This window comes from Lycium ferocissimum, chromosome 6 (genome assembly GCF_029784015.1).
Source record: "Lycium ferocissimum isolate CSIRO_LF1 chromosome 6, AGI_CSIRO_Lferr_CH_V1, whole genome shotgun sequence".
Lineage (NCBI taxonomy): Eukaryota > Viridiplantae > Streptophyta > Magnoliopsida > Solanales > Solanaceae > Lycium > Lycium ferocissimum.
In genome coordinates, this window is record NC_081347.1 from 33,909,766 (window position 1) to 33,962,011 (window position 52,246).

General features: G+C 37.9%; 2 protein-coding genes and 1 long non-coding RNA gene across 4 annotated transcripts; all 3 read right to left on the minus strand.

Moving 5' to 3' along the window:
* Positions 1–17,959: 17,959 nt before the first annotated feature.
* On the minus strand, positions 17,960–18,319 carry LOC132061282 (uncharacterized). Its single transcript, XM_059454126.1, has one exon. The coding sequence runs from the start codon at positions 18,317–18,319 to the stop codon at positions 17,960–17,962; it is 360 nt and encodes a 119-aa protein (XP_059310109.1).
* Positions 18,320–37,363: 19,044 nt separating this feature from the next.
* On the minus strand, positions 37,364–38,439 carry LOC132060767 (uncharacterized). 2 transcript variants are annotated; one of them, XR_009416017.1, is made up of 3 exons: positions 38,333–38,439; positions 38,037–38,166; positions 37,364–37,913 (listed from the first exon to the last, which is right to left on the minus strand). It is a non-coding gene; the product is annotated as an uncharacterized LOC132060767 (long non-coding RNA). The 2 variants fall into 2 exon arrangements; XR_009416016.1 differs by lacking the exon at positions 38,333–38,439 and having other exon boundaries at positions 38,037–38,223.
* Positions 38,440–48,580: 10,141 nt separating this feature from the next.
* Positions 48,581–49,989, minus strand: LOC132061284 (chorismate synthase 1, chloroplastic-like). The gene is made up of 4 exons (XM_059454127.1): positions 49,905–49,989; positions 49,760–49,785; positions 49,172–49,256; positions 48,581–48,883 (listed from the first exon to the last, which is right to left on the minus strand). The coding sequence occupies exons 1-4, from the start codon at positions 49,987–49,989 to the stop codon at positions 48,735–48,737; spliced, it is 345 nt and encodes a 114-aa protein (XP_059310110.1). The 3' UTR covers positions 48,581–48,734.
* Positions 49,990–52,246: the final 2,257 nt, after the last annotated feature.

Genomic DNA, 52,246 nt, shown 5'->3' on the forward strand with positions numbered 1-52,246 from the left:
AGTAAATAAGATAGGGATACATCTTCTGTTTCATTTCTTTTTATTCTCCCCAACGGTTCAAATTAGCAAAAGGACAAAAAATTTAAAGAAAATTCTTTTTATTTTATTTTTTATTTTTATTTTTTTACTATTTGCCTTGTCCATCCCAAACTCAAAATTGAAAATAAAACAAAAAGATGAAGAACATTATTTGCTTATGTATGCCATTTGTTAAGTTTTTGCTTTGTTACCAACTTTTGCCAACTTCTGGTTCATAGCTTTGGTGGTGGCTACTGTATTAGCATTTTGTTTGCCATACTTTACTGCCTAGCTTTGAATTTGGAATTTCTTAGTGGGCGTTTTGCCATAAAAATTATTCACTTTTTTCCGAAATTTTTTTTTCACTCTTTTTACTTTTAGCGTTTGGCCATAAAAATTATTCACTTTTTTCCGAAATTGTATTCCGGAATACTGAAAACAAGAAAAACTTATTTTTCAAAAAAATTCAACTTTTATCACTTTTTTACACTACATTTCAGCAAAAACTACAATTTTAAAAATTATGGTCAAACACAACTCCAACTCCAACTTCAAAAATTCCAAAAAAAGTGAAAAAGTTTTTGATATTTATGGCCAAACGGGCCCTTAAACAAAAGTTTGTCCCTCCTTCCTCGTACAAAGAAAGATTCCCTTCCCCCCACGCCCGACCCCTCCCCACCAAACAGAAAAAAAAAAAAAAAGAAAGGGGATTTTGGTCAACGAAAAAGTATAATTAATATTATTTTATTAATATATATAAGCCAAGGTTTTGACAAAGGAAGCTAGTAGTAGAGCCTGTTTGATTAGCAAACAAGTGTCCAATCTCCTCAAGTGTATCGTCAGTTCATAGATTTGTCTATTACTCTATTTGAATCTAATACAAATCAACATTCAGATCTACTCTTATGCTATCTTATATAAAAGTACAATTCAACTTTCATTGCTTTGCTATTTGTACAACATTATATGTATTCCGTCAATGTAAGGGTGTCAACCGGTTCCAACCGGAACCGGTTATGGAACCGGTTAAAGGCTTAGGCGGGATTCCTTCGGATTAAAAAGCCGGGAACCGCTTTTTAGCAGAGTTCTGGGTTTTCTCGGTTTTAAACTCCAAGCCTGAACCGGTCCGGTTTGGAGTGTTTAAAATATGTTTTTTTGTTTTTTGTATTATATATATATATATTATAGTATTTATTTGTATATTGTAGGTATATTTATATATGTTATACAACTTTATAATTAAAGTTTAAATATTTCTTGCTAATGTACTTAACAATAAGTCATCAGAAGAATACGGAATAGTGTTTTTCGTATACATATATATGTATAACTTACATATACTTATATATATGTATAACTTAATATATATAGTATATATACTTATATACTACATATATATATATATGTATAACTTAATATATATATGTATAACTTAATATATATACTAAATATATGTATAACTTAATATATATACATATATACTATATATACTTAATATATATACTAAATATGTGGATAACTTAATATATATATTTTATATATATATATATATATATATATATATATATATATACTTATATATAGGTATAACTTAATATATATACTATATATACATATATACTATATATATACTATATATACTTAATATATATACTAAATATATGTATAACTTAATATATATATAGTATATATATTAAGTTATACATATATATATAATATATATATACTTATATACTATATATACTTATATATATGTATAACTTAATATATATACTATATATATATAACTTAATATATATACTAAATATATATAACTTAATATATATACATATATACTATATATACTATATATACTTAATATATATACTAAATATGTGTATAACTATATATACTTAATATATATACTAAATATATGTATAACTTAATATATATACTAAATATATGGATAACTTAATATATATACTTATATATAGGTATAACTTAATATATATACTATATATACATATATACTATATATACTATATATACTTAATATATATACTAAATATATGTATAACTTAATATATATACTAAATATGTGGATAACTTAATATATATACTATATATATATATATACTTATATAGGTATAACTTAATATATATACTATATATACATATATACTATATATACTATATATACTTAATATATATACTAAATATATGTATAACTTAATATATATATATATATATATTAAGTTATACATATATATATAACTTACATATACTATATATACTTACTTATATACTATATATACTTATATATATATATATACTATATATACTTATATATGTTTAAGTATACTATATAACTTAATATACTTATAAGTATATTCTTAGTATATTTTAGGTATATTCCTAACTTAATAAAAAGTAAAAATATGAACACAAGTAAATAGAAGTAAGCTCAATGAGCCATATTTTTATTCATTCTTGGATAATATTTATTTGCAAGTTGTATTTTTTTTAACTTGCAAATAATACATGAGTTGTACAAAAAATAGTAGAATAATAAAATCACCAATTTTGAACCATTTCGTTAATTTTCCCACATCATATTCGGTCGTGGAAATATCTTCAAAGTCTTCCATTTGGTCCGGTCCACTAGCTATCAAATCTTCAATTTCTTCCTCTTCGCCTTCCTCCGCTTAGAGTTTTGGTTGTGCATTCGCTCCGATCTAATCCAATCTCGAATGCACACTAGTACTTGCAAGCCCAAAGCCAGGATAATGAATGTCTATGGTCTCCAATTCTTGCCGTCTTCCTTGGCTAAATGCGCCCTCCGAAGCCACGGTTGATACTGATACTTGAACCGTAAGGATATCTCGAGCCGAATTCTTGGAAATCTTAGGATAGCTTGCCTTGTACTTCTTCCACCATGCTAAGACGTCCACCTCATCCATTGGTTGATATCTACATTGGGTGCATCAAATAAAAGTTATATTCATCAAAGTTTGCGATGAAGAAGAAGTTGGGTTTTGTGAATGTAAAACTTTAAACCCGACAAACCTTTTTGCTACTTTGAGAAGTAGTAGGGCGTGAGCAACTGGCGCGTACGTTCTTCCAAATTAGAATAATGAGTAAAAACTTTTCTAAACTCTCATCAATAGCGAGTTCGGCTTCGGCTAAAGATGGTTGAGTTCCGCTTCAATTTCTAAAAATGTATAAATTTGACTAACCAAATTTTTAGTATAAACATTTTAAACAAGGATTTAAAAGGGAACCCAATATAAATAAAGTTGGGATGGGAAAAATACTTCTTAAATTTGATTATCATTTCAAAAATAGCCACTTGATAATCGGGTTTATGTTTATACTCTTGTAAAACTCTAGCTATTTCCGCTAAGTAGGCTAAAATTCCGGTTACCGTGGGATAAAATTGTCTAGAAAAAGCAAGAGTTGCATTATTAAAATTTTCTAAGAGTTCAATACATTCTTTAGCATCTTCCCAATGCATAAAATTTAACCAATCGACTATCGGTATTATATTTGTTGTGAACTTGTTGTATGGGAATCCTATACTCATATGCTTGTTGTAGCATAATGTAAGTGTAGTTCCACCTAGTCTCAATTTCTATTTGAATTTTCCTAGGTCTAAGGTTATTTTCCACACAAGCATTCTTAAAATCTCTAATTCTTCCCCTATTAGCATTACAAAAAATAAACGCAACAACATTTCTAACTTTTTGAACAGAATCATCAAAATGCTCAAGACCATCTTTAACAATTAAATTTAAAATGTGACAACTACATCTTACATGAAAAATATTTTTTAGAGGAGGGTTTATTTCTTTTTTTAAAAGACCAACTGCCTTTGTATTATTAGAAGCATTATCTAAAGCAATACAAAGTGTTTTTCTATAAATGTTAAAAAATCTCATAATAGTAGACATTGAATCGGCTAAAAAATTTCCATCGTGACGACCTTTTCCTTCGTCATATAAAAAAGCTATAATTCTTTTTTGCATAACCCAGTTGTCATCAACCCAATGACATGTAATAGCAAAAAAATCTAAATGGTTAATACTAAGACCCAAATCGGTAAGACAAACATTACAATTTAAAGAATTAAATACGTGGCGCAAATAAAATCTATATTTTTTAAACAAATCTATAACATCGGCTCTACAAGTACTTCTAGGAATACCCTCAAATAACGGATTATAACAACGTTGAATGTAAGTAACAAACCCCAAACCCGAGGGAAAGGAAAATGGTAAACAATCATAAGCTACCATTTTAGCTATTTCTACGCGTTCTTTTTTTCTTGTCATACTTAAAATTTCTACCGGTTCGTGGGTCTATCGTCATTTGAATCCCCCCACATTTGAACCCGTTTGCTCTCCAAGCATCCATATGTTTGGTTCTCATATGAGAATTTAGTGTGCCGTTCCACCATCCTTACCAGCTTCCTTACTTAAAACTAAATACTTGTCCACATATGTTACATGTAGCCGATTGGCTTTCCCTATTCTTAGTCATAAATTTCCAAATTTTGCTGTTGGCTTACGAGTTCTAGGCGGTTTGTCTTGTGTATGTGATTGTGCGGGACATGTATCTCCTATGGGATTTTCGGGGGGGTTGTGTTTCATCATCATCATTTAAGTCTTCATTAAAAGTGTCGGTAAAATGTTGTTGCATTGCCTCATGACCTAAAAGTGGATTATTTCCACCAACATCAATACCTACATTAGGTGTTTCTTCCACAAATGTTTCCTCATTAAGCGCACCTCTAACAATACGACTACTACTACCGGCACCACGTCTTAATCTCTTTGACATTATTAAATAGAATTAATTTAAATCACAATCAAATAAATCACAAGAAAATAAATTACAACAAATTAAATTGCGTAAATTAAATTGCGTAAATTAAATTGCTAGAATTAAATTGCGAAAAAATAAAGATAGAGTTGGAACGAAGGTACCAAATTGCCGGATTAATTTCCAGCAAAGTCAAGGCGGCTAGAATTGCAAATCCACCAAAGCTACTTCGGATTGTTGCAAAATCACCAACTCCACCAACAATATTATAATTGCAAAATTAATAATTGAAAGTTGAAACTATAATAAGACTTTGTGGCTAGTTATTGCAAAATAATTATAATTGAGAGATTGAGATTTGAGAGAAAGATGAAGAAGAGTGAATTGGTGTGAATTAAAATGAAAATGAAGAAGGGTTTATATAGGGGTGGGGGATGGGTTAAAGTGTTAAAAAAAAAAAATTGGGGGCCAAAAATTAACAAAATGGCCGTTTGGCAACGGCCATTTTTGCAAATGGACCGTTACAACGGTCCATTAACGGCTGCCCAACGGTTATTTTTTTTTTTTTTTTTTTAATTTTCACCGGTTTAACCGGTCCGGTTCCGGTTTTACCGGTTTAACCGGTTCCGGTTCCTAAAATATTGGAACCGGACCGGTATACAATTAAACGGTTAACCGGAACCGGTTAACCGGTTCTACCGGTTCCGGTTCCGGTTCCGGTTTAACCGGTCCGGTTACCGGTTAGCCCGAACCGGTTGACACCCTTACGTCAATGACTCAACAATTCTCGTAGTTTCATCGACCCCATTATGACCAAGTCCAATTATTGACTTGTAGGATTAGGACCAAAAGACTCATTCTGAAGTGAATCGGTTTCCCTTATCATGTCTTAACTCACGCGTTATTTTTAATTTATTTTTTAGCCCTATGTCACGTCCTTAGTCTTCGCTATGTGCGGCACTTGACAACTCACTCATATTCTTGCACAACTTGCTCACGATCTTGCTATGCTAAGTCAGTCTTTACTGCTACACCTAAGATCGCTAAGGGCCTGTTTGGAAAGCCACCCAGGTAATTGGAATTTGATGTAATTGGGTGTAATTACATAGTTTGGCCTGTTTGTTTGACCAAGTAATTACACAGTTATATGAAAATTTGGTGTAATTGAGAGGGTGTAATTACACTCTCCAATTATAGGGGGTTTGGGGGGGGGGGGGGGGGGGGGGTTTGAATTGGGTGTAATTACACTCTGTAATTACACAGTTACTTTTTTAGTTTGTTTATTTTAATTTCTTTTTATTTTTAATATATTTTTATTTCTATTATTTTTATTTCTTTTGATTTTAATTTATTTTTTATTTCTATTATTTTAATTTTTAAAATGTATTTTTCTTTTTATATTATTTGTTTTTCATTTTCTTTCTTCTCATTCCCAACATTTACTTCTTGTAGTTCTGTTATAGCCCGTACTTTGTACGTTTAGATATTTCGAAGTCGTCGTGGGAAGTTAAGGACGAGATCATTTTCAAAAAAATCATTTTGATGTACGAGTTGTTATAAATATAATTTATGACTATTATTGCATGGGAAATATTGAGAAAGGTTAAGGGTAAAAAGGGGAATTCGCAAAGTGGTCAATGGAAATAATGTGGAAGCTTAGGGGCAAAATGGTAATTTTACAAAGTTCAAGAAAAATTCATGAAGGGGCCATATTGGTCGTGCACTATGTGCCCTTATTTTTAATTAATGGGGGCCAATTGTAAATCCTAAAAGTTATGGACCAAAGCTTGTTGAAGAAGACATTAGTCTTTTAATTTAACTTGAGGAAAAATCAAGAAAATGAGAGAATTCTCTAGAGAGGGGCATGTGCCCCTCACATGATTGGAGACATATATATATAAGTGGTCTTCTAATTTAAGACAAAAGGATGAACAAAAAAAAAAAAAAAAAAAGAGAAGAAGAAAGAAAATAGGGTGAGGTTCGGCCACCCCATGGAAAAATTGACCATGGGGAATCTTGTTCTAAAAATTGTTGTGTTGTGTTATTCCTACTAATTCAAGGGTCTCCTACAACGTGGCATAATTGTTTCGGAAGATAAGTCATCCGTTTCGTCGTTTTCGTATTTTAGTCAAGTGAAGAAGTGGAGGAGAAAGGTAAGAATTCATGTTCTTTTGTATGTTGTAGAAGGCTTGTGCATGTTGTTGTATATAGGAATGAATGAAATTCATGAAAGCATGGAAATTGGGTGTTGGCCGTGCATGCATGTGGTGTGTAGGAACAATGGTGTAATTATTTTATTTGGTGATTTAGTTGTTGTAGTTGTAGATTTCATGTTGGTAATGAAAAGTTGATGATTCTAATTCAAGTTGTAATTGTTGGAAAATTGTTCTAGAAAGCGGAGGTGAATTGAATGTAGTGTTCTTGTACTTATGAGAAATAATGTTGTTAGTATGTGTGAATTGTGGTAAAGTTTGTGAATTTGAATGAAGGAAGTGTGTTGTTGTGGTTCTTGTTGTGTTTGGAAGGTTTCGGGTGAAGTAGAGTGTTGGTGGAATAAGTTGAATATTTTGAGGATTGATTGAAATGCTTTTGAATTGTGTTGAATGATCTTGGATTAGTACTTGAATGTGCGAACAAATGTGAGTTGAATATAAATGAATTGTCGTGGAAGTTGTAGAACGAAGTTGCTAATGTTAGTATGCATTTTGAATCGATGGTGGATATTGTTAGAGTAATTGTTGGAATTATTGTTAATAATGTGGCCGAGTTCCATTCTCGGATTTCGTAGATTGTTGGTCGAGATAGAATCTCGGGTGGTATATTTATAGGGGAAGGTCGCCGAAATTTCGTAACGTAAGTAAAGTTATCCGAAAGATTAAGACAAGAATTGCTTAAGATTGAGTTCTTGAAGCTTTATCATTAATATTTGGTAAACGTGACCATTTGTAGATTTTGGAGGAAACGGGATTCGAATTTGGAGAAGCTTAAGAAGCGAGTAAAAGGTATGTAAGGCTTACCCTTTCTTTCTCTTGGCATGTCCTAGATATACTAGGCTTGAATTTGGACCTGGGACAACTCTACTCTTCTAATCCACGTCCGAAATTGCCCTTTTTCTTTCGAAAGGGAATTGAACCAATTATGTTGCTAATGGTTGGAAAAGTTGTCTAAATACCTAGAACTTGAATAAATGGGACCCGACTAGCTTAAAACTATTATGAATGACGTTATGAAGTGTAAAATATGTAAATGGCGTACGCCCCCTCATTTGACCCGAGGTGGGCCCACAATCCCCGAGACCTATGTGTATTGCTCTATTTGCCTTATTTCCGTACGATAATTAATGGGAACTTTTGGCTAATGTTCCGTGTTTGCTATAAGTACCCGATAACTCAGATATGAGTATTCTGATTTGACTATTCTGATATAAACGCTTCGGTACGAATGATCTGATTTGAATATTTTGACATAAGCATTCCGATGTAAATATTCTGATATAAGTATTCGGATATAAGTATTTGAGAATAAATGTTCTGATATATATGTTCTGACATAAGTATTCCGATCTGAGTATTCCGGTATAAGCAATCCGATATGATAACTCCGATATGAGTATTCTGGTATGAGTGTCTGATATAAAGTATTCTGCTATGAGTATTTGGGTATGAGTCTGTTGACTTGAGCATTCTGATACGGGTGTCTCTGTAAGTCTTAGTGTTCTTCATGTACGATTTCAGGTCGCTCAAAAAGTCCGAAGAGGTTTCTGTATTTTAAAATGCTCATAACTTTCCGATACTAACTCGAAAGAACCCAAAACTTGTTCTGAATCCTCTGACGTCGGTCAGTATATCTATCCATTGAGTCTGGATTTATGTGCATATGGTTTCTCACTACTCTGCTCGTGCAAGGCTCAATGTATCTTTCACTGCGTCCCGGGCCAGGTTCTGTTATGTTCTTGTGCGTACTCCACGGTGCGATTCACTGCGTCCCGGCCGGTGTTCCGTTATCGTGCTCTTTCTCTCGCATTGTTCACCGCGTCCCTCATAGGCGGCCGGCTCGTTTATGCATATGATATTATGATCCGATGATGTGGGGACGGTGGCCGGATGGCATGATCCGTCTCGTTCACCGCGTCCCGTACTAGTAGGTCGGCCCCCCGTTACCGCGTCCCTCACCGGAGGGTCGGATCTCGTTATCGCATATGCTTATGATAATATATGATCCGTTATGCATAATGTGGTCCGAAATGAGCATTTTGATATTTTGGACACTCGATGACGATTTTGTAAGTCGACTTCTCGCATCTCTCGATTTTGATAAGGCTCGCCTTTTTATGCCTCCATACTTCGATTTTGGATTATGAATCCGTTCGATATATTTCGTACGTCCGGCTCTCACCACGGACCGTCCGGTATACCTCTGTACGTCTGACTCTGATACGGGTCTATTCGACATAGCTCTGTACGTCTACGTCTGATGTATGACATCATCTTAGCATTCTGTGCATTTGATATTTTGTCCGATATATGACCTCGTCTGAGCATTCTGTACGTTCTGTACTCCGTCTGACGTGTGACATCTCCGGTGCACTCTGTATTTTCTGCACCTCTTCGGACATGCGATCTGTGATTGTAAAATAAGCATTTTGGTACTCTGGTTGACCTACTTACCTTCGGTACCTTTTCTGGCATACGAGATAGGTATGTATGGATTGTGTCTGAAAGGTAAGCGTCTGGTATTCTGAGTAGTGTATGTACCCGGCGCTTCCGTCCGCTCGCTTGCATAGTTCCGTTACCTCGTATCGCATGCCTTACATGCTCGCAAGACATTTTCCGCACCGACCCCCCTATTCTTCGGGGTCGCGTTTCATGCCGGTTGTGTACTCCCTGTACGAGCCGAAGTTATTATAGAAGATGTTCCAAAGGAGGTGGTAAGCTCCATTTTCCCGAGTGCCGCCGAGTCGCAGTTTGTCTTTTATGATTTCTCGGACCGTGTTAGAGACCTTCAGACAAGAATGGCCGTCGTGGGTATTGGTTTGTCGGTCCGTGTTTCGCTTCGAAGCCGATATGTCGGTCCGTGTTATGCATTGACTTTGTATGATTATAAATTTGTTCGATTTGAAGGCTACGAGAAAGAATATTTCTGAAAAATTTTACTATGTATTTTATCCTATTTGATTTAAAAAGTCTGGAGTGATTTTGTATGCAGTAAGAGTCCGAGGGTTCGCTCGCCCAGGTGGTCGGGTGCCCATCACACCCTAATAAGGTTAGGGTGTGACAAGTTCTATGTAATTGCTCGTATTTTTTTTATTATTTTATTCATTTAGCATAACCGTGTTATTATTCTAATTTTTGAAACTGCACCTCTTAATGTTGAAAAGAATGAGTCATTAACAAACTTGACATATAACGAGCGACTTTATTAAAGTAGAATTTTGCTGTGAATGAGGTTATAGACTTATATTTTCTCTTTCTTTTGAATTATTTATTTAAGTTGTGTTGGAACATACTTATATAATGTTAGAATTTGACATAATAGTATTATGTTAAACTTTTTCTTTTGGATTTTGAATTTAGGTTATATTTTCAATTTTAAGTTATTTGCTTTCACATTGCATGTTGTTTATTTTTCACTTACATTTGATGAATTTTTTGTGTCAAACATTTGAATAATGTTATGGCATTATATTTATAAATATTATTTTTTTTGTCAATATCCAATTCATGGCGTTCTCACAAAAAAAAACGTCTTCTTTTAAGTTTTATAATTAATTAAAATTAAATATTATTAATTTGAAAAATATATATCAATTATTTTTTACAATATTAGTTACAAATATATGATTATTAATTAATATATTTTCAAGAAACAATGTGTTATTAAATAACTAATTTAATATCATTTATAAAGGCAAATATTTTTTTTTAAAAAAATTTAAATTAAACTAACTGTGTAATTACACTTGTGCAACCAAACAGCACGCTTGTAATTACACAGTAATTACGTTATTACAAACAAACATGTCGTTGTAATTACACCATCGTGTAATTACTAGGTTGTGTAATTATGACCCTAGTAATTACACCAATTCCAATTACCAGGTGGCCTTCCAAACAGGCCCTAAGAGAATGATAGTTAAGGAAAACAAGAGAAATTTGCTAAAGGAAGGTTTTGTATTAGAGAGAACTTATTGATTTTGCTTGATGGGTTTTACAAATGAATGGCCCTCCTATTTGTACTACTCACCTAGGGATTAGTATGTAAATTATAATTATTATACAACCCTACATATTTAGAAATAAGCCTCTATTCTAAAAATCTATACAACTGGAGTATTCCAAGGACGTTCCATGAAATTCTAAGAAAGTCTTCCTCGATATTTTCATAAGAATCTAGAGCTTATGCTCTCCATAGATCTAGAATCACCTCATAAATGCTAGTCTCCTTTGTACACATAAGCTTCTTACATGGCAAAATTAGTTTCACGTGGCGCTTAAGTGTCATGATGATGTGGCAGGTTGTCACACCAAGCTATAATCTTTAGATTATCTATCAAGTTTTTTTTTTTTTTTTAACTAATTCTATATTATAGTTGCCTTTCTCCCTTTGTTTTACCTTCGAAGGTAATTTAGAAGTTGTCGACATGTCAGAATGATTGGTCTACTTACTTTTCACTTATGTCTAATAAAAAGTCATTTTTTGTTTGAATAATTTTCACCTATCCTTCGCTTATTATTCATCAGAAATGACATCAACCTAACCTTGTCCATTTTGGACTTATTCATATGTGCCTTAATTATAGGAAACGTATCCAATGCCACGTTGTTTCACCAAATTATTTGAAAGTGACCAAGTACATGGCTAAAAGAGCCTTATTTAGTGGTAACAAAAAGTTATCTGCTATTAGACTTAGCTATAATAATAATAGTGCATATCTTTTTCAAATAATGGTTGAACATGTGATCTTCCATTTGTAACTTTCGGTGCCTTTGATCTAAATAAAACAAAATGATTATGACATACTTTATATAACCAAACATGAAGTTATTCAATTTCAATCAAAACAAAAAACAGGAAAATTAGTTATTAGAGATATATCTCAATCATTAAACGTGTCCTTTTAATATGATGTTAAAAGATAAAATTACTAATTTAGATTAGTAAATTTAGATGATTTTTACGAAAAAAATAATAGGTCCAAAATGCATATACCACTAAATGTTTAATTTTTATGGCTTAATTTAAGCTAATAGTTATACTTTCATGGGTTCGAGCAGAAGATACTTTTCCGATAGGGATGTTGAGGGAAATAATACGTATTTATAATTCCATTGAAATGTTTTTGTTTTTCCTGAAAATTTCACGAATAATATTTGGTCACAAGTTTATAAAACATAGTTTATAATGAATTTTTCGTAAGAAAGAAGATGTTTCAATGTTAATGCCTGCAATTTTTCCACCGTACGTATTGAAGGAAAGACTGCTATATACAAATATGGCTAGAGACTTTTCTCACTTAACATATGATTATGATATACTATCACTTAATAAATATGGCTACAGACTTTTCTCACTTAACATATGATTATTATATACTGTCACTTAATTATGATAAGTTGATATAGTTTGGTGTAAATATTATGTGCAGGTAAAACTAGGATAGTATCTGCTCATTGAGTAATTTTTCTATGCGTCTATTTCAAATTTAACAGTATTGTTGAAAATGGGTGAGTCCACCCATAAGGTGTACTAATTAGTCATATATTAGCTTGTCCTCCTACTAAACACTACCTACAACGTATAAATACACTATTATGGGCGTATGAAAGAAGAGGTTTTTTTCTCCACCAGAATATGGCGGCTAGGTTAGCTATCCAAGAGAGAAAACGCTCTGCATCTTATGAGGATATCTAGACTTTGGACAAAAGGAATTCACCCGCTTCATGACGATTCCCGACTGAGAAATCTAAGGCTATGAAAAATGCGAACGGCTTAGTATTAATTTATGGAAATTACAGGTACGATGGTAGTGTATTTATACACATACACTACTCGTACAGAACACTAATATTGTACTTCTAATACATGAAGGAAACTAGTCTATGATAGAGTTATACATCAACCTTAACTGCAATACTTAAGCTTATCACAACTTAACAATAAGATGATACTTATCCTAAGGGATCTTATCATGATATTTATCATGCTCTATAACACTTCCCCTCAAGCTAATTGGAGGTGAATTCACCACTCTTAGCTTGTGTAAAAAGAATCTGAACATGTCCTTTGCTAGAGCCTTGGTGTGAATGTCAACTAGCTGATCTTTGGATCTAACAAACTGAGTGATTAACTGTCCTTGAGTTACCTTTTCTCTTACAAAATGATAATCCAATTCTACATGTTTAGTTCTAGCATGTAGAACTGGATTTGTAGTCATGTACAGTGCACTCATATTGTCACAAAACGGTGTAGGAGCAGACTTGATGTATATTTTAATATCCTGCAGAACATAAGTTATACATGTGAGCTCAGCTATTGTAGCAGCTAAAGCTCTATACTCAGCCTCTGCACTTGACCTTGCAACTATGTTTTGCTTCCCAGAAGACCAGGATACACAATTTTCACCAAGATATATGTTGTAGCCAGTGGTGGATCTTCTTGTTGTTACACATCTTGCCCAATTTGCATCTGAGAAGCCATATAGTCTGAATGAAGACTGAGATGTAATACATAGTCCATGACTAATAGTTCCTTTTACATATCTTAGTATCCTCTTTACAGCCTGAAAGTGCAGAGAGTTGGGATTCTGCATAAACTGGCTAGCAAGATTTACAGCATGAGTTATGTCTGGTCTGGTCAATGTCAAGTATTGCAAGCTTCCTACAATGCTTCTGTATACTGAGGGATCAACTGCAGTTCCAATAGCTTCTTGTAGAGTTTGCTTCTGTGCTAAGAGAGTATGAACTGCCTTTACATTGGCCATGTCCACTTTCTAAAGCAAATCACTTGCATATTTGCTTTGATTCAAGTGAATTCCTCGTGGGAAGTAGGTTACTTCAATTCCTACGAATAAGCCCAGCTGTCCAAGGTCCTTCATGGCAAATTCAGTGCCCAACTTTTTCACAACACCATCTGTTTACTTTGGATTGCTGCCTGTCAAAATTATGTTATCTACATACAATAATAGCAGTATTGTTGCCTCTGAACTATGAAGAGTAAATAGAGATGAATCAACGCTGCTGCATTTGATCCAAGATGAAGCAAATATAGGCTAAATCTCTCAAACCAAGCTCTAGGAGATTGTTTAAGACCATTCAGTGCCTTTTTCAATAGACAAACATGTTCTGGATATTTTCGATCAACACAACCTGGTGGCTGACTACTTCTTCCTCAAGATGTCCATGCAAAAATACATTCTTAACATCTAGCTGACTAATGGACTAGTGTTAAGTAACTACAACATACAGGAAACTTCTTATAGTGGTTGCTTTTACAATAGGACTAAAAGTTTCTTCAAAATCTACCCCTTCAACTTGTGAATAGCCTTTTGCAACTAGTCTTGCTTTATGTATTTCAGTTGATCCATCTAACTTCATTTTACACTCACTTAGATCCTACTACATTCATCTTAGCAGTTCTAGGAACCAAAGTTTCCACGACCCAACTCGTGGTTCGTTAGGGCTCCCACACTAACCGCCTTGGTGGACGAACCCTTCCCTTAATCTAACTCATTTTAATTAAAATACATCATGCGAAAATAAGAAGATAATGTGCCAACAGTCTCAATAAGTGCAGAAGCACTAATACATAAATGCCCCAAAATCTGGTCCGAAACTAGTACAAGAGCCACTACTACTAACTAAATACAAAATCTGAATAGAAAATAAAAACAAGTCTAATAAAATCTGTCTCGGAAAAGAAAGGACATATATATATATATATATATATATATAGAAGAGCCTCCGGGCTGCGAATCTGGAAAATGGCTCACCCTGGAAACTCTAGCTGTAAGCCTTAGAATCACGCGCGAGGACAGGAACTAGAACCTGCGATGTACTCTGCACTCAAAGAAAAGTGCAACAAGATTAGTATGAGTAAAACACACGTACTCGTAGCTATCATAGGCTAACAATGATTAGTTCACACATGCACATAGAAAAAGATTAACAAATAGAGTAGATAAGTAGGCAACACAAATAATGATCATCAGGAAAGACCCGCGGGGATGGGCGACATGATTCCCGAGGTCATCAGGCGAGATTTGATAGGATTTGAGGAAGTTAGGACCTTAAAGTGAAAAAACTTTGACCAATAGTTGACTTTTGGATAAACAGACCTTTTTCAGAATTCTGTTGATTCCACGAGGTCGGAGGGCGATTATGAATTGGTGGGATGTTTGGTTTGATTCTCGAGGCATTCGGGAGTGTTTTGTACCTTGGGTTGGAAACTTGGTTTTGGCCGTTTGGGGGTTGACCGAGTCAAGGTGACCTCCGTTGGGAATTCCGAGGCCATGGTTGAGTTCGTAGCGTGTTTTTACTTGTGTCTGCATGTTCAGTTTGTGCCCGGGAGGTCTTAGGTGGATGTCGAGATTTGGTGTGGAACTTGGTGAAAACTAGATTTTTTGGTTTCTGGTGTCCCGCCTCTGCGGGTTCGCCCACGCGGGAACTGGCCCGCAGACTCGAGAAATGACTCATTTAATAAAACCAGCCTCAGCGGACGATCACCCGCCGAGGCGGGAGCGCGGAAGCGGTTATCGCTGAACAGATACCCCTTTTATTTCCCAATTCAAACCATTCTTCATTCATTCACCAAATTGAAACCCTAAGAGATTCTAGAGGCAATTTACAGAGCTTGGGGGTGATTTCTTCATTGGGTAATTTCCCTTTTACTTCTTTGTGGTTATTTTATTTACTTAGAAATGAATCCATTGTGGTTTTAAGGTGTTAATTGGGGAAGATGGGTTTACAAACCCTATTGTGAATTGTTGAGTCTTAAGCTATGAAAATGGGTTTATTTGGTGAATCTTGCCTAATATAATCATGGAACCTTGTGAATACTAGACTCTAAGCTTGAATCTCAATTTTGATTAATAATTAGATTATGGAAAGTTCGGGTTTCATTCCAAATTGGGGGTTTTCGATCTAATGGGGAAATTGATGGTTAACTGAGTCTAATTAGCAATTAGGGAATAGTATTGAACTTTTAAAACATTGGGCTATCAATTTTAATCTCGAAACTCCTATTTTACCCTTGTGGGCCTAATTTTTCTTCAATTAAAGAGTTGTTTCGATTCGATTAGTACTATAGCTTTATGGATATTGTTAGTCTCTATTTTTTATATATAGAATATGTTATTGAATAGACTTCGATCATTTAGAAGCTCTTCGGAAGGGCAAGGCTCAAGTTGGATAGTTCGTGGCACCCGCTCGGCATCGAGGTAGGTTACGGTTTACCTTTCGGTTAGACTCCAATTAGTGAGCATATGTAGGAGTTAGATATTGACGGGGAAAGCATGCTAGGCCTTTGGGTATGAAGTTGGGATGGAATTCTATTAGGTTAGTTGTTGTCGATTGTGGGCTTGTCGCCTTGTTGTATGGTTTGGGCTTGTCGTCTTATTTGTTATGTTGTGACTTGTGTATCCATTCATCTCTCTTGTTTATGTCACTTATTAACGAATAGGGAAAGAATCATGAGATTAGGCTTGAACTATGATGTGTGCTTATGATAAGACACAAATGAGACTTTGATTTCGATTTGTTGTTGATTATGATATCTTGCATTGCATACACTCTCATTTCATATGATGCTTTGATGTGAACTGTGACTTGGTACTGATGATGATAAGTGAGACAAAGGAACATCCGAGGTCTTTGCTAGATTGTATGTGAAAGAGATGAGAATCCGTGATCCGAGGTTGTTACCGAAGCGGAATGTGATATACTCGCTGCCCAAGGTTTCTTGCTGAGACGAGGGAGTACATGGACTTTGCGTGTGTCCCCCATGGGTTTTGACTATTGAGACATCGAGATTTCCGTCCTTAGCATGTGTGTGTACAGGTTTGAGGTTTGGCCAGTGCATTGCATTACATATGCATTTCACTCTCACATCCATTATTCATTGATGAGTTTTACTTGGTATTGATATTGAGATATTTCATTGCTGACTGGTTCTTTAACGTACTTGTTTGCTACATGCCTACTTGTTAATTCTTTCTTCATACATGTGAACTAATTGTTGTCGGCCTATGATACCAACCAGTACATAGTGTTTGTACTGATGCTATCTTGTTGTACTCTTTTTTGAGTGCAGCAGTTTGCTACAAAGTTCCACTTCAAAGACCCTCGCGAGTGATCTTCCTGAGGCTTTTAGTAAGAGTTTTTGTAGAGCCATGTTCCCACACCGTAAAACTCTTCTTTATGATATCTGTCCATTGTTCCGAGACAGTATTTCAGGCTTTATTAATTGACATTTCCAGACTTATGTATAATTAGTGGCTCTTGTACTGTACTTAGACCAGATTTTGGGGCATTTGTAGTATTACTCCGCACTTAATAGCTATATATATATATATATATATATATATATATATATATATATATATATATATATATATATATATATATATATATATATATATTGAGATCGCTTTCTATATTTATGTTTCTTATTGCTACGCTTGAAATGAATGTTGAATAAGGGAAGGGTTCACCCACCAACGGGGTTAGCGTGGGTGCCCGCTCGACTCACTAGTTAGGTCGTGATAGGAACCAAACCAAACACCCTACCAAATTATAATCGACCTTCCGGAACTAATGGAACCGACAAAAATCCCAAAAAGATTCGTTAACCCAAAAGTCAACTATTGGTCAACTCTTTTTCACCTATTCAACTTAAAAGCTTTTAAATTCCTCAAATCCCATCAAGACTATCCCAACTACCTCGGAAACCATGCCACCCATCCCTGCGGGTTAAAATCACTCTAACGGAGCTAGGAGAAGTATCAATGGGGTAAATGGGTCAAAAGGGCTTAAACGACCAAACGGGTCGTTACGTTAAATACCAATTAAACAACCGTTCATCCTCGAATGGAAAAGAGAGATGGAGAGGGAAAGTACCTGAGTTGGTAAAAAGTTGAGGATATCTACTACGTATATTGGCCTCTCCTCCCATGTAGCCTCCTCAACTGGACAGTGCTCCATTTCACCTTCACTGAAGCTATCTCCTTTGATCTTAACTTCCGCACTTGTCTATCCAATATCACTACCGGCTCCTCTTCAAAGGACAGATTTCGATAGAACAATACCAAGTCCCACTGGATGATATAGGACCCATCTGAATGATACTTCTTCAACATAGAAACATGGAACACCGGGTGAATACCCGCTAAGCCTGGTGGCAAAGCCAACTCATACGTCACCTCACTAACACGTCGAAGAATCTCAAATTGGCCAATGAACCTCGGGCTTAACTTTCCCTTATTCCCAAATCTCATCACACCCTTCATGGGTGAAACCTTCAATAGAACCTGGTCACCAACCATGAACCCCAAATCCCGGACCTTTCGGTCCGCATACTCCTTTTGCCTACTCTGAGCCGCAAGAAGATTTTCCTGAATCAGCTTCACCTTGTCTAAGGAATCTCTCAACAAATCACTACCCCACGGTCTCACCATGAATGCATCGAACCAACCAATTGGAGAACGACATCTCCTACCATATAAAGCCTAAAATGGAGCCATATCGATACTCTAGTGATAACTGTTGTTGTATGCGAACTCTGCCAAAGGTAAGAACTGGTCCCAATGACCACCAAAGTCGATCACACAAGCCCACAACATATCCTCTAAAACCTGAATAGTCTTCTCGAAGTGACCATCGGTCTACTAGTGAAATGCGGTACTAAGGTCCAACTGAGTCCCTAATTCCTTCTACTTTTTAGATGATGTTATAAGAAGAATTCACTATAATTTAGCATCTAGATGTTGGTGTTGCTCAAATCCTAGGGAGGAGACAATACAACATTTATTTTCTAAGTCTTTTGCTCCTAACAGGACTTGGTCCTATTTGTCTTCTTTTGCAGGGATTAATCTTGAAGGCTTACAATAACAACCGATTATAGTGAAGTGGTGGCAACATCCTGTCCCTGATAGGTTGAAACCACTATTTCAAGCTATACCTACTGTGATTGTATGAGAATTAAGGAAAAGAAGAAATGCAATTAAGCATGGAGAAAAGAAAACACTGGCTAGGTGCATATACCAGGTGTTTGATACAATACAGAAGCTGGCCAGATTCGTAGAATTCAACAAATGCCACATAGATGGAATTTACAACTATTGGAAGGTTACAGGGCAAGAGTGAAGATTACAAAAGTCATATGGCATCCTCCACCAAGGGGTTGGATCTTGTGCAACAGTGATGGTGCATTAAAAGCCAACCCTGGAAGAGGAGCATATGGTTTCTGTGTCAAGAATGAGGAAGGCAGCCTAATTTTTGCTACAGCAGAGGAAATAGGGTGTGTAACTAACACAAAAGAAGAAGCAATGGCATTATTGGAAACAATGAGATGGTGCAATCAAAATCAGAGGGAAAAAATCATCTTTCAAACTGACTCTCATCTTTCAAACAGACTCCAAGGTAGTGCAAAAGATTTTAGTAGATGGATGGAAACTACCTTGGAGTATTACTGCATGGATAGAGGGAATTAAGGAGTTAGGAGAAGGAAAAAAATTTGCTTATACACATATATTGAGAGAAGGAAATAAATTAGCTGATTCTTTGGCTAATAAAGCTTGGGATACTGGTGCAGTTAACTATTATCAATTCTCAGACATGGAAGTGGAGCATCGAAGAATTTTAAATAGTGACAAATCACAAATTCCATATCTAAGAGATCAAGTACATAAATGACAAGCAGACACAGTAGATACATGGAGAAAATAATAACACTGAATGCTCCAGTAACAGATTGGAGCAGATACGATTTCAACACTTAGATTCAGGTATACATTAGAAGGATTTTGGCAATAAGAACAAAGATTAAGGGGAAAGAAGAATACCGTGGTCAACACAAGTCAGAAGAAACAGGTCCACATCAACAGCATTCGAGGTACAAATTGGGAACATGCAAGCTCAGAAGGGATTGATTAACTACAAAAAACAACAAGTCTGGAAAGCAGATAAAATTTTGAAGCAAAATAAGGAAGATGAAATGATGAGTACTTATCTGGAGTTTAAAAGAAGCAGAATCAGCAGCAAGTTCGACCACCGTTGGTGTAAATCAGCTGGAGATTAATAAAATGAGGTGTTTGACACCAAAATGGGCTCCGATAATCATTTTTACACTAGAGGCGGAGTATTCGAAGAGAGGGAAGTTCAGTGGAAGAGAGAGAACATCAATCGAGATTTTAGGGCAACAGATATATGGCAACATGTTTTGTTGCCTTTTTGATTTTTTAATATTTTTTTATTTCTTTTCTGTATTTGGGATAATGATGGACCCATTTTTTGGATCCATTTTTTGTTTTTTGCTTTCATAAATAAATAAAAGGCCATTTTTGGGCGTAATTGATTAAAAAAAAAAGTCCTCCAGCAATGGGAAGTGAACTGAGTGTCTCAATATGAAATGATGGAAATGGGCACCCCATGCAAATCTCACTGATGCAGATCCTAGCCAACTTCTCCGAGTTGCAGGTAGTCTGAACAGGAATGAAGTGCGCGGACTTAGTCAACCTATCCACAGTAACCCAAATGGTATCAGACTTGCCCAAAGTCTTCGGTAGACCAACCACGAAATCCATAGCTATCCTCACCCACTTCCACTCGGGAATGGGCATCCTCTGAGTCATACCACCCATTCACTAGTGCTCATACTTAACCTGCTGGCAATTCAAACACTGGGAAACGAAATCCACTATATCCCTCTTCATCCTACCCCACCAATAATGTTGTATCATTTCACAATGCATCTTTGTAGCACCAGGATGAATGGAGTATCTGGAACTGTGAGCCTCCTCCAAAATCAACTTAATCAAACCACCAACCCTAGTAACGCAAATACGCCCCTTAATCCTCAAAACACCCTCATCATCAAGAATAGCCTCATTGGCTTCCCTACTTAACACCTTATCTCGAACCTTACACAGTTTCTCATCTTCAAACTGTTGGGTGTTAATCTGCTCCAAAAGAGACAACCTCGCCTCAAAACAATCTAGAACCTTGCCAAGTTCTGAAATATCGAGTCTCACCATACTATTAGCCAAAGACTAACCTCCATAGCTAAGGGAAGCTCCCCAATGATCAAACGCGCAAAGCTACCCAAACTCACTGCCTTTCGGCTCATCATATCAGCAACCACATTAGACTTCCCCCGATGATAAAGAATGGTGACATAATAATCCTTAAGCAACTCCATCCACCTACGCTGCCTTTAATTTAGATCTCGCTAATTGAACACATGCTGATGACTACGATGGTATGTGAAGACCTCACAATAAACTCCATACAAGTAATGCCTCCAAAGCTTCAAAGCGAAGAATACCGCCAACTCCAAGTCATGAGTGGGGTAATTCTTTTCATGAACCTTCAACTGTCTCAAAACATACGCGATCACCTTTCCCTCTTGCATCAACACACAACCAAAGATAATTCGAGAAGAAAGAAGAGTAACCATCCTAAATGCCCTGTAGCCTCCTGTTTATAAATGTGGCGCTCAACACACCATAAACAAGACTCTACCAGACACGACTTTGCGCTGACAACCCCCTAGACGGACGTTCTCGATACCACTTCGTCACGACCAAATCGGAAGACGCTGATCGACACTCAAGACCCTACTCGGCTGAGTGTCGTACTATCACTACAGTCATAAGTCACAATCTTATGTGAACCTTTAAATTATGAAATTTGAACGTAAATTTGTTGAACTATGGCTAAGTTGTTACACCTCGTAGTTTTGTACGTTGAGATTCGTTAGGTGTTGGTTGTTTTAAGTATGGATACTAGAGTTACCTTCAAGGATATATGAGATTATATGCGCCTATTTTATGGTTATGAGGGTTTAAGTTCATATAATAAGCTATGGAAGGATTGGAAGACAAGTGAATTAAGAAAATTAAGTTTTTTGGAATTTTGGAGAAAAGATGGGGGACAATTTTGGGTTGACTTCAGGGAGGTATATCTCCTGGTATATCAAGAGTTTTGAGGTGTTTCAAGAGCCTAAAATGAAGTTAGTCGAGTCTAGTTTCGAACGCAACAAACCGTTCGTCAATACGACATCGGAGTAGGGAGTTATGGGCTTTTAAAACAGACTGCCAGAAGCCTGCAAACCCACACAGAAATTCTAGAAATCATTTAAGAGCCCACCAATTTCAGCCTATTAGCCCCAAACCGAATTGGACTACTATATATACCCCTTAAGTCATCTAAATCATTTAAATTTTCACCATTTTTCATCTCCACACCTCTCTAGAACTTCCCACAACATTCATCCAATATCCAAAACCTCCCCAAACCTTCCCAAATCCTCTAGAACCTTCCTCCAACTTCCACAACATACATGAATATTCCTAAAAGTCTATATGACAATTTTGGTCATTTTTAGCATAGCCCCAAGTCCTAGGAAGTCTTAGAAACTTCTCCAAACATATTCCAACATATTTTCAAGCCTAAACCAATGATCAAAGTGAAGATTAAAGTGATTAAGGGTTTCCAAGTGAGGTCTGTACTTGTCTTCTCTTCTTGAAGATGTTTGGGTGAGTATTTTTAAGGTGGAAAAATCATGGAGTTAAAGTGTTCACGAATCTTGAGGTAAGATTTCATACTAGTTTCATGTTTATGAGTATGTTTGGTAATTATGTTAAGATTTGAGGAGAAGAAAGTTGGAGGAAAAGTTCAAAATATGCATTTGATGATATTTTGAGTTGTGAATTTACTTGAGTTATAATTATTAGTATGTTTTGAGCATAATCTTGTTATGAGGGATAATAATGATGTTAAGGAATTGTCGTATACGAGTGTATAAGGGGTTGTATGAAGTTTGTCATGACCCAGCTAGAGGGCCTTGACGGGTACCCGGAACTAGCATACCGAGCACCACCTGGCAGACTTACCATCAAACTCAACCCGAACATATGCCATTCTCAACACAAGCTTATTAAGAAATGATCTTCGAATATCTCTCAAAACATATATGTACATAAGCAACGAGGCTACAAAATGATAAATAGAGAATATACACTAAGAGATCACATAATATCTACAACCCACACATATGTATCTACGAGCCCTTAACCGGAGTACGAAAATCATAAGGACGGTACAGGACCTTGCCATGCCCCAAATATGTACACAAAAGAATATACAAATAAACTGCAACTCCGAAGTAGTGGAGTGCTCCTATATATCTGCTGATGTGCTCCTAAGTGTCAGTGTCGTCTCCCGGTCTACCTGCGGGCATGAACGTAGAGTCCATAAAAGAAAGGAGATCAGTACGAACAATGTACTGATTATGTAAGGCATGTATAACAACATAATAAAGAAATAAGAGAGCATAAGATGAAGAGATAACCTCTAACTGATCGCCTCTTAAGGCGGAGTCATGCATGCTAACTTTTATATTTAAAACATCATCATATCATATATACATATATAAGCTGCCCGACCATATAGGTACGGTGTGATCATCATTAGCCCACGTCCGAGGTAACCATCTCATGCCGCCCACTAGTGGTGTCTGCCCGGCCAACTAGGCACGGTGTTATCCATAAGCCGCCCACTTACGCCTAGCATAGTGGTGTCTGCCTGCCCAACTAGGCACGGTGTAATCTTACATATATATATAACATAAAGCATGCATGAGAGCCCAAGTGAAAGCTACAACTCCATCGGAGTGACGTAAGGTCAGTAACCTCCGATTATGTTATGGAACAATCATCATCACTATGTCTCACCTTGAAGGAACTAGTATCATGAGGTGAGATGACCAACAATGAATAACATCAAATAAATTATGAAACACGGTCATTAAGCTCATAATAGCATCAACTCATAAGCTTTGGAATCTCTAGAAATAGAATCATCATCATCATCATTATCATAGAACACATCTTATCTTTTCCTCATAAGAAGCTCTTAAGAATCATTAACTTTCAACTTTTGGGATGTAAGAAGGTCATGGAGATGTAGGGTGGAAATCATAATATAGGAATCATGCCTTTGAAAGAAAGGGACTAGCCTTAACATACCTATACATCTTCTTAACTACTAAACGTTCTCCTTCCAAGCTCACAACTCTACATCCAAGAGAATTCGTACTAAATTAGATCATTTAAAGCACACTTAAGTCTAAATTAAAGCGACTAAGAGCTAACGAAAATTAGGCAACATTTCCTTTGTTTTGACAACTTTCTCCATATAATAAACAACTCCCAAACATCAATAGCAACACCCATAATACCATAATCAATAGACTTTTTCAAGTTAAACATTGTTCAATCCTCAAAACTCCTTTTCAAAGTCAATCATAACCATAGCTACAACATAATACCATATTCATTCTCACATAATACTTCCTCAACGTCATTAGTATCATCCACAACAAAATTATACTCATGGCATACCAAGAACTATGACTCAAGTCAAGTTACTATTCAAGAATATCATTAAATCCATGTTTGAGCTTCATATTCTTCTTCCTTCCTTCATTCAAGTTATTCAACAACCAAATACTCTTAATAACATGAAATAGATGTAAAACTCACCTTTGATCATTTAAGGATGAACTTTGGATGGATATACTTCACTTGAGAGAAACCCCAGCTTCAATACCAAAGGGAATCTTGACTTCTACAAACCCTAGTGAGCCTCTTTGCACTTGATTCTCTTGGCTCTTGGTATTTAATCCTTGATTTCTCTTGGATTTGTGTTGATATGGTGTGTGGAATATTCTAGAGCTCTTAAGAGTTGTGGAGAAGATGGGAAATGAGAAATAAGAACTTGGGTCATCTATTTGTATAAAAAAAATGAGGCTGCCCGATGTGATTATACGGACACTTATACGGTCCGAATAAGTGACCGTATAATACCACCAGTGACGACCCTTCAGGATGAAAGGTTATACCGACCCTTATACGGACTGTATAAAGTTATACGGACCGTATAAGTGGTCGTATAACTCACTTTTTCCAAAATTATTTTCGTTGATTCGTTTGATCTCAAATCCTTATGGAATCTTCTTAGCACTTGTTTAACACTTCATTAACCATCTAAGGAGCCCTATAACTCCTTCCCAAGACATTACTAAATAATCGTTAACTCGATAATTGCAAAAACCTTCCCAAACACGACTTATACTTTACTTCCTTCGACGAACTTAGTTTCACCGATTCATATAACTTTAAAATCTTGTCGTATACACTTTAAAGCTACCAAATACCCTCCTTAAGGTCATATGGACTTCATGTTCACCTTAAGCTTGTGTTAGTCTATTCACAGCACAACGATATGAAATGTCCGAGGTGTAACATTCTCTCCCCCCCACCCAAGAGCATTCGTCCTCAAATGTTAGGTTTTTGGAGATTCTACAAAAATTTCGCTAGAGTTTCCCTTGTAATATGGCACTACCATCCTGTCACAGCAACCCAAAATAACATCGCCTCACAGGACTACAATACAACAGCAAGAAACATGGCCACACACGACCCAAAAGCATCAAAAGAAAGCATTACATACCTGAGGACAATGGCGTCTCATCTTGAACCTCTTCTGGGGGTGGAAATAAATGCGGATACCTAGACTTCATATCTTCTTCTGCTTCCCAAGTCATCTCTTCTCTATTATTGTTTCTCCACAGAACCTTAACTGAAGCTACGTCTTTAGTTTTGAGTTTCCGCACTTGCCTATCTAGTATGGCAATGGGTACTTCTTCATAAGCCAACTTCTCGGTAACTTGAACATCATCTATAGGCACGATTCTGGAAGGATCTCCAACACACTTACGGAGCATCGACACATGAAAAACTGGATGAACTGATTCAAGCTCTGGAGGTAGATCTAGTTCATAAGCCACTTGGCCTACCTTGCGCACAATCTTGTAAGGTCCAATATACCGGGGTCTAAGCTTACCCTTCTTTCCAAATCTCATTACACCTTTCATCGGTGACACTTTCAGAAATACCCAATCATTAACTTGGAATTCCAAGTCTCGTCGACGATTGTCCGCATAAGATTTCTGATGACTCTGGGCTGTCAACAACCGGTCTCGAATAAGCTTGATCTTTTCCACTACTTGCTGAATCAATTCTGGACCTATTAGTTGTGTCTCTCCTACTTCAAACCACCCAATTGGCGATCTACACTTCCTTCCATAGAGCTTCATACGGGGCCATCTGGATACTGGAATGATAGCTGTTGTTATATGCAAATTCAATAAGTGGCAAATGATCATCCCAATTACCTCCGAAGTCTAATACACATGCCCGCAACATATCTTCCAAGGTCTGAATAGTGCGTTCAGCTTGTCCATCAGTTTGTGGATGAAATGCGGTACTAAGTCTCACTTGAGTACCCAAACCTTCTTGAAAGGACTTCCAGAATTTGGCTGTAAATTGTGCTCCTCTATCAGTAATGATGGACACGGGGACACCATGAATTCGCACTATCTCTTTACAACTTTGCATAATCTTCTGCTGAGTATGTAGTTCTAACCAGTAGGAAATGAGCTGCCTTTGTGAGTCTATCAACAATTACCCATATGGAGTCATACTTACGCCGAGAATGAGGCAAGCCTACAATAAAATCCATGTTGAGCACTTCCTATTTCCAAGTTGGAATTTTCATAGCCTGCAACAACCCTCCCGGGTTTTGATGCTCGATTTTCACTTGTTGGCAATTTGGACACTAAGCTACAAATTCTGCTATATATTTTTTCATTCCGTCCCACCAATACATTAATTTGAGATCATGGTACATCTTTGTCGCTCCTAGATGAACAGAATAACGGGAGTAATGGGCTTCTTCCAGAAACTGGTGGCGTAATCCTGCAACATCCGGAACACATAGCTGCTTTCGATACCGAGACCCCATCTGCAGAAATCTCAAATGGTGACTTCTCCTTCTGGGGAAGTGTATCTCTATAATGACTCAACTTGGAATCTTCATATTGGCGCTTTTTCACTTCCATGTCTAGGGATGAAACAGCTGGATTATGAACAGTAACTCCTGCATTGCCCGAGTCCATTAAGCGGACTCCTAGGCTAGCTAGCTGGTGGAGCTCACGAACTAATTCTTTCTTCTCCGGCTGAACGTCACATAGACTGCCCATGGATTTACGGCTGAGAGCATCGGCCACCACATTTTTCTTTCCGAGATGATATAAAATACTCACATCATAGTCTTTCAGTAGCTCTAACCATTGCCTCTCGTCGTAGATTCAACTCCTTCGCTTGAAAATATCGGAGACTCTTGTGATCTGTATAAATATCAATATGAACACCATACAAATAATGTCTCCACATCTTTAGTGCATGAATAACCGCAGCTAATTCAAGATCATGGGTCGGATAATTCTTCTCATGTTTTCGCAACTGCCTGGAAGCATAGGCAATAACCTTACCGTGCTGCATCAACACACAGCCCAACCCAACACCGGAGGCATCACAATAAACAACATAGCCTTCTGATCCTTCTGGAAGTGTCAGGACTGGGGCTGAAGTCAATCTATCTTTCAATTCCTGGAAACTGCGTTCACAAGCATCGGTCCACTGAAATTTTGCTGATTTCTGAGTTAGCTTCGTCAATGGTGCAGAAATAGAAGAAAATCCTTCTACAAATCTTCTGTAATAGCCTACTAATCCTAGAAAGCTACGGACCTCCGTAGGTGTTGTAGGCCTTGGCCAAGTCTTCACAACCTCAATCTTCTGAGTATCTACTTGAATACTATCGACTGAGATGATATGACCCATAAAAGTTACAGAATTCGCATTTCGAAAACTTGGCATACAATTCCCGAGTTCAAAGAATTCGAAGGACAGTACGTAGATGATCTGCATGTTCTGCTTCTGATCGAGAATATGCCAAAATGTCATCGATGAACACGATCACAAATATATCTAGGAAAGGACTGAACACATTATTTATCAAATTGATGAACACTGCTGGGGCGTTAGTCAATCCAAACGACATTACCCGAAATTCATAATGACCATATCTAGTTCTGAAAGCCATTTTTGGAATATCTTCTTCTCTAACTCTCACCTGGTGATATCCTGATCTCAGATCTATCTTTGAAAACCACTTAGCACCCTGCAATTGATCAAACAAATCGTCGATTCTCGGAAGCGGATATTTATTCTTTATTGTCACCTTATTCAATTGCCTATAGTCAATGCACATTCATAAAGAACCATATTTCTTTCTTACGAACAGGATGGGTGGTCCCCATGGCGATGAACTGGGTCTAATAAATCCCTTCTCGAGCAAATCTTTCAGTTGCGCCTTTAGCTCTTTCAATTCTGCAGGAGCCATTCTGTAAGGAGGAATAGATATGGGTTCGGTGTTCGGCAACACATCAATAGTAAAATCAATCTCCCGTTCCGGTGGAAGACCTGGAAGTTCATCTGGAAATACATCCGAAAACTCATTTACTACCGGGACGGATTGAAGAGTCGGTGGCTTTGCTTCGGTGTCATGAACCCGGACCAAATGATAAATATAGCCTTTTGCAATCATCTTCCTCGCTTTGAGATAGGAAATAAACCTACCTCTTGGAGACGCTGTGTTACCTTTCCATTCAAGCACTGGTTCTCCTGGGAATTGGAATCAAACCATTTTTGTTCTACAATCCACATTAGCATAACAAGAAGCCAACCAATCCATGCCCATAATAACATCAAAATCTAACATTTCCAGCTCAATCAAATCAGCTATAGTCTGACGATCACATACCACAATCACACAATTTTATATACTTGTCTAGCTATTATCGGGTCACCAACAGGAGTAGACACCTCAAAAGGTTTGATTGGCTCGGGTTTCACCCCAATACGATCGGCAATATAAGGAGTGATATACGACAAGGTAGAACCCGGATCAATCAATGCATAAACATCATAGGAGAATACGGATAATATACCTGTGACAACGTCAGGGGAGGACTCAAGATCCTGTCATCCGGCTAATGCATATATATGGGGCTGAGGGCCACTCGAACTAGATGCCCTCTCCGCCCTACCACGGCCTCGCTGAAGTCCGGGGAGTCGCCCTACAGGCGCACGAACGAAAAGAACCAGCTACCGATCCCGTGGGCCGGGTCCCCACCTCGCCACTCATCGAGGGACAATCACGCATCATATGGGGCCCACCGACCACGGCATAACAAGCATCTGAGCCTCGGTGACACTGACCCGTATGTAATCTACCACACTGGCTGCATCATGGTACCGGTGGTCTCCTCTGACTAGGATCACCTCCAAACTGGAAACCCGAAACTCTCGAGCTCTGACCCGATCCAGAATAAATGGGGCGGTCAAATATCCTACCCGCAAATCGAGGAGGTGCACTAGCCGCGGATTGGCCCGAATACCTAGAATACTGTTGCCTCTGGCCCCCTCTATACTCACTACTAGCACCGGCATATCTGGCCCTTTTACTATGCCCTCTATCAATATCACGCTCAACCTTTGTGCGGCGGCTGCTGCTCTTCCAAATTCTGAGCATGAGCTTGAATACGGGAGATATCCATCCCTTCCTGGAGTGAAGCTGTCAAGTAGTCTTTAATCAAATGTGGCCCCAAGCCACTCACAAATCGATGCACCCGGTCTCCCATATCGGCTACCATGGCCGGAGCATACCTAGCCAATGAATTGAAGCGGAGACTATACTCCCGAGCACTCATATTTCCTTGCTTTAGATTTAAGAACCTGTCAGCTCGGGCCCGACGGACCTCAGGTGGCAAATAATGGCGGATGAAAGCATCTACGAACTCCTGCCATACCGGGGGAGGCACATTTTCCCCTCTCGAAGAAATCCAGTTATTATACCAAAGGACGGCTACATCCCGCAATCTATAGGATGCTAACTCCACTGACTCAGTATCAGACGCATGTATTATTCTCAGCGTCCTCAACATCTCATCTATAAAACCCTGCGGGTCTTCATCCGGCTTTGACCCAAAAAATTCTGGAGGATTCAAACTCATAAAATCACGGGCCCTTGCACTAACTGCTCTATCGCCTGGACCCGCACTCTGCCACTGAGCCTGAGCAGCAACTAGCTGGGTCAATAATTGAATAGCCTCGGTCATTTGCTGGCCCGAAGCACCCGGTGGAGGGACTGGAGGCACTGGAGCTGGAGTGGAGACCCCTTCATGCTCCTCTAAGATAGGCGGAGTGTGAGAAGTATGAGATGGAGCCTCATTATGGGACTCACCCTCTTCTATATTTACCGATGGCCCCCGTTCAGTTCACCTTCCTGTTGCAGACTTGCCCTTCTGGATAGCTGTTGCTTTCCTCTTCATTGGAATCGTTGAAATCATAATGCACAATTAGGGAAAAGAGAAATCTTATATTATAGCTCTATCGCACGATCTATGAAGAAGAAAGATGATCATTATTCCTAAATGCCCCGCAGCCTCTTATTTATAAGTGTGGCGCGCTTCACACCCATAAACAAGACTCTACTGGACACGGCTCGTAGACACACCCTAGGATGGAACTGCTCTGATACCACTTTTGTCACGACCCAACTAGAGGGCCATGACGGGTACCCGGAGCTAGCATACCGAGCACCACCTGTCAGACTTATCATCAAACTCAACCTGAACATACACCATTCTCAACACAAGCTTATCATGAAATGATCTTCGAATATCTCTCAAAACATATATGTACATAAGCCCACGAGGCTACAAAATGATAAACAAAGAATATACACTAAGAGATCACATAACATCTACTACCCACACATATGTATCTACGAGCCTCTAACTGGAGTACGAAAATCATAAGGACGGGACAGGACCCCGCCATGCCCCAAATATGTACACAAAAGAATATACCAATAAACTGCAACTCCGAAGTAGTGGAGTGCTCCTATATATTTGCTGATGAGCTCCCAAGTGTCTGTGCCATCTCTCGGTCTACCTGCGGGCATGAACGTAGCGTCCATAAAAGAAAGGAGATCAGTACGAATAATGTACTGAGTATGTAAGGCACGTATAATAATATAATAAAGAAATAAGAGAGCATAAGATAAAGAGATAACCTCTAACTGATCGCCTCTTAAGGCGGAGTCATGCAAGCTAACTTTTATATTTAAAACATCATCATACCATATATATACATATATACTGCCCGTATATAGGCCCGATCATATAGGCACGGTGCCCGATCATCGGGCCTCCCGCGTCCGAGGTAACCATCTTATGCCGCCCACTAGTGGTGTCCGCCGGCCAACTAGGCACGGTGTTATCCATAAGCCGCCCACTACGCCCATCGTAGTGGTGTCGCCCGAGCAACTAGGCACGGTGTAATCTTACATATATATATAACATAAAGCATGCATGAGAGCCCAAGTGAAAGCTATAACTCTATCGGAGTGACGTAAGGTCGGTAACCTCCGATTATATTATGGAACAATCATCATCGCTATGTCTCACCTTGAAGGAACTAGTATCATGAGGTGAGATGACCAACAATGAATAACATCAAGGAAATTATGAAATAAGATCATTAAGCTCATAATAGCATCAATTCATAAGCTTTGGAATCTCTAGAAATAGAATCATCATCATCATCATCATTATCATAGAACACATCTTATCTCTTCCTCATAAGAAGCTCTTAAGAATCTTTAACTTTCAACTTTTGGGATGTAAGAAGGTCATGGAAATATAGAGAGGAAATCATAATATAGGAATCATGCCTTTGAAAGAAAGGGACTAGCCTTAACATACCTTTACGTCTTCTTAACGACTAAACGTTCTCCTTCCAAGCTCACAACTCTACATTCAAGAGAATTCGTACTAAATTAGATCATTTAAAACATGCTTAAGTCTAAACTAAAGCGACTAAGAGCTAACGAAAATTGGGCAACATTTCCTTTGTTTCAACAACTTTCTCCATATAATAAACAACTCCCAAACATCAATAGAAACACCCATAATACCACAATCAATAGACTCTTTCAAGTTAAACATTGTTCAATCCTCAAAACTCCTTTTCAAAGTCAATCATAACCATAGCTACAACATAATACCATATTCGTTCTCACATAATACTTCCTCAAAGTCATTAGCATCATCCAAAACAAAATTATACTCATGGCATACCAAGAACTATGACTCAAGTCAAGTTACTATTCAAGAATATCATTAAATCCATGTTTGAGCTTCATATTCTTCTTCCTTCCTTCATTCAAGTTATTCAACAACCAAATACTCTTAATAACATGAAATAGATGTAAAACTCACCTTTGATCATGTAAGGATGAACTTTGGATGGATATACTTCACTTGAGAGAAACCCAAATTCAATACCAAAGGGAATCTTGACTTCTACAAACCCTAGTGAGCCTTCGTTCACTTGATTCTCTTGGCTCTTGGTATTTAATCCTTGATTTCTCTTGGATTTGTGTTGATATGGTGTGTGGAATATTCTAGAGCTCTCAAGAGTTGTAGAGAAGATGGGAAATGAGAAATAAGAACATGGGTCATATATATATATAAAGAAAAAATCTGGAAAAAGTGACCGATGTGATTATACGGACACTTATACGGTCCAAATAAGTGACCGTATAATACCACCAGTGATGAACCTTCACTGTAACTGTTATACGGACCCTTATACGGAGCGTATAAAGTTATACAGACCGTATAAGTGGTCGTATAACTCACCTTTTCCAAAACTATTTTCGTCGATTCGTTTGATCTCAAATCCTTATGGAATCTTCTTGGCACTTGTTTAACACTTCATTAACCATCTAAGGAGCCCTATAACTCCTTCTCGAGAGATTACTAAATAATCATTCACTCAATAATTGCAAAAACCTCCCCAAACACGGCTTATACTTTACTTTCTTCGACAAACTTAGTTTCACCAATTCATTTAACTTTAAAATCTTATCGTATACACTTTAAAGCTACCAAGTACTCTCTTTATTGTCATAAGGACTTCATGTTCACCTTAAACTTGTGTTAGTCTATTCACAGCACAACGATATGAAATGTCCGAGGTGTAACATTCTCTCCCCCCCCCCCAAGAACATTTGTCCTCAAATGTTAGGTTCTCGGGGATTCTACAAAAAATTCGCCAGAGTTTCCCTTGTACTATAGCACTACCATCCTGTCACAGCAACCCAAAATAACATCGCCTCACAGGGCTACAATACAACAGCAAGAAACACGGCCACACACGACCCAAAAGCATTAAAAAAACATTACATACCTGAGGACAATGGCGTCTCATCTTGAACCTCTTCTGGAGGTGGAAATAAATGTGGATATCTAGACTTCATAGCTTCTTCTGCTTTCCAAGTCATCTCTTCTCTACTGTTGTTTCTCCACAGAACCTTAACTGGAGCTACGTCTTTAGTTCTGAGTTTTCGCACTTGCCTATCTAGTATGGCAATGTGTACTTCTTCATAAACCAACTTCTCGGTAACTTGAACATCATCTACAGGCACGATTCTGGAAGGATCTCCAACACACTTACAGAGCATCGACACATGAAAAACTGGATGAACTGATTCATGCTCTGGAGGTAGATCTAGTTCGTAAGCCACTTCTCCTACCTTGCGCACAATCTTGTAAGGTCCAATATACCGGGGGCTAAGATTACCCTTCTTTCCAAATCTCATTACACCGTTCATCGGCGACAGTTTCAGGAATACCCAATCATTAACTTGGAATTCCAAGTCTCATCGACGATTGTCCGCATAAGATTTCTGACGACTCTGGGATGTCAACAACCGATCTCGAATAAGCTTGATCTTTTCTACCGCTTGTTGAATCAATTCTGGACCTATTAGTTGTGTCTCTCCTACTTCAAACCACCCAATTGGCAATCTACACTTCCTTCCATATAGAGCTTCGTACGGGGCCATTTGGATACTGGAATGATAGCTGTGTTTATATGCAAATCCAATAACTATTATATGGACCCTTATACAGACCGTATAAAGTTATACGGACCGTATAAATGGTCGTATAACTCACCTTTTCAAAAACTATTTTCGTCGATTCGTTTGATCTCAAATCCTTATGGAATATTCTTGGCACTTGTTTAACACTTCATTAACCATCTAACGAGCCCTATAACTCCTTCCCAAGACATTATTAAATAATCGTTAACTCAATATTTGAAAAAACCTCCCCAAACACGACTTATACTTTACTTCCTTCGACAAACTTAGTTTCACCGATTCATATAACTTTAAAATCTTGTTGTATACACTTTAAAGCTACCAAGTACTCTCCTTATATTCATAAGGACTTAATGTTCACCTTAAACTTGCGTTAGTCTATTCACAGCACAATGACATGAAATGTCCGAGGTGTAACAAAGTTGTTGTTATCGATTGGTTATGAAAAGAAGTTTTGGAATGGAATGGAGTATATTGGTATTGATAATGATGTTATTGATTTTAGTGTTGTTATTGTTGTTGTTGGTTGTTGGTATTATGATTTCGGGCTAGGGATATAAACAGGAGAGATACTGCCCGAATTTCGGCAGATTCTAAAAGGATTTAAATTGAAGGCTTAAGACAGGCGTATGACGATGAGCCTATCAATAGTATGAATGGTTTTATATGTACATTTCAAGACAGGAGGTAGGTTGGAAATTCGAGAAGCGAGCTTCCAGGTATGTTAAGGCTATCCTTTCTTTTATTTTGGCGTGATCCTATGATATGAACGAACAAACGAGTAAGCGAGCTTCCATATTATTCTGATCTTAGAAGCACTAGGAGTACTTAAGTCTTTGATGTTCCTGTAGCCCTTTTATGATTGTTCCTTGACTTCTTAAGTCCCGAAAGGGCATCCATAGGTCGTATGTTTCCATAATGGTGTCTAAATCCCGAAGGGGACATTCATGAGGTTTCTTTATTCATATGCATTTCATATTTGATTTTTAAGTCTCGAAGAAGACAAATGAAAAAGGGGAAGAAGTTCCTACTTTGAACTAAAAGTTGCTCCGAAGGGAGTCTTTTGATGTTTTACAAAAACTATCATGTATCATGATTTTATGGGGAAGGGGAAAGGGCTATGGAGTTATATACGCAAACCACCTGATCAGCTGGTGTATGATAATTGAGATACCAGAAGGGGTTGCCCGATGAGGCCATTATGATATGATGCCTGACGGGGCGAAGCTCGAAGGAACGAATGGGTAAAGGTGCATATACATATATACATGTTTTCAAAATTACATTATGCATATTCATGGTCCTTAATGACAGTCACACGTACAGATTGACTCTTACATTCTTCTTATCCTTTGAATCTTAATATGTTGTTTCATTTCTGCCTTACATACTCGGTACATTATTAAATACCGACATCCCCTGCACAGGGCGGCGCATGTTTTCATGCCACATGGTGTAGACGCTGAGTAGAGGACACTTGCCATAGGATGTTCCCAGGCTATCAGCTAGTTTGGTGAACTCCATTTCTATTCGGAGTATTGCTGAGTCTCAGTACATATGTATATATATGTGTCATATGAATTGTGGGTACGTCGGGGCCCTTTCCCGACCTATGTTATGGTATCTTGGTTCATGTTATGGACTTTGCAGACAGTGTCCTCTGGATAGTGCGTCGGGATGTCGACAGTTGTGTAAGGCGGCCACATAGGTCGACGTGTTCATATGCATTGTTTTAAAGATTTTATTGTGACTAAAGGTTTTCTTTGACTAAACGATAAGGTAGAAGTCCCTGACATAATGAAAGACTTCTTTTAAAAAGTTTTCATGTTTTACTTGACGGAAGCATCATTTCGTAATTTAAAGGTTCACGAAAAGGTGTGACTCATGAATAGAATGGTAGTATGGCACTCAACCGAGTAGGGTCTTAGGTGTCAGTCACGGCCCTCCGGTTTGGGTCGTGACAAGCATAGCGGGCCAAAGAGTGAAATATAGACTCATACTCGGCTACTGACATCCCTCTCTACTCCAAGTCATTGAACTCATCTCTCCTCCTGTCCCTCAGAGTCCGGGAGACGTACTTCTCTTGAAAGACTTGATCGAACTGGGTCCAAGTCAACGAAGGCGATCCAGCTGGTCAGCACTTAATATAGGACCTCCACCATAACTTTGTGTCCCCATGCAATTGGAAGGAAACATAATCGACCCTCAACCGCTCCCAACTTGTGCAACCTCTCATGACTATCCACAATAAACTCATATGCATCCTCTCCGGGGGTACCATAAAACTCTTGCGGCTTCATCTTAGTAAACCTCTCAAATAGATCCTGCTCCTCATGGGTCATAGTCGGGCCAGCAACGGGCCTAGGAGCTAAGGCAAGTGGTGGAACCTCATCAATGCAGGGAGCCACAACAACAGCGGGCAACACCCCGGGAGTACAGAACTGAACTGGAGTCTGACCTCCAAATCTGGTCTGGGAACTATCTGGAGTAGCTGGGAGGGTGCCTGACTGATGCATACCCTCAAAAAGGCTCAAGATGCGAACCATAGTATCCTGGAGTATTGGAGTCGCAATGATAACATGTGGCTGAGCCTGGCCCGGTCTTTCGCTCCTCCTCCATAAACTCACCCTCGTGCTCTACCTCGAGCTCAGAAGACGCTGATCAGGCACGGGCCTGACCAACTGATACGCTCAAATTACACCTTTTATTAGCGTAAAGCGGACGATGTCAAATATAGTAACCCAACAAGGTTGGGGTCGAATCCCACAGGGAATATGGTGTGAAAAGGTTACTAAAGTCGTAGAATGCTTAATTTAGGTCTAATGTCTCTATCCGATGATTTTGGGAAAAGTTGGTTGTTTATGACTAATGGCTAACTAATTGCTTTGGATTGTAATTTATGGTAAAAGAAACCAAGGTTGTGTTCCCTTTAGATAAAGTGTATGATCATGGGCATTGATCTTGATATACTTCTAATGGATCGTTATATGAATCCACTTAACCTCTATATGAATCTCTATTATTTCCCAATAAATAAATATTATATCTTTCTATGATTTTCTCAAATATAAGAAAGTGAATATTGAAGAATGGTTAATTATGCCAAGTAAATTCTTCTTATTCCTAAGTGAATTTATTAAACAAAGTTTAAAGCTTTGAGTTCTTGTTATTTATTCTTACCAAACCCTAATTATTTTCCCAAACAAATCAAGGTTTATGGCTTTAATCAATGTTTGCAACCATTAATTATGAATGAAGAATGAAGAATAAATAAACCCTAACAATCCATTATGTGTATATCAATCACAAAACACCTATCATTGGGTTCACAACCCTAGTAAGAGTGTTTAGCTACTCATGACAAAGAACAAGAAATAAGAAATTAAAGAATTCCTAATTGCTTACTTTTGATGAAAAGAGGAATTGATAATACTTGAATTGATGTTTTGAATCTCCAAAGTCAAGAGAGTATTAATGTTCTAAGCCAAAAGTCAAGAAAATAATAACTGGTAGGAAATAAAACCCTACATTGGGCTATTTATAGGTTTTGAAACATAAAAGTTACATAATTACACTTTGGTCCCCGACGACATAAAATACGGTCCGTATTTCACATTACGGACCGTAAACTAGTTTACGCCTTGGTCTTCCTTCAAAATCTGGGCAACTGCAACATCATAGATTGTGGACTGTATTTTGATTTACGGTCCGTATTCTGCTTGGTCATATTTCAACTTGTAAAATCTCAACTTTCTGCCAAGTGTCTTAATGTTAAATACGCTTTGAAATACGTACCGTAAAGTGGAATACGGTCCGTAAAAGTTGTTCGTATTTTAACATCTTCTCAGCATGCCTTTCTGTTTCAGCTTAACTTTAATTACGCCCAAGGAATACGGCCAATATTTTGTCATCAAGGCCAAATTCTGCACTTCAACAGTTTTCATCCTAAAATTGCTCCATTACCTGAAAAACACTAAAAACACATTAAACTGCCACTAACTTGCTTAAAAATAAGTAAAACTTCTCGTAAAAAGGCCTTAGATGTGCCATAATTTCCCGGCACATCACCAACCGCGAGTGCTCTACCTCGGGCCGGTGCTGCCCCACGACCTCTACCTTTACCATAGCCTCTGGCTCATCCACGACTTTGTGCCTCGGCCCCAACAGCAGGTGCGGGTACATCATCTCTGGCAATTGCAACACGTGTCCTCACCATCTGTGAGAGTATAGGAGTAGAAGTCAGATACCAATTCGAATCGTCTAGATACCAATTCGAATCGTCTAGATACCAATTTGTATAAAGTAGCACGAAAGGAATGAAAGAATGAAAGTTTCCTGAATGTCCTATAGCCTTTCGCAGATAAGTGTGGAGCTCATCATACCAATCCGCAAGGCTCTACTAGACATTGCTCTTATACTTGTAAGACCGGTAACCTAAGGCTCTGATATCAAGTTGTCACGACCCAACTCGTGGTTTGTGAGGGCATCCACACTAACCCCCCTGGTGGGCGAACCCTTCCCTTAATCTAACTCATTTTAATTAACATACATCACACGAAAATAAGAAGTTAATCTGCCATCAGTCTCCATATATAAATAAACGGTGCGGAAGTACTAATACATAAATACCCCAAAAATCTGGTCTGAAACTAGTACAAGAGCCACTACTAACTAAATACAAAGTCTAAATAGGAAATACAAATCAAATCTAATAAAATACTGTCTCGGAAAAGAAAGGACATATATATATATATATATATAAGAGCCTCCGGGCTGCAAATTTGGAAAATGGCGCACCCTGGAAACTCTAGCAGCAAGCCTCAGGATCACGCGCGAGGACAGGAACTAGAACCTGCGACGTACTCTGCACTCAAAGAAAAGTGCAGCAAGAGTAGTATGAGTACAACACACATGCTTGTAGCTATCATAGGCCGACAAAGATTAGTTCACGCATACACATAGACAGAGATTAACAAATAGAGAAGATAAGCAGTCAACACAAACAACGATCATCAGGAAAGTCTCACAATAAAAATAGTCGCAATGAATCTCAACAACTCAAGTCATAAGCTTAGGTGAAGCCTCTAATCCACAAGTATGTCAAGTCATTAATTAAGCCCTTAAGACAACAACAACTCAGTATATCAACAACCACAGGTCAATGAATAATATGCCATGCAATGATGCGAAATGAAGGTAATAATATGCTATGCAATGCAGTGCAATGCCCCCTAGGCCTCCTCTCCATATCATACACACATGCTAAGGACAATGTCTCAATAGTCATGACCCATGGGGGACCCGTGAAGTCCATGCACTACGCTCGCTTCGGTATGTACCTCGGATCACGAGCACTCTCTTCCGCTCCGGTATGTAACCTAGCATCGTGGCACTCTCTCTCTTTTACTCTCTCCGGCAAAGACCTCAGGGGCTCCATTCTCTCACTTTTTATCATTTCAAGGGAAATCATGTCCAATCAATAACATAGGAAATATGGAATGTATGCCATGCATAACTCAACCTCATCAATATCACAATCATGGAAGCCACAATAATTATCATGAATACAAATCATAATCCGACTTATCAGTATCAATACTTCCACATTTCATAAGATAAGTAAGATAAGTGAGATCTTAAGAAACAGAGAGAGTCACATCAATACATGGAAATCACAAATATGGCGACAAGCCCATGTCAATTAACACAAGTATGGCGACAAGCCCATGTCAATTAACACAAGTATGGCGACAAGCCCACATACAGCTGACAATACCAACCTAGTCGGAATATAACTCCACACCCTGCCCGAAGGCCTATCATGCTTTCTCCGTCAATCACTACTATACATATACAATCTGCAAATCAAAGTCTAGATATAAGTAAACCATAACCTACCTCGAAGCCGAACACGTGCCATGAACTAGTCTGCTAGAGCATTTCCCTTTCGAAGAGCTTCCGAACGATCCAAGTCTAACAAAGTATTATTCTACATTAGATTACGAGGCTAAAGATACCATAAAGCCACAAAACCAATTAAATCAAAAGCGGCCCTTAAAAGGGGACCCCAGGCCCACAAGGGTAAAATAGGGAATTCATAGGAAAATTAAGCTACCCAAAGTCTAGAGAGTCCAAATACTAATTTCCATCACAAACTAGTCTCTATTTAGCATCAATGACCTCATTTCATCAAAACCCCCAATTTATAAGAAAACCCTTATTTTCCATAACGAAAAGCTTAAGTAAAAGAGAAATTCAAGCTTAGAAACTAGTTGCCCCAATGGTTAAAAGACTAGATTCAAGGGAATTTCCTAACAAAGCATGATTTAGAATGAAAGATGGTTCAAAACCAACCTAGGGTTAATCACCCCAAAACTCCAACCTAAAACATGGTTTTCTAACAGGATTCCCCACTTTAATGGTAACATAAACAATTAAGAAGGTAGAAAACTTATCCAATGGAAGAATCCTCAAAAAGCTTCCCACAAATGTCCCTCAAGAACCCTCTAAGTCTCCAATTTAGTGACTGAAAAGAAGTGATTCAAATTTGGGGATTTAATGATTCTGATTTTCTGCGATCTCGCATTTGCGGAGAAATGTCTGCATGGACTCACTTGACAACACACATTCTCACAACTGTGGGCCAAGTCCCCCATATGCGGGCCCGCAGATGCGACACCACGTCCGCATAGGGAGCATACCAGAAAACTAGAAAATTCTGATTTTCACCAAGTTCAACCCGAAACCTGACAGTCATCCTAGACCTCCGTATACAAACAAAACATGCTACGAACGCATCCACACCCTTGAAATTCCCAAACGAGGTTATTTTGACCCTGTCAACCCCCAAAACCAAGTTTTCAACCCAAAGACCAAAACACCCCTGAGTGCATTGGGAATCGAACCAAGCACTCTACCAAATTATAATCGACCCTTCGGAACTAATAGAACCGATAAAATTCTCAAAAAGACTCGTTAACACAAAAGTCAACTATTGGTCAACTCTTTTTCACTTATCCAACTTAAAAGCTTCTAAATTTCTCAAATCTCATCAAAACTCTCCCGACTACCTCGAGAACCGTACCACCCATCCCCGCGGGTCAAAATCACTCAAACGGAGCTAGGGGAAGGGTCAACGGGGTAAATGGGTCAAAAGGACTTAAACGACCAAACGGGTCATTACAAAAGTCCAGGTCTCATTCCTATATAGTGCCTGCAATTCTTCTTGAATAACTACTATCCAGTGTGAAGTGTTAAGTGCTTCTTTTAGTGACTTAGGTTCATTGGATGCAATATTTATCCTAATGACAGATAATGAAGTATGAGTCACTAGTAAAGCCTTAGCCTTTGACCTAGTTATCATGACATGTTCTGTTGTAGATGTTATAGGTGGTTGAGTTGAAGTATGTGATTGAGAGGATTGATCAATAAAGAACTGAGACAAATCTACCTCAAGTTGGATTCCCTTTTTCATCTTCAATGTTGATTTTCTAGGCTGTTGTTGTTACTGACTATCATGTGCTTATAACTGCATCACATCAGTATCTTATTCCTCATCTCAATAAGCTGGTTGTGATTCTTCAGATGATGCTAAGAGTTCCACAGCATCCACTTCCCCTGAAGTGTGTACTTCCCTTGGAGTATCATGGATTTCTTGTTATGAGTTAAATGTCTCATCTGGAAATACTTTCCCTGAAGTATCATAGAGATCAGTAGGAACATCAACACGAGAGTAGGTACTTCGCTTGACAAGTCATCGGTTTTGTTCTTTGATTCAAAAAAGAATTCAAAAAATGTGGCAAGATGAGTGGAACCTACAGAAGAATGTTGTTGTTTTCCTGCACATTAGGAAGAGTTAGTTCGTCAAAGACAACATGTCTTAATATAAACACCCTTCTAGTGGATGGGTAGTAACATCTGTATCCTTTGTGGACGCTGCTATATCCAATGAAGACACATAAATATGTTGTTGGAGAAAACTTATTGCTTCCATTGATGTAGGGAAATCATCTGCAGCCAAACAACTTTAAGCTTTTAGAGTCAGGATGTGCACCATAAAGCTTATGAAAAGGTGTTTCCTTCCCAAGTACTGAAGATGGTAGTCTATTTATCAGAAACGCAACTGTAGTAAAGGCTTCTACCCACAGAAACAAAGGTAATTTGGCATGGAGAAATAATGTTAAACCAGTCTCTACCACATGTCTATGTTTTCTTTTTGCAATACCATTTTGTTCAGATGTATATGGACAAGATGTATGTCTAACAGTGCCATAATTTTCCAAGTGATTAGTGAATTCTGAACTAGAGAACTCACCATATCGATCACATTGAAACACCTTAATGCTTTTAGAATACTATTTCTCAACCATTTTCTGGAACTTAACAAATACTTGAAAAAAAAAAATCTGATTTTCTTCTTAATGGATATATCTAGGTGTATCTACTATAGTCATCCACAAACAGTGCATAATATTTCACGTGTTGTGAAGACTCAATAGGTGCAGGACCCCATAAACCATAATGAATTTTTAGCAATGGTAACTTCTCAATCTTATTTCTCAAGCCAAAAGGCAGTTTACAACCTTTTTCCATGTGACAACTAACACAAACAATAAGATTTTTATTCCAACAAGTGATATTGATACACTTATTTTTGTCTAAAACTTCAAAAAACTTAGAATTTGGATGCCCAAGCCTGGCATGCCAAACATCACTAGAACTAAAACTACTTCTACTCCTCGTTGTCTGTATCGTTGTCAATGCTAGCAAGTTGTTGTCCTCCAAGGCACAGATATCTCCTCTTCTAGATCCCTTGGCAAGTTGCTTCCTGTTCTCTTGTCCTTTATAGCAAAAGTTGATTCATCAAACTCAATTTACAGTAGTGTTCCTTAGTTAGCTTACTCATGGACAAAAGTTTAGTGGCCTGAAAGTAAGTTCCCTCTAAGATTTCCCACATCTTTCTAGCAGTTTTACAACTTACAATGAGATACATGATTTCTTCTGATAGTGTACCATAAAGCGACACATCCTTCTGTTCCCAATCATCACCACTGTCACTGCTTTTATCACTAGCCTTGTCACTACTTTTACCACTGCTAGGAGTGGTTTCTTCAGTGACTGTTGTTTTGGTTCATCCACTATTGTTGGTTTATCCTTGATGAGGTAGGATAATCTTATGACTTGAATGAGTTGGCATCTGAGTCCTCCATATCAGGTAATTCGATGGCTTAAGTTTTATGGAGACTGAGGCAATGAGATGGTGCAAAGAAGAGGTTGAAAGAGTGTTAGGAGCTGATGCCATTTCCTTTGGACTGAATTTAGCAATCAGAGATTGCAATAGAGGAAGAAGAGCTTAATGCTCTAAGACCATGAGTAATCTAAGGCTATGATAAATGCGTAAGGCTTTGTATTAACTTATGCAAATTACAGGTACGATGGTAGTGTATTTATACACATACACTACTCGTACAAAACACTAGTATTACACTTCTAATACATGATGAAAACTAGTCTATGATAGAGTTATCATCAACCTTAACTCTAATACTTAAGCTTATCACAACTTAACAATAAGATGATATTTATCCTAAGGGATCTTATCATGATCTTCAACACCGACGACTAATGATACGACTCGTGGTTGCTGCAAATCCGTTTCCGCTAAGGAAAAACCCATAAGTCTCTCTATACTAACATTTTACAGTTAAATACTATGAGTACAAACAACTAACGTAATGATAAACTTATCATAATATTGTAAGTTTCGTGATCATAGAGTTTCAACCTCAACTGCAAAATCTACTCAATTTTTCAAAAAATTGTCGCGTACCAAATTTGTGAATTAATCAAGAAAGACACTAACCATCAATTCCACAAAGTTGCTTTCACGATTTGTGCTACTATTATTAAACATAGAAAGACTCCAAAATCATTGCAATGGGTAAATCTTCTTTTCCTTGTATAAATGACGACTTACTGAAATCACCCACTCCTCCCACATAAGTCATGTCAATTGGATAGTTGCAAACAAAATGTAGTCTTCTTTATATTAAAATGGGATCTTCTTGTTTCTTTGAATATCGAAAGCCTAACTTCCTTACGGAATCTACTTTTGCTTTATCTTCAACTATATAATTAAAATTAGGGTTGTCCCTTTCAAAATAATACTAACAAAGTTCAATCACACTCCAACCACTCAAATCATGCACTCTACATAAACACTATTCTTATGCAAGTGATAAGGAAAGTAGCTTGAATGGATGGCCCATGAAGGAAAGGTTAAGAAACATGAACTAGACAATTTTTTGGGTATCTTAATTATTTTTTCGTGATAATTAAATATGAATATATGATGATAACGACCAGTGGAGCTCGAAAAGTCCCTCTCGTGTGTCCATCCCTTATTTTATTCGCTAGTGTTGTTTAATCAGAAAAACTAAGCCTGACAAACTTAAAGTGGATTAGACGTGATGGGCAAATAATTAAGAGAAAACAATAATGATAATTAGAAAAATATATTGATACTGCATCCTACGTTGACGTTAAAGGTAAAATAATTAGAATATGATGAGTGTAATTAATTTAGTTTGATTTATTTTTTATTATTAATATAAATAGAGAGGAGATCGACGTGCCGGTGCCGCGCTTGAAAAGCCATATCTTGCTTGTAACAAAGAAAGCCTTCCAAATGGATGATTAAAAAGAAAAGACAAAAAAAGATTTGAAGGATTTGACTCGTTAAGACATTGAATTATCATTAATTTTGTCCAATTCCTTGTGAGAAATTGTTTATCCTTACACGTATAAAGAACGAAATTACTGACTAGTCAATAGACATGAAGTCGTGCTGTTTGGCAACCGATGAGCAACCATTTGATTCGACTAGCTACTCTCCGTTCACTTTTATATGTTTACTATATTAAAAATAAAATTTTAATTTTATTTGCCCGATTTAACATATCAAAAGAAAAAAATATTTTTTTCTATTTTACTCTTAACATTAACTAATAATTTTCGAAATTATAATAAAATATACACTTTATTTATTATTCTCAAATAAAAGGGAAGAGAGGGATTTGTTTTCTTTTTTGGTATTTAAAACCAAATCCTTGAATGCCGGCTCAAAGAATGTCGGGGTGGGAGTTCTGCAACTAATTTAATACGACTTCAAATTTGTTCTATCTAGAATATGAAATACAAACTTCTTTTTGAAACCACTCAGTATTCTAGACTTGATGATCCGAATAATCAAAATTTCGTTGCTATAGTCTTGCTAGTAGAATACAACCGTTGCTTGTACGTAACCCCCCCCCCCCCCCCCCCGCCCCCTCCCTCCTCCTCCTCAACACCATTCCAAAATAGTAAAGAAAGGCTTCTTCTTTTTTTTTTTGTCTACTTTTTATTTGACGAAACAAAGAACAAAAAATATTTATTCTTCATTTCAATGATGTTCTAACGAATAAAGCCTTATTTAGTGAATTGAATAGTAAAGCCTCAAAAAGTACAACAACAACACAACAACATACCCAGTTGGATCCCACAAATGCATGAGAAAATGACGTATTCATACCCCCACCTCGGAAGGTGGGTACATTCAAAAGACACTTCTATCAAAAAGAAAAAAACAAGGAAAACAGCGGAAAAGAGTTGAGATACGGACAAAGAAATGAACCATATGAAAATGAGAAATAAAGAAAGAACGAAGTCATGATAAAATAACAAAGATAGATAAGACCAACACATAAAAGCAGGATAAAAATACTCCTAGTATGAGAAAGGAATTCTCGCGGCCCCCCACTAGCCCTCTACCCTGATACTCGACCTCCACCCCCTCCTATCACCCACACGCCCCTGCAGTAGTGGAGTAACCTCATATCCCCGAATCACTCTCCCCTGCTCCTTTTTTTTTGGCCTACCCCTCCCTCTCTTGAGCCCACCACATGCCTCAAAAAGTATTATCCGAAAAAGAAAAAAAGAAAAAAAAAAAAAAGAGATTCGCTTATTTAAATTGAACTTATCATGTTATTATTATTGTGCTTAATTTTCCACTCGTGTTTAATGAGGCATTATAACAATAAATTAACATAATGGGTTAAATAGACTATTTCAAACACAAATTGGGTGGAAGTTGCAGCTACTTTCTCCCTATTTCGCTATCAATGCATAAATATATTCTTCTACGTTTTTAATTACAACAATTACCATAAAGACCAACTTTTGACACCCTTAACATAGCTTCCAGGCCGCTCCCCCACCCCCAACATCTTTGTTAGTTTAAACAAATTCTTTTTGTTCTTTCTTGGATTTGGAAGTACAATTTTGAACCGTCAACCTTGTATTTGGTTAACTAACCACATTCCTGTATTATGTATTCTTTTTCTTCTTCTTTTCTTTAGATTAAAAAGGCTACCACGGTACAAGTTACGCGTGATTTGAATGTCAACTTTACATTAGAGAATTCTAGTCAACTTTACATTAGAGAATTCTATAGAATCCTGATTTCCAATTTTAAAAAAAATGTTTTAGCTCTGACAGTCACATAGTGGCCGATCCAGGATTTTAAAATAATGGGTGCTCACTATTATGATCGTAGATATTATATTGAAATGAACTGTTTCTTATTCCATCATAAAATAATGTTACAGGCAACATATATATATATATATATATATATATATATATATATATATATATATATATATATATATATTTTTTTTTTTTTTTTTTTGTAGAGTCTTATTTCCACACAATCGTTGTAAGGAATCTATCCAGTATTACTTGGACCTCGACTTGCGACATGTAGAGTTAGATTCAGATGTCCAGATACTCTCCTTGCAAGCTGAAAGTTGGGAAGCAACATTGAGCTTAGACCTGATGAATTCGAACTGGCGGTGGAGAGAGGCTTGGTAAGTGATATGAGATCGGGGGGCTCAATTTCTCAAATTTCTCCAAGGACTTATACTAGAAGCCGAGCCAAGGACTTTCAAGCTTTAGAAGTCATGTTCATGGAGAATGAAGCTATGGAAGCACTTGAAGACAATGATTGGAGGGCCATCAAGCTATGGGAGATAGCATGGAGGAAGAGTTCCAGAGCCCAAGAGTCCAAGGCCCAAAGCTTGCCTCTTAAAGAAGCCCAACTGTTGATGTGTGGCTACAATTGCAAGCTTGGGAAGTTAAAGGCCGGAAGGTGGCTATTTATGCAAAGAGGTTATTCTTTAAAGACAAGCCATCATCCTTTGAGAAGACAATCAAACAAGGCCTTTACTTCATTAAGGATGTTTTTGTAATAAGCTAGTTAGTCTTCTTTAGCCTAGTAGTATAAATACTACACTTAGTTATTTCATTAGGAAGTTTTTTAATGATGTTGAGATGAATACTCTTAAAAGAGTGATAATTTGTTTGGTGGTTTAGTGTAGTGCTAATCTAGTGATTAGTGAGAGTGATAGTTAATTATGGTGGATTTCATTGTTGGCTATTGAACCCATTTTCCATTGATTTCATATGAGAGTTGTTCATTTGATTGACTCTTGATTGAATTCAAATAGCATAGGTTCCTTGATTGAATCCAATTGGGAGGTTTTAGGTTTATTACACTTATGTTTGCCCATAGATTCACTATCAAGTGGGTCTTGCTCCTATTCTTGCTCCTCATCTCAAATTCTACACTTCTCATCCCTTAATTTCTTTATTATCTTTGTTTCCGCTTTTTTGTTATTTGAATCTGTGTCTTCCACAAGCCGGATCGTATCAGTAAGAGAATCAACTAGCTGGACGACAAGAACTGAATAGTGAGGTCCTTTCGAGCCACTTTGTCACAGACAAAAGTGAATTTATTTTCACATGCTTAGTACGAGCATGGAACACGTTGTTTGTAGACAAGTTGTCCCAACATTGTCACACCATAGTATAGGAGGAGACTTGACAGGAACGTGGAGCTTAAATAGCAATGACCGAAGCCATGTAAGCTCAACAATTGCATCAATGAGGGCTTTGTACTCAGATTCAGTGGACGATCGCCCAACAGTTTGCTACAATTCTTAGAAGACCAGGAAACTAGTGCATGATCGAGACAGATGGCATACCCCCTATTGATTTTCAATCGTCTATAGAGCCAGCCCAATCAGAGTCTGTAAATGCTTGTTGATTGAGAGAGGACTTTGGAATGAGAAACCGAGAGTTGGCTCAATTTCGAAAAGAAGATGAAGATAAAGAAGCCAAAAACAAAATGGAATGATATTATTGTACAAATTTTATTTACTTATTGAAAAGTGATTCACTTTTTAATCCTTACTAAAGGGTGACTTAGTTTCAAACAACCACCACAAAAATGTACAGTACACTTTACCCCCGAGAAGTGAGTTTAAACAAAGAATTGAACGACAATTGCTGAGACAACAAATTTATTTCATTAATTTTAAAAAATCATGAACAGATTCATACCGCTTACAATAACAATTTTACCCGGACTCATTAATCACAATTCTTTCAACGCCGAACAAAAGATAAGCAGGCGGAGAAGTACAAAGATACAACATGAGGTTTTAAATGAAACAAGAACCTAGATTGCCTAATCCATGGCACAAAACTTAATACATTGCTGTAACTTAAGAACATTGCCTATCCGTGAGAGATAAAGAGGCAAACAGGAGATATCTATATTCTCTAAACAGTAAGGGTTGATAAAACAGAAGGCCACAAGAAGTACACTCTTCAGAAGGAAAAAAAAAAATTTAAGGATAGGTTTAGCAAGAAGTTGTTTCAAGGTACAAAGCTGCACTGCTCCGTTCAGAGGGTAACCTCAGCTGACTCAGGTGTCGATGACTTCAAGGGTTCCTGTAGTTCAGGATTAATTGGGAACATCATACACTGTGCATACTGAGCCATTAACTGATCGACAAGCACCAGGGCTACCATTGCTTCAACCATTGGAACAGCTGTAGCATCACAAACATATTATCATTTTCAGGGGAAAAAGGAAAACAGAACAGAAAGAAGAGCAGGCTTGGAAGTTGCACAGCATAGCAGATGTCTTTTTTCTGGTTATGTTATCATTAAGTTATAAAGCTAACACGTTTCAGCTTGTCCTAATTAAGGATAGGGATAAGTTGTCCAGATTCACAGGAAAGTCTAGATGGCTTCTATGTCTAGACAAGATAATAGTAGAGACTTCAAAAAACTACCAAAACAAAGAATAACAGGCAAGTATTGGTTCAGAGACAAACCTCGGGGAACCACACAAGGATCATGGCGACCTCTAGCGATGAGTTCTGTGTCATGTTTGTCTCTCGTCACAGTTTGTTGCTTCCTCTGCATGAGAATTAAAATGAGATACTTTCTTTGAAAATGGTTATAAAATGAGATACATCACCTACTTAAATATAGTCCTGAATTTAAATAATTGACCTAGTCAAATAAATCAGATATCAACTTATGAAATGACTAGAATTTCTTGCAAGAAAATGGTAAACAAGAAGCTCAGTTTGACGAAAACATATACTCCCTCCGTTTCAATTTATGTGAACCTATTTCCTTATTAGTCCGTGCCAAAAAGAATGACCTCTTTCTATATTTGGAAATAATTTACCTTTATGCAATGATTTATATTTCACACAAAAATATACGCGACTCATTTACACCACAAATTTAAAAGTCTTCTTCTTCTTAAACTCCGCGCTACTTTCTGGGTCACAACAGTGCTCACATAAATAAATACAGAGTAAAGGTGCTAGAGCAGTACAAATACATCATCCTGCACCGCGAAGGACTAAAAAGAAATGAACGGATGGAAGACAGAGGGAGAGAGTTCTCACAGAAATAGTTGAAGTTGGCTTGAAAGCTATTTCTCATATTGATAACTTCCCCATTCGATATACCGCCCTGCAAATTAAAAGTAAGACAATTAAAAATTTTGCTCCTCTCAATAGATATACCTACAGAATACTGGACAAAGTGTACCTGGATACCACCAGATCTGTTGGATCTTGTCTGATTCGGCCCTGCTCGTCCATATAGAATTGTCATTATGCTCGCTACCAGTCATGAATGTGCCTTTTATTTTCACCAAAAAGAAAATATTTACTTTAGATTTCTATCAGAGGACGTAGCAACAATTAAGGGCATTTATGAGTTATTGAATAGGCCAGAAGTACTTTAACAGCTTGTTTGGATGGTTGTTAACAATTGTATTGTATTATATAATACAATGTTTGTTTTTTAGTTACTTAAATTTTATTGTATCGTATTGGTATAGGAGACTTATTAGACGGAGATGGCAGTCATACTTCCACAAACTCTTGAATAAGGGGACAGAGACATTCTGTTGGGAGATTTGGAACATACAGGGAAGCGTCACGATTTTGGGTATTGTAGGAGTATTAAGGTTGAGAGGTTAAGTGGTGTCGTCAGGGATGCGCAAGGAAGAGCGACTGACCTCGACGAGATTCCCGGGGAATTTGGAAGAGCGCGGGCTCGGTGAGGTTTGGAGTGGGCCGACTAGGTTGTTTAATGTCATCTTTAAGACGGCGAAAGGATGCTCCAAGAACGGGAGGTCGAGTGTAACGATCCCCCCATACGAACAAGGGGATATCCAGAGTTGCAACAACTATAGAGGTATCAAGCTGCTAAGTCATACTATGAAAGTGTGGGAAAGGGTGGTGGAGATGAGGGTGAGAAGAGGCGTGTCTATTTCAGAGGACTAGTTCGGATTCACGGACGCCAACTTCTGACCATCCCATCTTGCGAAGAGACCGGTGGAGCATAAGGAGAGGAAGAGGACTTACACATGGTATTCACTCGACTGAAAAGGCTTATGACAAAGTTCGGATCATGGCGGAGATGCTGAGGCTAAGGCCAGACCACCTGTGGCGTACATTAGGGGTGATCAAGGACATGTATGAGGAAACAAAACCGGGGTAAGGACGGTAGGGAGAGACTCGGAGCATCTTTCCCCGGTTGGATGGAGTTGCATCAAGGATCAACTCTTAGTCCGTTTTTATTTGTCTTGGTGATGGATGGATTGACGCGGCAAATTCAAGGTGAGGTGCCATGGTGTATGCTTTTCACGGATGACATAGTCCTGATCGACGAGACTCGTAGCGTAGTTAACGCTAAGTTGGAGGGTTGGAGACATAACTTGGAGTCCCCAAGGGTTTAAGGTTCGAGTAGGACCCACACCTGCGTAGGTGCAAGTTCAACAAGCGCCTCGCAGGATTAGGCGTGGAAGTGAGGCTTGTACCCCAAGCCATCCAAAAGAAAAGTAGTTTTCAGAAAATTATCTTGGAGTCTATCATCGTACAGGCAATGGGAGATTGACGACGATGTCACACATCGTATTGGGGCGGGAGTGGATGAAATGGGCCTACTCTGAGTGCTACGTGTGCAAAGTGCCACCACAACTTAAGGGCAAGCCTACAAAGTGGTGGTTAGGCAGGCTTTGTTATACGGGGCGGAGTGTTGGCCGGCCAAGATCTCTCACGTTCGTTGAAAGGATGAAAGTTGCCGATATGAGAATGTTGAGATGGATGTGCGGGCACACCGGGGGACAGATTAGGAATGAGGCTATTCGGGACAAGGTGGAGTGGCCTCGGTGGAAGACAAGATGCGGGAAGCGAGGGCGAGATGGTTTGGGCATGTGAAGGAGAGATACACGCCCAAAGGCGGAGGTGTGAGAGGGTTGGTGACGGATGGTTTAAGAGTAGGGGTAGAGGCAGTAGAAGAAGTATTGGGGAGAGGTGATTAGACAGATGACATGAGCTAGCGATTCTGACTTACCGGGACATGACCTTAGATAGGAGGGTTTGGAGGACCCTGCATTATGGTAGTAGGCTAGTAGATAGTCTCGTTATCCTTCCTATTAGTAGGCCCACTATCGCAAAAGATAATTTTTTATGCTACGATTTACGCATTATCACGTTATTTCCGTACTTTGATTATCCTATTTTATCCGTGTCGCTTTTACATTTGCATTTCCATATCGCTGAATTTCTTAGCACTTATCTAACCTACTTTTATGCTTTTTATTGTGCCGAGGGTCTTTCGAAAACAGCCGTCCTACATGCAGAGTAAATTCTCTTGTCAATACTCTACCCTCCCCAAACCCCACGTTATGGGATTTCATTGGGTTGTTGTTGTTGTTGGTGGTGGTGGTGGTGGTGGTGTTGTTGTTGTATTGTTAAATTCATTGTTACGTAACGACGAAAGTCCCATTTTGTGTAACGAATAATTTGGTGACATCGCGTCGTTACCTATTTTTCCCCTCATTTTCCCTCTGCTTATTATCTAATAATCATTTTATCTTT

Bases quoted from the DNA above. Each gene is read 5' to 3' on its own strand.
- LOC132061282 (XM_059454126.1), bottom strand. From the start codon at position 18,319: ATGAAGGGTGTGATGAGATTTGGGAATAAGGGAAAGTTAAGCCCGAGG.
- LOC132061284 (XM_059454127.1), bottom strand. From the start codon at position 49,989: ATGACTGGTAGCGAGCATAATGACAATTCTATATGGACGAGCAGGGCC. The intron at 49,257-49,759 runs GTGAGAACTCTC...ATTCTCATGCAG, and splicing joins AGCCAACTTCAACTATTTCT to AGGAAGCAACAAACTGTGAC. The intron at 48,884-49,171 runs GTTTGTCTCTGA...GTGATGCTACAG, and splicing joins TCCTTGTGTGGTTCCCCGAG to CTGTTCCAATGGTTGAAGCA.